The 68,572-nt window shown below is 48.9% G+C and overlaps 8 protein-coding genes, 1 non-coding gene and 1 pseudogene across 9 annotated transcripts; 4 read left to right on the forward strand and 6 right to left on the reverse strand.

The window, feature by feature from the left end:
• Nucleotides 1-3,882: 3,882 nt before the first annotated feature.
• LOC120693241 (G-type lectin S-receptor-like serine/threonine-protein kinase At1g34300) lies at nt 3,883-5,510 on the reverse strand. The gene has a single exon (XM_039976651.1). It carries the CDS (start codon nt 5,401-5,403, stop codon nt 4,126-4,128), a length of 1,278 nt encoding a protein of 425 aa, XP_039832585.1. The 5' UTR covers nt 5,404-5,510; the 3' UTR covers nt 3,883-4,125.
• A 4,521-nt stretch (nt 5,511-10,031) lies between these two features.
• Nucleotides 10,032-10,916, reverse strand: LOC120687614 (annotated as a pseudogene).
• Nucleotides 10,917-11,161: 245 nt separating this feature from the next.
• On the forward strand, nt 11,162-14,323 carry LOC120691228 (G-type lectin S-receptor-like serine/threonine-protein kinase At1g34300). The gene has a single exon (XM_039974252.1). It carries the CDS (start codon nt 11,471-11,473, stop codon nt 14,030-14,032), a length of 2,562 nt encoding a protein of 853 aa, XP_039830186.1. The 5' UTR covers nt 11,162-11,470; the 3' UTR covers nt 14,033-14,323.
• A 740-nt stretch (nt 14,324-15,063) lies between these two features.
• On the forward strand, nt 15,064-15,135 carry TRNAQ-UUG. Its single transcript has one exon. It is a non-coding gene; the product is annotated as a tRNA-Gln (tRNA).
• Nucleotides 15,136-15,152: 17 nt separating this feature from the next.
• Nucleotides 15,153-22,924, reverse strand: LOC120691231. Its single transcript, XM_039974255.1, has 11 exons — nt 22,500-22,924; nt 22,247-22,367; nt 21,963-22,048; nt 21,320-21,725; nt 18,376-18,476; nt 18,230-18,296; nt 17,742-17,969; nt 16,948-17,354; nt 16,672-16,705; nt 16,357-16,429; nt 15,153-16,070 (listed from the first exon to the last, which is right to left on the reverse strand). The coding sequence occupies exons 1-11, from the start codon at nt 22,883-22,885 to the stop codon at nt 15,820-15,822; spliced, it is 2,160 nt and encodes a 719-aa protein (XP_039830189.1). The 5' UTR covers nt 22,886-22,924; the 3' UTR covers nt 15,153-15,819.
• Nucleotides 19,132-21,273, forward strand: LOC120691229. The gene has a single exon (XM_039974253.1). It carries the CDS (start codon nt 19,574-19,576, stop codon nt 20,720-20,722), a length of 1,149 nt encoding a protein of 382 aa, XP_039830187.1. The 5' UTR covers nt 19,132-19,573; the 3' UTR covers nt 20,723-21,273.
• A 1,208-nt stretch (nt 22,925-24,132) lies between the features above and the next one.
• Nucleotides 24,133-27,253, forward strand: LOC120693455. The gene is made up of 8 exons (XM_039976900.1): nt 24,133-24,356; nt 24,630-24,719; nt 25,451-25,510; nt 25,717-25,756; nt 25,847-25,940; nt 26,436-26,495; nt 26,564-26,655; nt 26,817-27,253. Exons 1-8 carry the CDS (start codon nt 24,217-24,219, stop codon nt 26,904-26,906), a joined length of 666 nt encoding a protein of 221 aa, XP_039832834.1. The 5' UTR covers nt 24,133-24,216; the 3' UTR covers nt 26,907-27,253.
• Nucleotides 27,254-29,390: 2,137 nt separating this feature from the next.
• LOC120693266 (dnaJ homolog subfamily B member 14-like) lies at nt 29,391-30,419 on the reverse strand. Its single transcript, XM_039976676.1, has one exon. The coding sequence runs from the start codon at nt 30,198-30,200 to the stop codon at nt 29,391-29,393; it is 810 nt and encodes a 269-aa protein (XP_039832610.1). The 5' UTR covers nt 30,201-30,419.
• A 64-nt stretch (nt 30,420-30,483) lies between these two features.
• On the reverse strand, nt 30,484-39,505 carry LOC120689827 (nicotinate phosphoribosyltransferase 1-like). The gene is made up of 15 exons (XM_039972252.1): nt 39,301-39,505; nt 38,452-38,596; nt 38,158-38,277; nt 37,890-38,024; nt 37,750-37,811; nt 36,018-36,093; nt 34,987-35,088; nt 34,678-34,794; nt 34,157-34,215; nt 32,976-33,150; nt 32,330-32,464; nt 32,145-32,243; nt 31,855-31,963; nt 30,904-31,016; nt 30,484-30,809 (listed from the first exon to the last, which is right to left on the reverse strand). Exons 1-15 carry the CDS (start codon nt 39,447-39,449, stop codon nt 30,732-30,734), a joined length of 1,674 nt encoding a protein of 557 aa, XP_039828186.1. The 5' UTR covers nt 39,450-39,505; the 3' UTR covers nt 30,484-30,731.
• A 22,554-nt stretch (nt 39,506-62,059) lies between these two features.
• On the reverse strand, nt 62,060-68,098 carry LOC120691832 (probable cellulose synthase A catalytic subunit 3 [UDP-forming]). The gene is made up of 14 exons (XM_039975028.1): nt 67,393-68,098; nt 67,089-67,284; nt 66,773-66,981; nt 66,585-66,687; nt 66,331-66,496; nt 65,667-65,933; nt 65,235-65,580; nt 65,008-65,145; nt 64,767-64,892; nt 64,462-64,674; nt 64,069-64,363; nt 63,797-63,993; nt 63,361-63,711; nt 62,060-63,268 (listed from the first exon to the last, which is right to left on the reverse strand). Exons 1-14 carry the CDS (start codon nt 67,471-67,473, stop codon nt 62,684-62,686), a joined length of 3,273 nt encoding a protein of 1,090 aa, XP_039830962.1. The 5' UTR covers nt 67,474-68,098; the 3' UTR covers nt 62,060-62,683.
• Nucleotides 68,099-68,572: the final 474 nt, after the last annotated feature.

Here is a 68,572-nt window from a genome sequence, read left to right on the forward strand (position 1 = left end):
TGATAAATAGGACGAGGTCCAGCTGCTAAGCCAGCAGGAAATAGACCTAAAGCAAAGCATCAAGGAACGGTTGGCCCACTTTCTTAGACAGGAAGAGCTTAAATGGTTCCAAAAAGCTAAAACGACGGAGATATTGCAAGGAGATGATAATACAAAGTATTTTCATCTTGTGGCTAATGGCAAGCGACGAAAAACTAGAATTTTTCGGCCGGAGCAAGATGAAGGAATAATTGAAGGAGACAAAAACCTTAAGAAGTATATAACAAAATATTATAAGGGTCTATTCGGACAACATCAAGAAAATAATTTTTCTTTGGTGGAGTCAATTATGGAAGACATTGTTGGCGCCAAATCAGGGCCAACACACGATTGCGCTTGAACGCGCGGTGCGAGGAGAAGCTCGATGCAGCTCCCCTACGCAGGGCAGTCAGACCGGCCAAGGAGACCGGTCAGACCGGTCGCCAGTGAAGATAGGTGACGACCGACGAACGCTCGCCCGGGAGGGACCCCATTAGGGCAAGCGCTCGCAGGGTTGTTCTAGGATCGGCAGGCCACCTAGAACGCCTTCAGATGTCGCAGATACGAAGGAAGAACAGCAAATATGGGGGTTGGAAAAGCTAGGGTTTGAGAAAGACAAAAAATAATGCAAAGTAATGAAAAGTAATAGATTGATATGTTTTTGATTGATTGGATATCCTCAATCGGCCGTAACCTTTTATATTTATAGGGAGGGATGATCTTATCCCATTAGGAGACGAAATCCTAAATAATTTTGTGCTAAAATACAACTCCAAACCCGGACTGGACTGTCCGGACCAGTCTGACCGCTTCTCCAAACCAGTCTAACCGGTTTGCCTGGAGTGCAGAACTTCCCGAAGCCATATCTCTCTCATCCGAAGTCCAAATTAGACGTTCCACATATGCATTTTGATTGTCTCGACGAGATCTACGCAATGGTGAAGTATATTTTGCATTTTGAACAAATTCACCAGACCGGTCTCATCGGTTTAAGGAAGTGGTCTGGTCGGTTTCCCCAGTTGTACCAATTTTGGTCGTCAACAGATATCCCTCAGGTAACTGAGGAGGAGAATGAGATCTTGACTGCAAATTTCATTGAAAAATAAGTTCGTGATGCCGTTTTTCAAATGAAACATAACAAAGCTCCCGGACCAGATGGGTTTCCTACTGAATTTTACCAGGTGTTCTGGAGTCTCATAAAGGATGACCTAATGGCAATGTTTCGAGATTTCCATTCTGGAGATCTCCCTCTTTTCAGTCTTAACTTTGGGATAATAACTTTGATCCCAAAATAAAAGGAGGTAAAGAAAATTCAGCAGTATCGACCTATTTGCATGTTAAATGTGAGCTTCAAGATCTTTACTAAAGTGATGGCTAATAGATTATCTCTAGTAGCGAGTAAATTAATTCGGCAATCTCAGACGGCTTTCTTACTGGGTCGCTACATTTTAGAAGCAGTGGTCGTGCTGCACGAAACGATCCATGAACTCCAAAGAAAAAAGCAGAGTGGCATTATCCTTAAATTTGACTTTGAGAAGGCTTATGATAAGGTAATTGGCCTTTTTGCAGCAAGTGTTGCGAATGAAAGGTTTCTCGGAAAGGTGGTGTGCATGGGTAGATAAAATTGTCACTGGAGGGAGTGTGAGCGTTAAGGTGAATGACGACATGGGGCTCTTTTTCCAAACTAAACAAGGTTTGCGACAAGGCGACCCTCTTTCTCCTGTAAATTTCAATTTGGTGGCAGATATGTTGGCTGTCCTAATTGAAAGGTCTACAAAGCTTGATCACTTCAGAGGCTTAGTACCTCACCTTGTGGAAGGAGGGCTCTCAGTCCTCCAATATGCGGATGACACAATCCTCTTTATGGAAGATGATTTAGATAAGGCTAAGAACTTGAAGGCAGTTCTATATGCTTTCGAAAAATTATCTGGGCTAAAAATCAACTTTCCATAAAAGTGAACTGTTTTGTTTCAGGGAGGCAAAAGAAAAGGTCGATGCATATGTAGCTATGTTTGGGTGCAAGGAAGGTGTGGTACCTTTCAGGTACTTGGGCATTCCCATGAGCCACTGTAAGCTTTAAATAAGGACTGGGGGATCATCGAAGAAAGATTTTAGAAAAAAACTTAGTAGCCGGAAGGGCAAGATGTTGTCGGCAGGAGGAAGAATAGTGCTAATCAATTCGGTGCTTTCAAGCTTACCAATGTTTATGTTGTCTTTTTTTAGAATACCTAAAGGTGTTCTAAGGAAATTAGATTATTACAGGTCTAGATTTTTTTTTGGCAATGTGATGGACATAAGAAAAAAATATAGATTGGCCAAATGGTCCATTCTTTGTAAACCAAAGAGTGTTGGTGGGTTGGAGATTATGAACTTGGACACGCAAAACAAATGCTTATTGAGCAAGTGGCTGTTTAAACTCTTAAATGAGGAAGGCCTATGGCAAGATTTGCTTAGGAAGAAATACCTAAAAAATAAAACTTTGTCCCAGGTGGAAAAGAGGCAGGGTGACTTGCAATTTTGGAGTGGACTGATGGAAGTTAAAAAAGATTTTCTGGAAAGGGATCGGTTTGTTGTGCATGAGGGCAACTAGGTTAGGTTTTGGTAGGACTTTGTGGATTGGAAATAAGCCTTTGATGAAACAATTTCCATCCCTGTATAACATAGTAAGGAATAAACATGTCACTGTTGCCAAAGTACTAAGTACAAATCCTATAGGGATTTCTTTTAGAAGAACTTTATCTGGGAGTAACTTGGACCTGTGGCATAAACTGGTTGGAGAGGTAGCATGTGTACAGCTTGATAACCACAAGGATGATTTTTCCTGGTGCTTGAGCAAAACGTTTACGGTAGGCTCTATGTACAAGGACCTAATCAAAGGGACTGGGTTGCCAGCCGAATGCTGTGCTTGGAAAGTGAAGCTTCCACTCAAGATAAAAGTCTTTCTTTGGTATCTAAAACAAGGAGTCATTCTAACTAAAGATAACCTTGTTAAGAGAGAATGGAAAGGAAGTGTGCAATGCTGTTTTTGTAGTAATAATGAAACTATTCAGCACTTGTTTTTTGATTGTCATCTGGCACGCTTGATGTGGAATATAGTTAGTATGTCTTTTGGCATTCAACCACCTTGTAGTATTGCAAACCTCTTTGGTTCTTGGCTTAAGAGTTTCCCCTTTAAGTTGAGAAATCAGGTGTTAATTGGTACTGCAGCCTTGTGTTGGGCATTGTGGTTGTGTCGTAATGACGTGGTTTTTCAAAGATCAAAAACTAATTCTTGTCTGCAGGTGATCTTCAGAGGGACACACTGGATACGGTGCTGGGCGCTCCTTTCTAAAGAGGAAGAGAAACTCCGACTGTTAAGTGAATGCCAGAGGTTGGAGATCACAACTATGGACGTCTTGAACAAAGCTAGGTGGAACATCTTCAAGAGAATTGATAACTAGAATCTGTTTAGATCTTGTTGTTGTCTCTTTGTATGCTGCAGGGTAGTCTCTCTTTTAGTTGTAAGCGATCAGAAGCTTGATTGCGGGGACTGGATTTTTATCCTTAATCTAAAAAAAAGTATTTGCACGAATTTCACACATAGTGGAAGATGGAGAACAAAAACAAAAAATATATAGGATTAGCGAGTGCAACCAGCCCACCCCCACCCATCCGGCCGGGTTTTAGTCCCTCACAGAGCCCATGTGCTTTGCGCTACATGGTGGGCCGTTCACGGTGAACCGGTGTTCGTTTCCCCACGTGGTCACAAGGCCCAGTTTTGGTTTTTGAAGTTGTAACTGGGCCGGCCGAGGAGGGGAGGAGGAGGAAAGACAAGCCGCATTCATGGGCCCAGTCTGAGATCCACCAAGAACAGCCTCCTGGATGTTACGTGTAACATGTCACGTGTAAATTTTTTATTAATTAATGACAGTGTAAAAAATAGGGTGCCCGTGTCAGTGACACCTTATAACACCTGAATGTTATTCTAGTACAATGGTATATCTAATCTGAGCCATAGATCTCAAAGATGGACGGATGGAAAATTATGTGTTGGGAGCCCTAAAACACGCAGATCGATGCTCAGTCACTCCCGTTATTTATATCGGTGCTCTCTTCAGGATTTGAAGCTCAGCGAGACGGCGGCGATGGCGGGTTGGGTATCCCGGGGAAGCACACCTTGACGAAGGACGTGCTCGGCAGCGCGGGCGACTGGTAAGCGCTCACGAAGTTGGAGACCTTGAGGAAGCATTGGCCCGACCCGTCGGAGAGCGCGGTGGACGCCACGCAGGACCGGCCGGCCAGACAATTGAGCCGGCAGGCGGTGATCCCGACGAAGAACGTCTCGGTGGTGATGGCCTCCGGCGGGTAGGTGAGGAACTGTGTGTGGTCGAGCTGGAGCATGGTGGAGTTGCCGGGGCAGCTCTGGAGGTCGACCGTGCGCCTGCAGCCGTCGCGGGGGTTGACGGGGTTGCTCAGCTCGAAGTTCCGCGACGGGCACCCGCACACCGGCGACGTGCCGTTGTAGCTGCACACGCCCATGTTGCCGCAGTAGCCGAACACCTGGCACTGGTCCGCCACCGCCGACCACTGCTCCGTCGCCGCGCCGCTGCCGCGCGCCGCGCTGTAGGCGCGGAAGTTGCCGTCCGCGTCCAGCCGCACGAACCGCATCATGTCGCCGCTCTCGCCGTAGTTGCTGCTGTACGCCACCACCACCGGGGACGCCAGCTGCCCGTCGGTCAGCGACACGATGCCGTTGGTCTGCATCGTGAGCGTCGGCGAGCTCAGCGTCTTGCTCCGGGTGGAGGGCGTGGTGTAGTAGCCCTCGTTGAAGTAGGTGACGGTGTTGGCGCTGCTGGTCCACCTGAGCGTGAGGTTGCCGGAGCTCTTGTCGACGGCGAAGACGTAGCGGCCGGAGGTGAGGTTCATCCCCGAGGTGAAGTTCTGCGACATGACCACCGTGTCCGTAGGGTGGTCGAACGACTGCCATAGGATGGCCGTCGAGTTCTTGAGCACGAGGTTGCCGCTCTCCTGGACGGCCGCGGCGGCGACGCCCTGGCCGCCGGTGTTGGACGACCAGAGCACGGCCCCGGATCCGTTGACGAGCTGGAGGTCGCCGTTGGACGTGAGGCGGAGCGAGCCCCTGGAGTCAATGGCGGCGCCGGCGCCCGCGGACCAGACGGGGACGCCGCCGGCGTAGGTGATGGCGGCGACGAAGTGCGACGGGGCGGTCGGGGATGGCGTGAACAAGATCGAGAAGGTGTTGTTGGGTGACGACCACGACGCCGAGTTGCGCGGCGAGAGGGTGGACCCCAGCGGGATGTCCGCGCCATGGGACAGCAGCGGGGGGAGGAGTAAGAAGCAGCAGAGGAGAGCAAGGTCCCCGGGATGTTGCTGCAAAGTTCTCATCTTTTCAGCGACCCGGGCTATTGCAGCGGCAGAGATAAGAGAAGAGAACTACTCAAGGCAGCAAAAAGCACCTCCCTCTCCCATTGCCATGGCGTCTTCTCTTCTCTGAAATCGGTGAGATATATGTAGCATTCGAGGCTGAATGGCACGAGGAGACAATTGTTCAGGGTTGACTGTTCTATTGTCTTGCTACCTGGGTTGACTGTTCTAGTTGTGGTTGGACCAAAAAGAGACGAGTCCTGACAAAAGAAAATTCCTCCAATCTGTATCTTAGCAGGAGCATTTTTTTCTATTTTTTGAAAATACAAGCAGGAGCACTCTGTATAGATTTCTAGAAGATCACGGTGTGTACGCTCAAGACCCGACCGGGTCTACACACACACACGCACAAACACCAAGAAAGGAATGGCACGACAGTTGTACCAATGAACAGTCCGTGCCTACACCTTACAGGCGTCCACGAACTCTACATTTGGTATTGGTACACAGCCAAAGGCGGGAGGAAGAATTCAAGATCGACAGAACAGAGACGGAGAATAACCAATTCAGAGAGAATATTCAGCGAAAATTCTACGATTGGTCGATACCGTCCTTGGAGCATTTGACGGAGTGTTGAACTTGATCTGTGATGAAGTTTGGTGAGCTGAGGAGGCTGAGTTCGTCTTCAAGCTTGTAGCTGTGGACACGTGAGCAACATTTGTTCGTCGCTCATTGTTTTGTTTTGACTATGGGCGCTCATTCTGCTCAGATTTCTGATGCTCGCGATCAGGTTGTAGAGAGAGTACGTTGTTCCTAGGATGGAAGTATCATAATCAGATATATGGACACTATGTGTTCAAACCAGAATTTTTAATTGTTTGGAATTTATGGTCCGCTAAAGTGGAAGTTTCTTGCAATGCTACTCCAAACAAAAACAGAACACTTTTATCCGTCTTCTTTGTTCGTTCAAACACTCGACCAAGACGGTTACAGGTCGGTATGCTACTCGAGTATTTTTTTTTCTATTTTGTCTGTCACTCGATTTTTCTGTTCCGTCAGTCGAGCTCGTCACTCAGCCGCAGCTCGAGCCCGTTTCTTGTGATTATTTCCGGCCCATTAGTGAATATGGCCCAATAGTACATATGCACTTCTTTTGGTCTGCAATTCCGTTTCGAGCTTGTCAGCTTGACCATGGCATGGGTCCGCTCGTGCTAGGCACACCTAAGTACATCACAGAATTTGTCTACGTATCAATTTAATCATCAGAAAGCGTGAAACAGTAGCATAAATGTAAAACGTTATTCTAATGATCACTCGAACGTCTTTTACCGTCATCAATTAATTGTTAGCTTTTGGGCAGTTTTATCCGAGCCTAAACATGGTTTGGTTTGATGGGTTTCCTCATACGGTCGTGATGTAACCTGCCCGACCAACGCAACAACGTGGACCCATTTTACTAACATTCAACAGCGAAACTGCTAACGAGTTACGTCGCGATCGCTGCCTCCTCGTACAGCTGTTGTTGTGTCTGCGCTGATTGTGTTTTTACGGAGATTTCGACCGGAATTTTATGTGGTGTTGTCCGGCGCTATTTCGATTGTTGCCACATATATTTTCAATCGATTTTGTATGTTTCTTGTTGCTTGAAGAATCGATTGATTTTCTTTGTGTTGTCACCCAATTTTCATATCCTATCCTTGCTACGTGACTTTTCTATTGGTTCAAAATTCAAGTGGTATATACAGAAACGAAATTTAGTCGATTGGTACCTAGTCGTCATCACTCCCTGCCTTTGTTTCCGCACGCTTGCACTTGCACAGGGCCCAATTTTTGTTTGAAGCCGTAAATGGGCCGTATTAGGAGAAAAGACACACGGCTGCCGGCATCATTGGACCGCTTGCGGCCCAGTCTGAGATTAATTTATCAAACACTCCGATTCCCCGCCACAAACGCGTTCTTTTCCTCCGTTTCCAACATTGTTATTGATCTTGACTTGTTCCTTTGGCCGTGCCTGTTTTTTTGTCTTGCAATAAAGAAAAGTCTCCGTAGACCGTACAAGTTTGTGTCTGTTTTCATTGTTGCGGATAGTGATGTACCAGTCGGTGTTGCTGGAGTCGAAAATGTGCAAAATGCCATTGTATTTCTTTGAAGAAGAAAACACCAAAAGTCGAATTCGTTGACACCTCTAAAGTCTCGGCGCGGACAGCCAGATATAATTGTCCCTTTTTGCTTCTAAGTGTATATATATATATATATATATATTCTTTCATCGAGGGATCATATTAGAAATAATAAATAATGAAAAATATTTCATCAACAGTACCTTTGAAAATGGCAGAAACAAATAAAGAGTACAATCACGCATACATGTGTGTTATTTTTGCTTTCGAATGTTCTAACGATTGATGCATATAAAAGTATTTATAACTGTTAGAAGTTTTATTTAAAAGACAGAAAAAATTTGCCTGAGGTTATGCTTCGTTTGTCTAAAAGGTATTTGCTTGTGTCTGGCATATAAGTTAGTATGCTGATAAATTGTTACTAAGAGTATTATTTGTGTAATATTTTGCTGGCGTGTAGATTTTGATGGATAGCATTATTAACATACATGTTAAAACTATCTCACGCAAAAACAATGTTAAAAGAGGAACGAAGATAGCATCGTAGCAGACATGATACAGTTCTCCAACGACCATCCTAATACTTGGTGACCCATCGATCTGTCATTATGCGGTGCCCCTATTTAATCCGATTCTGGAGTATCATGTGAACCCACCTGCCGTCCCCATTAGTTTTTTTTTTAGCATGCCGTCCCCATTAGTTATGCAGAGATAGTCAACCAGGGAAGAGAAAAACAATAGCAGTATTCGGTAGTGTTTCAAGTTTTTTTCAGACTGCTCCAAGATCATGGTATGCATACCACATGGGTAGCGCTCTAGTATACGTAATAATTGTCATTGGAGTGTTTATGATTTTGTTTATCAAATTTAGACGGTGTACATCCCACCATGCGGAGATCAGGGGTACGACATTTTATCCACTCAATATAATACTCTTGAATTTTAATAGAACTTTCTTATAAAAGGTTCATAGTATGCAATAAAACCCAAAAGGGAATACTGAGCTGAGCTCTTCTCGTCTGAAAAAAAAAACAGAAAGGAGGCAGCAACATGGGTAGGTCTAACGTCTAAGCCGCCCATGTTGACCTTGACCCACCGATCCACCACAGAAACCAGTCCAGGCTGCACGGCTGCACCTGGTCAAGACTCATCACGGCCGTCGGTAGTGCCTTGGATGGCCCATGATTGCGCCATCCGATCCGAGAGACTGTCGTCTGTAAATCTCACCCGTCGACGTACCGTGCAGCTACCGTAACACTGTCGTCTGTCTTGAGCGTACAAGAGCCTGGTCTACTTGATGCCCCCCTGATCAGAGAACAATTCGAAAAGTCCATGACGTCCCTGATGCTTTTCCCCTTGCCCCTGATCATCTGTTCTGTTCTTGGTCGAAACACAACTGCGTAGAAGTCTAGAATAGTCAACCCCGAACGATTGTTCATCTGTTTGCGCCACCATTTTGAACTGTTGATATTGGTCCCGGTATAAAAGCATGGCCTAATGGTCTGTCAAAGCTGCCTACTACTACAAGAATTGGGAGGTTCGATTTGACATTTTGACCCAGCAATAATTTTTTTCTTTGGCCGTGTTTTTTTTGCCAGAGAAAAATTTCGCGAAAACTTTTTACATCTTTGATCACTAATTTAGAGTATTAAATAAAGTCTAATTACAAAATCACCTCCAAAACCTCGCGTGTAAATCGCGAGACGAATCTAATGAGATCTTTGATCGCGTGATTAGAGAATGATTACTGTAGCATCACTGTGGCAAATCATCAATTAATTATCGTCATTAGATTCGTCGCAAAAAGTTACATCTATCCTTGAAAAAATTTTGCAAATAGATTTTATTTAATACTCAATGCGGACATTTATCTTGTTTTATAATTTTAATTTGACAGCAAATCAAACACGGCCTTTGTTGTTTTTAGGCAAGTTTCTTCCAGGAGCTAGGCAATGCGCGTCACTGTCACTATCGCTCTAGACGTTTGGACATTTCCAATCCTCAATGTCTCACTTGCCAGCCATGACTACTTCTACTTGTGTTGTGTCAACACAAATTCATCCCCTCTGCTCCCAAATAGGGAAAATTGGCTGGGGGACACCATTGGAGTGTGGCTTTTGCTCTGAGCTACTGAAAAATATTGTCTTTGCCCAAAGACACTAAAATTGTGTGGCCATTTGCCACAACACATCGCCGTTGCCTCCCGTCTCCCTCGCGTCACTGCCGCCGCGCCTCCATCCTCTTCCTCCTCCTGCTCGCAGTACCCGCGGGTATGGCTGCTGCCGGCGGTGAGGAGGAGGAGCCCGCCGCCCCTTCTTGCTGCCTCCGTTCCGCTGTGGGTCCTACACTGCCTCTGTTCCGCCATCACCCCTCGCCGCCGCTGCCGCCGGCGATGGGGAAGAGGAAGAAGGGCAAAGCCACCACGGGACCCCACGAGAACCCCGACCTCGCGCCACATTCCCAGCCCACCACCACCTCCACGCCCGAGCGCAAGCGCCAGCAGCCGCGAGACCGTGCCCCGGCCACCGGCTCCGACTCCGAGCCGGATCCCTCGCCGTCGTCCTCGCCGGGCTCGGTGCGGCGCCTCATCGAGCCCTACTCGAGGCCCCGCCTCCTCGCCATCCTGGCGCAGGCGGCTGCGGCCCGTCCGGCGGCGGCGCCAGGCGGCGGGTGTACGTGACCAATGTCGCGCCGGACGCCAGCGCGGAGCCGCTTCACCTTCATCTCCTCCTCGAAGGCGCTGAAGAACTCCTCCCTGACGGCGCGGGAGGCGGAGACCTCGAACTCCTGGCTGAGGAACGCGATCTTCATGTTCTCCCTGGCCTTGACGACGGCGCCGCCGTCGGGCTCCTCGAGCCCCGCGATGATGCAGAGCCGCGTTGTCTAGCCGGCGCCGTTCACGCCGACGAGCCCCACCTTCTCGCAGCGCTGCGCCTCCCAGGACACGTCCTTGAGCACCGTGGCGCCCTTGTAGGACTTGGAGATGCCCTCCAGCCGCACCCCCGACGGGATGCTCGACACGCCGCTGCTGCCGCCCGACCGCTTCTTCTTGTCGGTGCCGGCGGCGGAGGGGTCCAAGGAGGATGAGGAGAGGAGGGAGGAAAGGTCCTGGCTTTTCGCATCCGCCTCTTCCGTAGTGGTGGTGGTGGAAGTGGATGGAGAGGATGAGGTGGTGAGGCGGCAGTGGAGGGGAGCATGGCGGCGACGGCGGAGGCGGCGGGAGGTGGGGACGGAGCGGGATGGGGAAGGAGGCGAGGGGAGGAGCGACGAATTGAGGCGGAGGGAGCGGAGCTTGTGGGAGAGGATGTCCATGGCCGCCCATGGGAGTGCTTGGTGGAGGCGGGGCCTCTCTCTGCTCTGATTCTTGGTTCCGTAGCCAGGGGAGTGTATGGGAGAGGAAGGAGGCGCGGCGGCGGCAGCAAGAAGGGGCGGCGGGCTCCTCCTCCTCACCGCCGGCAGCAGCCGCACCTGCGGGTACTGCGAGCAGGAGGAAGAGGATGGAGGCGCGGCGGCAGTGACGCGAGGGAGACGGGGGGCAACGGCGATGTGTTGTGGCAAATGGCCACACAATCTTAGTGTCTTTGGGCAAAGACAATATTTTTCAATGGCTCGGAGCAAAAGCCACACTCCAACGGTGTCCCCCAGCCAATTTTCCCTCCCAAATATCCTCTCTCTCTCTTCCGGTCTTCCTCTCCCCAGTTCCACTAGCCCCCGGGTAGCCCAACACAAATCCATCCCCTCTGCTCCCAAATATCCTCTTCCCCCTCGTGCCAAGACCGGACTCACAGCCTGGATTTCTCCATCTCTCCACAATTGCAGAGGAGAGGAGAAGACGCCATGGCCCCTGGCAGAGGGAGGTGGGTTTTGCTGCCTTGATTAGCTTCTTCCCTAGTCTCTACCTCTCTGTCCGCAATCGCCATCCGAGAAAGGGAGTGGAGCCAGCCGCACCGCGCCGAATCGCCGGAAAGATGCGGCCTTTGGGGCAAAAGCGCGGGGACCTTGCTCTCCTCTGCTGCGTCGCGCTCCTCCTCCCGCTTCTGTCCCATGGCGCGGACATGCCGCTGGGGTCGACCCTCTCGCCGGGGAACTCGACGTCGTGGACGTCGCCCAACAACACCTTCTCGCTCTCCTTCACGCCGTCCCCGATCTCCCCGTCGCTCTTCGTCGCCGCCATCACCTACGCCGGCGGCGTCCCCGTCTGGTCCGCGGGCAACGGCGCGGCCGTTGACTCCGGGGGCTCGCTCCGCCTCTCGTCCAACGGCGACCTCCAGCTCGTCAACGGATCTGGGGCCGTCCTCTGGTCGTCCAACACCGGCGGCCAGGGCGTCGCCGCCGCGGCCGTCCAGGAGAGCGGCAGCCTCGTGCTCAAGAACTCGACGACCACCCTGTGGCAGTCGTTCGACCACCCTACGGACACGGTGGTCATGTCGCAGAACTTCACCTCGGGGATGAACCTCACCTCCGGCCGCTACGTCTTCGCCGTCGACAAGAGCTCCGGCAACCTCACGCTCAGGTGGACCAGCGGCGCCAACACCGTCACCTACTTCAACAAGGGCTACAACACGTCCTTCACGGGGAACAGGACGCTGAGCTCGCCGACGCTCACGATGCAGACCAACGGCATCGTGTCGCTGACCGACGGGCAGCTGGCGTCCCCGGTGGTGGTGGCGTACAGCAGCAACTACGGCGAGAGCGGCGACATGATGCGGTTCGTGCGGCTGGACGCGGACGGCAACTTCCGCGCCTACAGCGCGGGGCGCGGCAGCAACACGGCGACGGAGCAGTGGTCGGCGGTGGCGGACCAGTGCCAGGTGTTCGGCTACTGCGGCAACATGGGCGTGTGCAGCTACAACGGCACGTCGCCGATGTGCGGCTGCCCGTCGCGGAACTTCCAGTTCAGCAACCCGTCCAACCCCCGCGACGGCTGCACGCGCACGGTCGACCTCCAGAACTGCCCCGGCAACTCCACCATGCTCCAGCTCGACAACACGCAGTTCCTCACCTACCCGCCGGAGATCACCACCGAGCAATTTTTCGTCGGGATCACCGCCTGCCGCCTCAACTGCCTCTCCGGCGGCTCCTGCGTGGCGTCCACCGCGCTCTCCGACGGGTCGGGCCTCTGCTTCCTCAAGGTCTCCAACTTCGTCAGCGCCTACCAATCGGCCGCGCTGCCGAGCACGTCCTTCGTCAAGGTCTGCTTCCCCGGGGTACCCAACCCGCCTCCAGACGCCTCGGCCTCGTCCTCGCGCCGCGGCTCCGGCGTCCGCGGCTGGGTCGTCGCGGTCGTGGTCCTGGGCGCCGTGTCCGGGCTGGTGCTCTGCGAGTGGGCGCTGTGGTGGTTCTTCTGCCGGCACAGCCCCAAGTACGGGCCGGCGTCGGCGCAGTACGCGCTGCTGGAGTACGCGTCGGGCGCGCCGGTGCAGTTCTCCTACCGCGAGCTGCAGCGGTCGACCAAGGGGTTCAAGGAGAAGCTGGGCGCCGGCGGGTTCGGAGCCGTGTACCGCGGCGTTCTGGCGAACCGGACGGTGGTGGCGGTGAAGCAGCTGGAGGGGATCGAGCAGGGCGAGAAGCAGTTCCGGATGGAGGTGGCGACCATCAGCAGCACGCACCACCTCAACCTCGTCCGCCTCATCGGCTTCTGCTCCGAGGGCCGCCACCGCCTGCTCGTCTACGAGTTCATGAAGAACGGCTCGCTGGACGCGTTCCTCTTCGGCGACGCGCCGGGGGGCAAGATGCCGTGGCCGACGCGCTTCGCCGTCGCCGTGGGCACGGCGCGCGGCATCACCTACCTGCACGAGGAGTGCCGCGACTGCATCGTGCACTGCGACATCAAGCCCGAGAACATCCTCCTCGACGAGCACTTCAACACCAAGGTCTCCGACTTCGGGCTCGCCAAGCTCGTCAACCCCAAGGACCACCGCCACCGCACGCTCACCAGCGTGCGCGGCACCAGGGGGTACCTGGCGCCGGAGTGGCTCGCCAACCTGCCCATCACGGCCAAGTCCGACGTCTACAGCTACGGGATGGTCCTGCTGGAGATCGTCAGCGGCCACCGCAACTTCGACATCTCGGAGGAGACCGGCCGGAAGAAGTTCTCCGTGTGGGCGTACGAGGAGTACGAGAGGGGCAACATCTTCGGCATCATCGACAAGAAGCTGCCCGGGGAAGACGTCGACATGGTCCAGGTGGAGCGCGCGCTGCAGGTGAGCTTCTGGTGCATCCAGGAGCAGCCGGCGCAGCGGCCGTCCATGGGCAAGGTGGTGCAGATGCTGGAAGGGATCATGGACCTCGAGAGGCCGCCGCCGCCCAAGTCGTCGGACAGTTTTCTGAGCACCACCACAGGCACAACCGGCAGCAGCAGTGGCATCACCACGAGCATGGTCTCGACTATCGCCTCGTCGGCCCCGGTCGTGCCGACGACCTCGCCCAACTTGGAGCAGGAGATGGCGCTGGGCCGCTCGACGTCGGCCATGAACCGTGAGAGGGTGTCGCGGCAGCTGCTGTCGCCGCAGCCGTATATGACGATGTGAGGTGCGGCGAATCATCCATGGCGGATCATCTCCATTGGAAGGAAGAGAGAAATGTACAGATTATACAGCGGTTAGGGAATTGATTTTCTGAATTTGCTCTAAGATCTGGCTGATCTTGTTTTGGCCATACTGCATATGTACGTGTAAGTAGCAAGATTGGGCACAACTTGATATTGGGCATTGTAATTTGTACAAATAATCGAGATGAGACGATATATTGTAGGCAGCATGGACGGCAGTTTCGTTTCTTCAGAAACAGATGCAGGGTCATGCCTGAACTTCTGAATTTCATCCAGCTCGTTCCGTCTATTTAGGAAGGTTCGGAGCAGCTCTCGATGCTGATCTCTGTTGACTGTCACTACACTACAGTATACTGTTGCAGGTCCAGGTCTTCTTGGAGCATGAGCAGGATCTTGCAACAAACATCTCCGTCAGCTTTTTATGTGGTTCAATGCTTTGGCCCCATGATCACATCCCCCATCAAGCTTTTTTTTTTGTTGAAAAGTCATCCCCCATCAAGTTGCGTCCAAACCTTGGAAGGAAGACGCCAGCCATCTTGTCCTTGCGCCATCCCTGCAATTTGACATGTGATTAAGGCATGTTATCAAGTTCCCCCAAGATTTATGAAGGCACGGCACATCGCAGCTGCCTCTACTTGCTTTCAGTTCACAAGTTTGGATGAAGAGGACTTGTGGTTACATCCGCCGCCGCACCGAACGTTCTTCAGGACTGCGGTCTGATTGGAGCGTATAAATTTCGAAGTCGTCGCCCTCAGCCCTCAGTGTGTGTTGCAGGCCCCGTTCCTCGCGCACGTGCTCTGAAAAATGCTACCGAAACCAACAGGGATCTTCATCGCAACTTCGTCAGTCTTTCTTCCGAGGCAGACGCAGGATGGGGAGTCATCACCACGCAAGTCCATGACTCCATGCTCGTCTGAACAGTTCGGCTATAGGTATAGCCAAGGCCAGGAATTCTCTTCGGGAGATCCAACTTCGTACTTATAGTTAATTTCAAACCACGCAGACAGAAACGGTTCCATAGTGTAGTGGTTAGCACTCCAGACTTTGAATCTGGCGACCTGGGTTCGAATCCCGGTGGGACCTCTTTTTTTTTTCTTCCATTTTTTTTGATCCAATTTCCCTTTCTTCAAGCTATATCCAAGACAAACATCATAAGAAAAATTAACTTCTTTTAAATTCTGTTTGATAATCTAGCCTCACAGAATAGCCAAACACCTAAGCATAATTTGCCACATTAAAGCAAACCATCATGTCCCCTTGTTGACGAACGTCCTCATCAGCTCCTTACCTTTCTCGCCATGAAGCAGGGAACACCGAATGTAACTGCGCCTGACAGACTAATGTAACCGTGCTGATTGAAACAAAAGGCCAAAAGGGTCAAGTCAACTGACATGATCGATAACAAGCAGCCGACCAACCTGTGAACATGATTTAATCCAACAGTTGACCACCTACTTTGAAAGGAGGAGCTTACTCAAAACAGCTTTGGACAGGTATACGAGTTCAACACCCCATTGTGCTTAGTGGTCAAATCAACGGTTCAATTTGACTGCAACAAAGCTGTGCATAGTTGTCAACACTTCTAGATAAATGAAAAGTGTTGCCCGTTGGTAACTTCAGCATGGGTTAATTCAGGGTTAGGAGCATTGCAAATTTTCTGTACACAATTTACAGCATCTTTGACGGACTGCTTCCAGAGCGCCTCCAAACGCGGAAAAAGAATTGAGTTGATAATGACACATCCTTTCATTTTCGAAGCTTATTAATCTAGTATTCCACCCAGTTCACATCCAAATCCTTCAGCTTCAGGAGCCATTTCTGTGCATCTGGGGACATGTTGGCTCTATCAGGTTTGATTCCATGCTTCTTTGTCATACCACTGCCAGCTTGTGATTCAGACTGCCTCTCATCATCTGAGTCAGCTCGCCTTCTAGGACGTCTTAGTTCAAGAGAAAGAAGGCGCGAAACCTCCTGCACCCCACCCCATTTTTCCAATGCCCGAGCAATGTCGTAACGACCTACCAACAATAACAAAAAAAAGGAAATCATTTGAAAAGCCAGATAAGGAAACACCACGACACCAATTGTAACTTGCACTGTTGCACATCTAAGCTGATAACATGAAACATTCGTCCGTTTTCGAATTTCGAGTAATGATGTTGCACAGCTAAATGCATTTGTGCTAAAATGAATACCTTAGAATAACATAGTGACAGGGCTACAGATATCCAATTTTCGAAGACAGTCAGTCCTGAACTAAACTTAGTAATTGATTTAGAGTGCCAGATATAAGTAATTAAGTACCTGCTCTCTCAAAAGATTTCCTACTTGGCATATAAGAAGGATCCATCCCCCAACTCTTCTGGAACCGGCTGATCTGTAGATAGTGATCATATGCGAACGTCAGAAATTGAATACAACATACCACAGTTACAAAATTCAATGGAAAGATGCTAATGGTCATTCACACTAGCAATCTAAGAGGGGCAGGTTTTAACTCTGTGTTTGCAGCACATGGTACAAAGCAATTCAAAGCAAAAAAAATTGTTATGCCTGTAGTCTAGTACTATGATGGATATAAAGCAAGCAGAGGAGGGATCTAAAGATATTCAGTATCACCTCTTCTTGCAAGTTCTCCAGATTATCCCAATAAAAAAACTCGATCGGGGGGGTTGAAACGGTCCCCACCCGTGTTTCATTAAGAGGAAAAGACTGCCTCGGCTCTTAACCCGACCGAGAAACCCCCCGAACCCTGGCCCACCAGCGAGGGGGATTTTTTACCCCGCGGCATCGGAAATTCGCGTTCCCCAGGACTCGAACCCGCGCCGCGGGGGTGCCGCCAGCCCCAGCCGGCCAACTGGTCGTAGGGGCCTTAGGCCCAGATTATCCCAATAACCTCTTGGTTTTCGATTTTTGTAGGAAAGGGAAAGGTTCATTATGCTGGCAATCTTCCTGAACCCACCCATTCGTGTTATTGCCTTCTCGATATCCACCCTTCCATGAGAACGAAGATGCTTTCTCTTAGGCATGAAACCATCCTGACCATAGCTTGCAATGAAATTCTCAAGCTCAGATTTGAGGACTTCAATGTCCTTTTGCAAGCCAGGAACTTTTGGTCTCTGTTTCGTGGAACTGAAGGAGCAAGATACAGAGTCTTCCTCTAATTGCCTGTTTTGTGCAGGAACAATATTTGAGTGTGTTGGTGCATCAGAATGAGTAATGGAGTTGCTACCATCAGCTCCAGCCTTTTCAATATAATCACGTATTGCACACAAGTTTGATGGAAGATCCTCATATATGACCTGGAATAGAATGAAGAAAGCAGTAAATTTGCTTTGTTATCTCATTAAACGTCACAAAAGTGTTCAGTTGAAATAACCATGAAGGCACTGCATATACAATTAATCAAAAGGAGAACATGGAAAAGTTGAGACAGACTATTGTCAACAAGAATTACAAAAGTTTCAGAGATCATGATAACTTTTTTTATTTCCTAGCTATCCTGATATGGTGTCATCATGCAAATATGCAGTAGTATAGAGAAGTAGAACATAATGTTTGCATGTAATCAGTAATAACCAAAACAGAAGATAGGGGCACATAAAGACCTAATCTAGTTATCATTTAAGATACTCATTATAACAAGTGACAAGCTACATGAAAATACCAAAGTGCCTATATAGTTCTACCTCTTCAAGGATGGACTCAGAGAGAAAGGTGTCCTTATGCATCTTAGTCTCAACCATGTACTTCAACAGGGTGTGATGGTCTCCAAGTTGTTCAAAGCGCCATTTCCCTTTGAATGAGTAGAAATCACCCTCAACTTGTTCAAAGCTGATTTCTTGCTCAAGTTTTTCACGAAGATCCATGACAACACGGGCATGAAGGACCATATAAAGTAGGCCTTTGCAACCCTCCTAGAAAAAGGATTTCAAAAGTTAAAAACGCTTGCAAAAGAAAATCACAAAGACTACCAGACTGAATCACATAACTTTCTTTCAGCTAAGCACAGTGAAAACAGCAGTGCAAACCTAAGCCGGAAATTAAAAAAAAAACTGTATATCACGGGAGAACTTTGTATGCTGTAGTAAAAACAATCGACAACCTAACCCAGACATGCTTAAATGATCTATTGGAATCAGTTAACCATGACAAGAGAGATAACCGCATATCCTACCTGCATTAGGCGGACCTTGTTATTTTCACGAAGGACAATCCTACTGATAGCCAGGTTTGGTACGAATCTATCAAATAGCCTTTGTTAGACATACTTGTATTAAAAACTGTGAACTCCAAATATTCTACAAAGATAGAACTACTTACTCAGGTAAATTCTCATATGCCGTGAGAACATTCCATACCTCTCGAACAGGTGCTTTCACAGTGATACTAGCAAAAACACACCTGTGAGCCCCCTCATGTTCCTTCATGAAGACCATATAACAATTCACATGAGAACCAAAAACATTTAGTGGTGTTTCCTTGATAGTTAAGAATCCATTTAGTTCAGAAATATCTTGAAAATTCATGTCTCTAGGCTGATAAGGTACAAGAATACTTATTGGAAACAAAGGTACACGAGCAGATGGGTGGTTCTAGGGGATGAGAATACTAAATTTTTTCACTCCGCTGCAACTGAACGGTATAGAATTAACACAATTTCAAGTCTACAACTCCCTAGTGGTAATTTAGTGGTTGGGCATAATGAAAAAGCAGCCTTACTGTGGGAAGCCTTCAAGGAAAGAATGGGACAAAGTGATAACCCAGAAATGTTATTTGATCTGAGCGCTCTCATCACTGGTTTTCAGAATCTGGATTCCCTGATGGAGCCTTTCACTAAAGAAGAGATTGACGATATTGTTAAGTCCATACCTGCAGACAGAGCTCCAGGACCAGATGGTTTCAATGGTTTTTTCCTCAAAAAATGCTGGCATATTGTAAAGGAGGGTATCTATAAGCTTTGTTTTGATTTCTACAATGGCATAGTGGACTTACAGCCCATCAACAATTCTTATATCACCTTGGTACCGAAGATCAACAATCCTTCCAGGGTCAATGACTACAGGCCAATCTCTCTACTAAACATAGTTCTCAAAATCTTGACTAAGCTTTTGGCAAACCGGCTACAACCTTTTCTTCTAAAGATGGTTCACCAAAACCAGTATGGTTTTATAAGAAACCGAACAATCCAAGATTGTTTAGCTTGGGCCTATGAGTATCTTGCACAATGTCACAAGTCCAAAAAGGAAATTGTGATCCTAAAGCTAGACTTTGAGAAGGCATTTGATAAGATTGAGCATCAGACAATCACTGCCATGCTTAATAGTCTTGGTTTTCCAGAAAAATGGATTGGATGGGTGCAGACTGTCTTGAGATCAGGATCCTCCTCGATTCTTTTAAATGGAACGCCAGGGAAAACTTTTCACTGCAAAAGAGGGGTCAGACAGGGTGACCCCTATCCCCCCTTCTGTTTGTTCTTGCAGCAGAGCTTCTCCAATTTATAGTCAATAGGGCAGCAACTATGGGGCTCCTGTCAAACCCCCTTCATCCTACTTCTGCACATGACTTCCCAGTTGTTCAGTACGCAGATGACACCATCTTGATCATGAAAGCCTCTCAGCAAGAGCTTTTTTGTCTAAAAGGAATCCAGCATTCTTTCTCGGAGTCAACAGGCCTCAAGGTAAATCACAGCAAATCTTGCCTCATCCCCATAAATATTCACCAAGAAAAGGCTGAGCAATTGGCTGCGGTATTTGGATGTCAACTAGGATCTATGCCTTTCACCTACCTTGGCCTACCGATGGGCACAACAAAACCGAAGGTTGAGGATTATGCACCACTGATTTCCAAAGTGGAAAGAAGACTGTCTGCGACCTCCTATTGGCTGTCTACCGCTGGCAAGCTAACCTTAGTTGATGCAGTTCTAACGGCAATGCCGACCTATGCTATGTGCACTTTAAAGCTTCCTGCTACAGTCATCAAAGCCATTGACAGAGCAAGAAAAGATTGCCTGTGGAGAAAGAATGACGGTTCTGGTAAACCCCTAATTGCTTGGTCTAAAGTAACTACTCCCAAGAAAAATGGAGGGCTAGGGGTCAAAAACCTAAGAATCCAAAACCAAGCTTTGCTCATCAAACATCTGCATAAATTTTACAATAAAATGGATGTCCCTTGGGTTCAGCTTGTTTGGACAGCTTACTATGGTAATGGTGCAGTGCCACATGCAACCAGATTGAAAGGGTCTTTTTGGTGGAAGGATGTTATGGAATCTATTGATCATTTCAGAGGGATTGCAGCTCCTTGGACTGGAAATGGGAGTACTTTCCTGCTCTGGCAGGATATCTGGAATGGGCAAATGCTTCAGTCTAAATTCCCCCATTTATTCACTTATGCTACTAACACCAATATCACTCTAGCCACTTATCTGAATAACCAGGACATTCAAGCAAACTTCCAGCTCCCTCTATCTCAAGTGGCAATGGAAGAATTTCACAGTTTCAATGATTACATTCATAGTCAGATGCAAAATTTACAAGGTAATGATGTCTGGACCTACAGCTGGGGCAATGCGATCTACTCTTCACAAAAATTATACAAGAAAGCTTTCACATCAATCACACCACCTGATCCTTTCAGGTGGATCTGGAGGACAAAACTCAGTAAAAAATAAAAGTTTTCATCTGGCTACTTCTCCGAGACAGAATTAATTCTAGAAACCTTCTAAAGAGAAAGCACTTCATTGATGAGAATGAGGAGGCAAACTGTGTGATGTGTCATCCGGCACCAGAAGAAACAACTTATCACCTCGTTTTCCAATGCCCTTTCAGTGAACTTTGCTGGGACTTTCTGCATATTGGCTGGGACCACACTCTAGACTTCTTCCAAACCATGATCAAAGCACAACAGGATTTTGGGCAACCTTTCTTCATGGAGGTTTTCTCTATTGCAGCCTGGGAAATATGGAAGCAAAGAAATGGTTACATCTTTAGAAACAAAATTCCTAGTTTTCAAGCTTGGAAGACTTGCTTCATCGATACCATTAAATGGCAGTTGCTTAGGTGTAAAGAATCAGAGCGTTCTGTAGTGCTAGCGTGGCTAGATTCAATTTAGTTTCCTTCCTTTTTTCATTCAATCCCCTCCCTCTTTCTCTCGGTTTGTACAGTTTCTAACCCTAACTTGTATTCTTTCCTTTTTTAATATATATTTTTTTTTACCACAGTAGGGGTTTTCCCCTTCAAAAAAAAATAACACAAGCGTAGTAAATTACCAAGAGACCATCAAATCTTCGAAGATGGATCTCATCTACCACACAAGGCCTATCAATTCTGCTTGCGGTTCCATATACACCCCATTTGCTAATCAACTCGGAAGAAGGTGAAGGAAGCACACTACTAACACCAGAAGTGGGAGGTGCTTCTTTGAACTTACTAGAAGTAGTCTCAATTGCTGTACTATGGAACTTAAGCTGAGAAGTAGATGATGTCTTTGAATCCACAGCAGAAATTTTTCTCGAACCACATCTTTGATTTTCTAAATAAATCTTTTCAGCTCTAGATGCCAAGGCTCGAAGATTTACAGGAAGATCCGACCTTATAATCCTCTCAAGAAATATTGCCGGGAAGTTAAATCTTGGTATCACGTTAACTTCATACAGCAAAATTGCACTAGAGGACCTGCCAGAAAACCAAAGCAATATAGGTCATATTAGACTTAATATCCTTTGAAATGAAGGGAAAAATGTTTTTCACTCTGGGACAACAAGGGGATGTAAAGATAGATAATGGATGCAATTAAGCTGGATGTTCAGCAAATGAAGAGAAAAAAATAACATACATCTATTTATACCTTTATTAACTGACATCGTGTCCCAATTATCCTCAGAAAAATAATAATAATCTTAAGATGAGTACCTCGGACCCGATCTGATGGACCATTTTCCTTCAAACTTCTTGAAGTCACCATCTACCATTGAGAAATGGAGTTCTCGTCCACTAATCTGAAAGCAGAATTGTTAATGAATAACCGACTAACCGAGTAAGGTAATGTAGCTTGACATACTAGAAAAGAAAGGAAATCCTTCATCATTTCAACTATAACTCGTACAACTAAGAAATATATCAGAGACGAACGCAGCAGCACATCTGCACAACGCTAAGTGAAGAACAACGCATGCTGGCCAGATCAAAGCACGTACGGAATCAGGGACTTCCTGGAGATCCAACACGACGCGCGCCTCGATGTGCCAGTAGAGTGCCCGCTGCAGTCCCCTCTGCTCCAGCCATATCCGCCCTTCGTGCGGGCACGGAATCCTCACGCTGCAATCACGAACAAAATCACCCCAAAAAATTCTCCAATCAGACACCATCAAACGAGCCATCACCATTGTGCAATCAGAATCACAATCCACAGGTGACAAGCTGAGACGAGAGGCACGAGAAAACGCGGACCTCTGGACGAGGTTGGGGATGAAGTCGGCGAGGCGCTCGTAGTCGGTGATGACCTGCCACAGGGTATCGACGTCGGCGGCCACGGCCACGGACGCGAGCACCCGCCGCTCCCGCCACGACACCACGTCGACGTCGCACTTGACGCCGTGCGCCGCGCGGGCCCCGGCCTCCGGCGAGGTCGCGCGGCCGCCAACGTGGTAGTGATCGGCGCCCCAGTGATCCCCGGTGGCGGCGGCAGCCGCGGCGGCGACGGAGCGGCCGGAAGGGCAAGGGCCCCGCGAGAGCGCCGCCGCCGCCGAGCGGAGAGGCGCGCGAGGGTTAGGGCTCGCGCTGGGGTTGAGGATTCCCGGGAGGAAGGAGGCGGCGGGCGAGGCGAGAGCTCTCATCGCTCATGGGCACGGTGACCACTGAGGAGGAGCCGTTGCAGCTCTCCTCGCTCTCGCTGTTTCGAAGGAAGTCGGGAGTCGCTGCCTCGTGGGACCAGCACGTTCGGTCCCACATGTCGGTGCGTGGTGCTGGTCGACGGCGACGAGGGATTGTTTCTGTTGCGACGGGGAGAGGCGAGCGGGCGATGTGTGGCGGGAGGGCCAAGAGGCAGCGCAGCCACCCCACCCGTGGCGCGTGTCCGATGCCTTCTGGTGAAATGAATCTGCTGTGGGGTCGGGACGTCAGTGTAAGGCCCTGGCTTCCATTTGTGGTGGGCGAGTAGAGGGCCGACGTGGCCCGTGCTGCGCCTCCCGTGCCAAAAATCCCCCGACGCCGAGGGCATCGGGCAGGCTTGGCTCGGCCTCTCTCGTTGCGCCCAACCCAACACACAGAGGAGGAGACTGGACTGAAAGAGCTGAACTGAAATTGCAGGGCGCTTTGTTTTGAAGTACTTTCTAGATTGTTCCTCAAATGTCAAGGTTTAAATTCTACCAAAATAACTCAGTGCGATATTTTTTTCTTCAGTGAGTACAGTACATGATCTGTAGTGCACTATACTATACCAGTCATCTCTTCGTTCCAAATACTGTCCTAAGACAAGCATAGCTAATTTTGATATAATTTCTAGAAACATACATTAACATCAACGATACCAGTAAATGTGGCTTTCAATGAAACTAATAATGTGGCTTCAATGCATGTGTGTTTCTTAAACTTAGTCGAAGTTTTTAAAATCTGACTTGATACAAAACTATGATAACCTATAATGAAATGGAGGGATACACTATTATTGATTGTTAGTGTCAGATACTTTGCATGTTACTACTAGTGTGATAATGGCAGGACTAATATAGTTCAGCTTCTATCGTAGCCATCCATTCGAGTTGCATGCTATTCCTTTTGGAAATGTATTAGGTACACTAAAAGATTGGTTTGCACCTGATATGTTATCATTCTTTTTTTTCATTTCAAGCCCATCCCATGCCTATCCAATGCAAAGTACACACCCTAAATAAGATGAAGTGAAGAAAAAGACACAAGAAACTGAGCTGGGCCGCTACAAATTTGGGAAGACAGATCGGCAGTCCATTCGATTGGACTGGGCCTGCGAATATAGAGGGGGGTGGCCCAGTCTTCCACAGTCTCCCCAAGCCCACCAAGCCGCATCCGGCATCCATTTCAAAACCCGCGAAACCACACGCCACGTCACGACCGCAACACCCCACAAGGCGGCAAGCCCAGGCACTCACAAGCGAGCGCGAGGCGGCGGTCTCCGGCCGGGGCACCAGCGATGTCGGCGGCGGGGAAGGCGAAGGCGAGCGGCGGCAAGCGGGGTGCGGTGGCCAAGGATCCCGCCGACGCGCCTCTCCTCTCCGACAAGAGGCGGCGCGAGCGCGGCGGCATGGACGACTCCGACCACGAGTTCGACAGGTCTGCCTGCTTGCTTCCCCTCCCCTCACCCCCCGGCCCCCCACGCCTCTCGTGTTCGCTAATTAGCCTCGCTGTTTTGGATTCGGCGCGGTCCCTGCGCGAGAATTCGAATCGAGGTGACGAAGCGAGGGTTTCGTGGTTTGCGCTCCCGTTCGCCACGAACTTTGCTCCGTCTCTGTTGATCCTTTTTTGGTGGAATTTCGTGTGATTAATTGTTTCCTGTATACACGTTTCATGGTCTGGGACGTGCTGCAATGTGTCTGGTGGAGGCAGTGACATGAAGGAGATCGTCACACTTCTGCGGCACATCAAGGACAAGGCCCACAAGGACGGTCAGAAGAAGACTGAGCAGGCTATCTCCAGGTGATTTCGATTTCCATTCCACGCAACCATCCTACATTTTGGTTCTGTTGAATTTATGTGCGTTACTGTTCTGTGATGTGTGTAATGTATGTGTGTGCTCTAATCGAGGGAGATTTGGTGCGTGGTAATCAGCAGATCTACTTCGATCTGCTGAATTTGCACAGTATGACTGATATCTTAGGCATCAGACTTGTGGAAGGTATGTGATAGTGTTATTCGCTGTGTCGCGTTTGATTTGGGACTCCAGATGGCTGTGCTTGAAACCTCAGATTGTAGGGTGCCCCTCATGTGTGTCAAGTTGTTTCCCATTGCCTTGGTATTTAAGTGAATCGTCGCTTATTATTGTTATAGTTGATGATTAGAGAATTTGTTGTTCTCTTGGTCTGCACATGCTGAACGATGCTTAATTTACTGAATTCCCTGCGGTGACTGGCAAATGGTTTATAAGTAGAGAATTTGTTGTTACTTGGTCTGCATATGCTGAAAGCCTGAAATTAGCATAACTGACTGAACTGAATCCACCTATGGTGAATGGCAATTGAATTGAGACTCTGGCTTATAGAATCATAAATATTTTCTACTGCATGATGAAGGTCTGTGTATGCTCAATCCTTTTTGTTCTACTGCTGTTTCTGATGTCCAAAGTTATCTTCTATCTGGTTGTTGTACTCATTGCAGACAGCTATTCCTAGTACTAGTACACTGCTAACAGTTTTTATCTTAACTTTCAGTGTGGCAACAGAGATTCAGTCTATGGTACAAGACACCAAGACCAAGTTTGAGAAGGAAAGGTGAGGAACTATTTATACCATATCGCTAGCCTTTCAGTGACTTTACAATAGAAACACACATTCCTGCTAATTCCTTTAGTTAAATCAGATGTGACACTTTTAAGCTGTTGCTATAAACTAAGACCTGAAACAAGTTATTTCATAATAAATACTATGAGCACTCAATGAAATGTGCACCTGACAGTTTTCTGTATGTGCATGCACAGGCAGAATTTTCTAAAAGCACTGTCAAAGACTTCAAAAGAGGTTTCAAATTGTACTTAATGCTGCAATGTGCTTCTGGATACTAATCTAGTCAGGCTTGGTTAATGCAAGGTTCATTTGTATGCTATGCAGTGTGAAGGTTTGTTGAAGAATGAGTACACCAAATTTCAAGCGACACATGATAAGTTCTGCAAAGACAAAGCTGCCCACATACAGAATTTCAAAGGTATGCCAGATAAGAGATAAGCAGCAACCTATTGTGATGTGCGATATTTCTTATCATCTGTCTTTATCTATAATCTATGTCATGCTCAAGCAGTAATATCCTTGTAGAGTTATAGTTTCATCTTGCACATATCATGCTTATGCAGGTCCCAGAATATCCTAACTGTTTCATCTGAAATATGGCATGTTTTGATCTTGATTTCCAGATATTACTTGGCTACAAATAAGTTTTGCAGTTGGCCTGTTTGTTTTTTATTATCAGAGGGAACCTATAGACAATCTCACCTCGGGGAACTCCAGTCTGCACATGTGTAGAATTTGCTAGCAGTTTTACAGCTACTAAAATGCCGTTAATCCTAGTTCATGTTGTAACGTGAAATCATGCATAGAGCACTGTGCTGTGACTATACTGTCTCTTCCTGAGTTTCGTGAGATAGTTTTCATCAGTTTGAAGATGATAAAGAGAAATTGCTTATCTGTCTGCTGTTTTCTGCAGACCTTTTCTCAAAGTTTGAAGATGATAAAGAGAAATTGCTTATGCAGTATGAACTGCAAAGTAAGTAGACAGCTTGTTCCTTCAGTTGTGTCTATGTGTTCGTGCTCTGACATTGTGCCATTTAACAGGGAAGAAGGAGAAGACTACTCTGTCTGAACTCGAGAAAACATTTTCAGAGAAGATAGCCAATGCAGAAGAATCTCTGAAGAAGATGAAGCAGGTATATGTTAGAGCATGCATTTTCAACTTTTTTTTTTGAAAGATCATTTGCAACTTAAATATCTGGTTACTTATGTCATTCACATGTGTCATAACCGAAACTAAACTTGCATAGTAAACTAATCATAATTAATTCACCATCTTTGCATCCATGTTTCACAGGATGACAAATCAATCCACATTCTTCGCAAGTCCATCGGCTCATTTCTGGGTGGTGACGCTGATGATCAATTTGGTCAAGATGATGACTGAAGCTGCTCTCACCTAATGGGTTCTTTGAGATCTATGTGGATAATATGTTATTGGAGAGAATATATCAGTACATAGCGGTGGCAAATTAAAGTCGGAGTTGATATGTTGACTGCACAGCTCACGTGTTTAGTTTTCATTGGCTCGAGCTATGCTGTTCTGAAGCATGATTTCTCATCGTTCTCTAGTTGGTGGATTTTAGTTTTGGGCTTAGTATTTTACATCAAAATGCTGAGATTGTTCTATACCTTGGAATCACATTTTCTGGTAGCGAAACGATGCAAAACTTAACTTGCTGTACTTACTGGACCGGAATGCTTGACATCTATCTGGTCAGTATTTGCTCGTCATGCCACTGTAAACCAAGTTCTCCTGTATCAAATAATAACATATATAATATACTTTTCATTACAAATTCATAGTTTCTGAATGCGGAAGGAAAAGAACAGAAGGTTCACACTTATACCCCGCTGGGAAAATGCTGAGATCGAGGCAATCACAAACGCACGTAACATGGAAGGAACTGTTGGTCGTGTTCAGGCACGCTTTCGGATCGTCGCCGTGGCCTGGTCGGGTCCTTGCACGTCCACCATGGAAAACTTGGTGCACGCCTTGCACCGGAGGCACCACCGGCCGACGCACACCTTGGACGTGTACGCCGCCCCGCACTCGGGACACTTGGCCGGGCACTGGAACACCTGGCGCCCCGGCACGGCGGTAGGCTCCTTCCTCGCCGGGGGCTTCTTCTGCCACGGCGGGCTCAGCCACTCCGGACAGCGGGCGCACTTCATGCCGGCCTGCTGCTCTAGCCGCCCGATCTTGGCGGCGTACTCGTTCTTGCAGGACGGGCAGTAGATGAGCATGGGCTCGCGCGGCCCGAAGTACATCGGCTGCATCATCGGCCGGGGTGGCGCCGGCGCGGCGGCGCGGCGGCACGAGGCACCGGAGGCGGGCTCGGGTCCCGGCCGGAGGCGACCGAGGAGAGGACTTCCTCGCACGCCCGGCGCACCAGCTTGAAGGCCCCCTCGGCGGCGGCGCAGCGGGCCTTGTCCGGGTGGACGAGCAGGGACAGCCGCCGGTACTGCTTCTTGATGGCGTCCTGCGTGGCGGCGGCGCCGGCGGGGATGCCGAGGATCGCGCGCCAGCTGCGCCCCGCGGCGGCGTGGACCTCGTACGCGGCGACCGCGTTGGCGACGCCGGGGAGTGACGGGCAGAGCCGCTTGGCTTTGCTGGCCTCGTGGAGCGCGCCGGGGATGTCGCCGGTGAGGAAGAGCTCCTCCGCGTACCGGCAGGCCTTCTCGGCTTTCTCTCTCTTGCACGTCGCCATTGTGCCTGTCTCGGATGTTCCTGTTGTTTGGTGGGAGAGACAGACGGATATATATAGCTGTCGCCCGCCTCCAAGTCGGAGTCGAAGTCCGAATCGGAGTCAGTGCTGAAATCCCATCTACCCGGAATGGGAGTCGCGTCGCCCTAATAGCCCTTTCTTTCCCACGTGACATCGATCCAGTCCCCTCGGCGGCGCTGATGGCGACGGCGGTTACCTGCCAGTATTTGCAACTCTGAAAAACTGTGTGAGCACGTCTTGTTTCCTTGAGCGTGTTCTTGTTTCTCTGTAATACACTTTCTTTGCAAGACTGTTTCTGTTTCTCCTTCTTATATGATCTAGCAGTGCTTTATTTTAAAAAAACTGTGTGAGGCCTGTGTACAATACAAAAGCTTTGTTCGTTCTGTGTAAACATTGGCTTTGTGCTTATGATGCCTTGAAACATTTGCTTTGTGCCTGTTGCAAATTAGCTTAATCGTCAGTTTCGGTCTAGTGTCCGAGTTCAACGGCTGCAATCCTGTCTTGATTCTCCTCTCCCCTTTATAAACGAGTCGTTTCTTACTTAGTATCTCACAGCTAGGCGCAGGCGGCCGCAACCGGTTGAGGAAGTACTGGGTTGCGCGCAAAGTTTCTGAGTGTCTCGTTTCAGGTTTGCCCTCCCGGTTGATAGCTCATCTGTTTCAAGTTCAACACCGATGTTTTATTATGTTTTTGGCACGATTATGACAACCAAACAAGTATACTGCTCAAGCCAAGCTCCTGGGTTAACATGTGAGTTAAAATCGTTTCTGGATGCATCAAGACTCATGGCTAAAGAAGCAGAAGATCACAGTAATAACCAACTTACAACCATGGCACCAAACATTGTCACGACTTACACATCCTTCCCTGTTTTTTTTTTCTCTAAGAAAACAAACGAACAAATTAGTTGCAAGTAGCAGCAATGCATTGGTGCAAAATCGCAAACCTTCCCTGGCTCACAAAAGTTTTCGCCCAGAGCCAGAGCTTGGAAACATGGAGTCTTCGTCGTTCGTCCAAATCGGCGCCATACCTGCAAGACACACATGTACACTCCCTTTTACTTACGATGATGATGTGACGAAGAAGAAGCAGCTTCAGAAAGCGGCGGCCGGCTCGCGGCTGAGCAGGCTTGGCACCCAAGCTTACACATGCCGTGTCCGTGTGCACGGCGTGGGGCACGTGAACTCCCCGGCGTTGCGTTGCCGCCGCACCTCCCCGCAAGGCGGTGGCGGGGGCTCAGCGCCCGTGCCCGGGGTTGCCCTGCTCCGCCGCGGCGGGCTGAAGCGAGAGCCACACGAGTGGCACCTCTCGCCGGACTTGCCGTGGCTGGCGCCTTCCGCGGCGGACTCCGAGTCGCAGTGCCCGCAGTAGATGGTCCCGTTGGCGCGCGCGTACGCCGCCCGCCACGCCTTTAAGTCGAACGTCGACCCGTCGGGCTCGGGCGGCGGCGTGAAGCCGAACGACGGCCAGTCCGGCGGTGGTGGTCGGCTCCCGGGACAGCCCGTCTTCGCCCGGGAAGGGGGAGTCCGTGGCGGCGGCGCGTAGTACGTCCGCCGCGGCTGCGCTCTCGACGGCTTGGAGGCGGAGGCGGGACCCGGAGGGTGGCGGGCCGAGAGCGCCTCCCACGCCTGCTGGAGCAGCTTGAACGCGCCGTCGGCGGCCGCCGAGCGGTTCTTGTCGGGGTGGAGGACGAGGCAGAGACGCTTGTACTGCTTCTTGATGTCCTCGTGCGTGGCGTCCGACGGCAGACCGAGCACCGCGTACCAGTTCCTTCCTCCGCGCGCGGCGGCGGCCACCGCGGCGTGGACCTCGTACGCGGCGGCGGCGTTCTGGAGGGCAGGTAGCGAAGCGAAGAGCCTTTTGGCGTTCTGGGCCGACCGGAGCGCACCGGCGAGATCGCCGGCAACAAAATGCTCCTCGGCGAATCTGTAGACTTTCTCCGCCTCCTCCATGACGTTCGCAATGGGAGCCGGACCCGGCGATCCAAGGGGGTCTCAGCGTCGACGAGACATGTACTAGGCAAAAGGCTAACCAAATCCGATTCCACCTGACACGAGTTACCGCCAAGGAGGGCCAGCCGAGTTACCGCCTCCGAACAGTACGACCGACTGCTGCAATCTCTCTCCGTGTTCTTCCTCGGAACAAAGACGATACGCGCAACATTCAGCAAGGAAAAAGTCCTCCCCCCCCCCCCCCCCCCCCCCCAAAAAAAAAATCAGGCATTGCTTCGCATCGTATTCAGTTACTCAGCCAAGGTATTTTTATCCAGCAATCTATTAGCATATACAGTCATACATATATAACAGCATGGTTATCCTCTTAATTCCCAGTGCATAACAGTTAGCTTAGGATATTTTTACCCTCGCATTTTACTGAAACATGGATATGGTAAAAAAATATCTGCAGAAAATGATCCCGTGAAAACAGCTTATTAGGATCAGCTTATTACTGTTAGCCTTGGGCGCTCCCACCACCTCGTTTCTTCATTGTAGTTCTCCAACAGGCGCTTCATTGAGCCACAAGAAGTGGATGAAGTCGTACAGTTTAGCACTCACGCTTACCTGTTCAAGCACACGAGTAAAGAGTGAAATGTAAGTTTGATCAGATTGTCAAGTTTGTGGCACCAATAATATCCAGGTCAGGAGTTCCAAGGACCTTGTAAGGAGTTGGGTTCAGCCTCCTCATATGGTCTGGCCTCATTCGGTCCAAATGCTGAATGCACCGAGTCCTAATCTCGTGGAGGGATGGAAGCTCCTCCCGTGAATTAGCTTCACCAATGACATAACAGCAAATTTTGACATTAGTGACTCCCAGCTTAAATAAGTAATAAGTTGTAAACTGAACCAAACGACACATATTTAGCTGATGCAAGCAAATATTCCCTACTGCTCTTGCAATGCAATGTTATGATAGCAGTGCACTATGCCTATTCTACATTTAGTTGTGGTGATTACCATGACAAGTGGCAATAACAAAGAGTTTATTTTAGGTAATACCAGTACTAGCACCATATTTTTTCCCCCAACACTGTATAAGCAGCTATATCACCAAAATGTTGACTAGGGTGGTAGTATGGCATTGCAATTTTTAATTGTTTCTTCTCAACTGAAATTAGCAAATACATTTTTTTTTTGAAAGCTAATAGCCTAATACAGCGGGGGAAGCCCCCGCTGCGGAAAAAAGGCAAAAACTGTACAGAGGACCATAATACAGAGAGCGCCAAAGCGCTACAGGAGGAGGAACATAGCAGAACGAGCTACCTAGGGAGCTCTGAGAGAGCTAGAAGAAAACCAACTAGATTTGAACACTATCTACCCAACTAAGAAATTCCTATTTTTTTGCATTCCTTGATTCTTTGAGCTTGAAGTCTTAATTCTTCTATAAATTTTGATGTCCAGTCTCGAATTGTTGGCAAATGCATTCACTCATAGTTTTAGCCACTCTGCCATTATTACTTCCAGTATCTAAGCGTCACTCATAGTTTTAGCTGTAGTCTTAAATGCATCACTTTATATGAATATGTTTCATGAAAGGCAACTGGCACGGTACATGAAGGATTGAAACATTATGCATTTATGCAGAAGTTACTCAGGTGGGCGTTCATACATGAATTTCCAGGCCAGTAGCACTTCAGTAATTCCTCAACATGCTGTGGAACAACATATGCTCTCTTTGATTCATTAAAAGGGTGACGACACAGCAGCCTTTCGCCAATCTATAAAAGAACGAGAAATGACAGCCCACCAGCTGTTTCAGATTTCATAAAACAATAATTATGGCATACACATCAGAACCCAAAGAACAAATTGTATGTGCTAGGTAGCCTAAAGTTTCGAAGTGAAACGTTCTTTTATGCAAGATCACTGCTTATAAGTATTACCATGGATATTGTTTACCTTTGGACTTGGCTCATCTTCACCAGTCATTATATCAACCAATGGATATCCTTCTTTGCCATACAATCTGTAGCATTTTTTCTTACATGGTATCGATACCTGGAGCAGACAACTAAAGTTTCAGTTTTTTTGGATGCATCAAAGACAACCAAACTTGTTTCTGCTATGAATAATGGCATACATACCTTTGTGACATCTTCAGAGAGTTTAATGCGAGGCTGTTTGTTAATCTCAACTAATTTGAATACACAACCAAGTGCAGCTTGTGCATAGCATGTAACAAGGTAGGTGCCAATACCAAATGCATCTACCTCGTGTCCCTACACAAAAATGCCAATAATCATGTATAGATTTTCGTGATAAATGTAATTAGTGTGAGCACACACATGTTTATCACAGCCTTATACATTTGAGCCTGCTTATTGCATATTGTGTTAAATGTATAAGGCTTAATTAGTGTGAGCACACACGTCTATCACAGCGTATTGTGTTGGATTCATCATAACTAAGAATTAAGCAGAGAAGGGTTTCCAAGAGCAGGTTTAGTGCCACCAGTAATCCAGATGATAACATGCATTTAGCATAAATAAATAATTCCTTTTCCCAGTTAGTGGCAGGACTATGCTGTTCCACAATGTATTAGATATGTGCTAGTTAGTAGCCATAATTAAAGCTATGACCACATATTATTTAGTTAATGATACCTGACCATTGGATCACACATATCATTAGCACAAACTTACAAAATTTTCAAGTCCATTAAAGGAGAGAAATATACATACCACGACATTAACATTACCAACCGTTCTGAATGGGTACTACGTAGATTACCTGCTTGTTTAGAGCATCTATAGTTTCTTCATTAAGATCATTGCTTGCTGTAATACTCATTTTTCCAAAGCCAACAACCCCAAAATCTTCTTCAATTGCATGGAAGAACTTGCGAATCTCAACAGATAGGTATGCTAAATCACCTGAGTCTAACCTAATTCCGACCGCCTTATACCTGCAATGAAAACTTCTGTAAATGCCAATGGCGACAATGCTTATCAATAAAACTTGCTTTGCATACTTTAAAAGAACTAACAGATCCAAATGTCAAGTAAAATATCTGGAGAACTAAAGGATCTATGAAGTATCTGTGACTTAATGCTTCTGCTGCTTCTTTTCTTAAAATATGATAGCAACTAGCAAGCCATTTCTAGACAAATTTTCAAGTCGAGTATTTTTTTTATTGAATAAACTTATCAAGAATAATAAACAATTCTTAAAATATTTGTTGTTCAAATATCAAAGCAACCAATAATCACATGCAAACAGTAACAGAAAATAATGGGCTTGGAGCAGCAAATTTCTAAAGCAAAGAACCAAGATCAAGTACTGGTGTTGGCAGGGGTAAACTTTTTTTTACCACTAATTAAATTTTGTTTCACCATCTAATCATGAAAAAAGGAAGGGGAGCCTTGGCGCAGTGGTAAAGCTGCTGCCTTGTGACCATGAGGTCACGGGTTCAAGTCCTAGTACCAGCCTCTTGCAGAAATGCAGGGAAAGGCTGCGTACAAAAAAGACCCTAGTGGTCGGACCCTTCCCCGGACCCTGCGCAAGCAGGAGCTACATACACCGGGCTGCCCTTATCTAATCATGAAAAAAAATGTTAGTTCTTTGGGCTGTGCACCACGGTCGATTTGACCGTAGCTTCGCGCCCTGGGTGTTGGTGCTTATGCCCAAAAATGCTTGTTAGGGCGAAAGTTTTGATTATTCTCTGTTACATATAACAACAGTGGTTCCTAAATATTCATGGCATCAGTTCTAGGTAAGTTAGGCAACAACGAACCTCGAAACTGTGTTTATCTGAGTACAATGGAAGGAATGCTAAAAAGATGGAGACATGCACAAAGTGAGAAAAAGTCCCTTCTATTTTTGTGATATTCTTCAGCTACATGTTTCAGTATAACAGAAGCAAGTTGGGAAAATAAAAGCCAAGTATTAAGGAGGAGCTTAGACAAAATTACCCCATATCATTGAGGGCTAAAGCAACAGCACAGAAGTTGGGCACTCCACTTCTCATGACCTAGCAGTGGCATGTACTTAGATATCAGCAGTGCTCGGATAGAACATTAGTTGAGGTGTTAATTATATCAAGGTCTTCCCTAAACATTCACTATCTCTAGCAAGCTGAAGTTGGCATAAATAATCACAACACTAGCAGATCTTAAATTCTTAATAGATGCAGGTTAGATGCCCATAATATATCCAGTAGAAAATAAGAAGCAAATGAGAATGACATGAAGATTTTGGTTGCACGAAATCAAGCTCCTAGTCTCCTACAACTTGAACTTGGGTGCCTATTTCTTATTATTAACAACTCCACGTAGTCCGTCCTAGGTTGGTCACATTTTTTTTCCTTGCAAGAAAGCATTATGGTGCCCACAATGTTTATCCAGCCAAGGGGAAAAACATTAACAGAATAAAGATTTTTTTTAGCATGCCACGGAAAACATAAAGATAAAATCGCTGACAAAGATCAACTTACATCATATGTGTCAACCAAGGCCAGGAAGGAATTTGGGAATGCCAATGCATATGACGTGAATGCAGCCAACTCACTTTGACTTGTTTCTCCAAAGGTACCACGCAATGAACTAGAATCCTGATAATAACGTAATTATAGATCTTGACCAGTGAATAGTTGGAAACAAGTTGTAAATAGAAGCACTGTAACTTCAGAATACAGGGGGGAATCGAAACTTGCAAGAACAAAAAGAATATACATGAAATATATATTTCAGCATGCTTTTGCAAAGATGAGTAGGTATTGATTAATACGTAACACGAGGAATACCTGAATCCTGATCAGCCAGTTCTGCACCAGAGAAACGAAATCTTCACATCTGTTTGAACTATCAGAACTAGCAAGTGCTTTGTCAGTGATTTCATGAAGACCCTGCAGAAGGATACTACATTTGAGCAGAAATCCACTCGGAATAAATAGAGTAGCTTTACTTTCTCATCCGCAACAAAAGATTCAACCATATAGTTGCAAAGTACATAACATAATATCTCACTGCCCACTGCCCAGTGCAAAGCATTTGACCCCTGACTGCACCTTCTACATTTAACTCATGGGCAAGTTTCAAAATTTCCAACCCTGACAGCTCTTGGTTGGGTGAATATTATGCATGCTAGACTTATGTACGGGGAAAATGTGATGCTATTAATGCCAAGTCAGATACTTCAGCCCACATTATTTTTTATTTGAATAGAAGGGGGTGGTACCTGACAAATTGTCTGGGTTGTTGAATGAAATATATTTATCTAGGTTTTTTTTTCTCGAATATGCAGGAGAGCTGCATATCATTGCATTACAAAGAGGAAAAAGGCCAAAATAGCCAAGTTACCCACACCACTACGCACCCAAGACAGCCACCGCCCCAGCCCCTGGGGGGTTCACAGGTTGAAAATTACAGACGCGCTGATAAACAGAACCATTACCATCATGACCCACTAGGCTGTTGCTGTATAAGACTCTTAGTCAGGGAGCGCGACCGCGACCACTGCACTCAGCCCTTTTGCACCTGCAAGGCTGCAAGCATCCAAAGTACCTAACAGGCCAACTAGGAAACTTTGACCCAGTATGCAAACTACCTAACAGGCTCGCCATTTCTCAAGCTCTGAAATGGTAGGTTAATCCTGGAATTATGCAAACGGACATAGAGGACCCATGGCATGCTTGGACTATCTGAATTGGATAAACAAAATCTGTACATTACTAAAGAAGCATCAGATCTAACTACAGAGGGCAGAATAATCAGAACAGGAATAATGCTTCAATGTTTCTAATATTTATAAACGGCATCAGAAAACACCACTGACCATGAAGGAGCTCACAAATGCATGTGAATGAGTCCCGCGTATTGGTATACCAAACAATCTTCCTGCTGCAACATTGCTGTTCAGGTAGATGTCGGATTATTATGATGATGATGACAACAGCCCATCCTTCCAAGTAAGTTTGTTAAATATGTTTCTAGCATTGTAAGATCAAGTATACCGACTGCGGTAGAATATCTATCACCTCATCATGATCTAAAATATATATGTCGGGTGCCACAATTAGGGACACCCTAATTGGGGTACTAAGACCACTTTCGAAAACACAAACACATGTTAAGGCAACTGGGCCCACGAAGGTCCCCGGCCTCCTTCTAAATCCGGAAGAAAGGAAAGGACTCAAAGAAACCCAGCATGTGGCCCATTCGCACCCCTCTCAGGCTCACCAAACAATCTCCGCCTCGCTCGAGGGTAGCGGATCTACCCTCGAGCGGGTCACTCATCTCCGCCTCGCTCGAGGGCTCCCCCCGGGACCCTCGACCGCGCAAACACATCTCCGCCTCGCTCGAGGACAGCGGACCTGCCCTCAAGCGGGTGGCCAATCTCCGCCTCGCTCGAGGCCGTCTCTCGGCACAAGGGACAAACGGCCCCGCCGCCCAACCGACCGCCGTACGAAGGCATTTAAGGCCAGCCACTCCGCCACGGCTCAAAGGACGGGCGGCATCAGACTGCCACTCCCGCAGTGGATGTGACCGGCGTCCCGTCCACTGACCCCGGTCACCGCTCTGCCACCCCAGTCGCTGTAGCAGCGCTGTGGGCATTCAACGCAGCACAAGACGAGTTGGCGCCGCCCCCGTTACTGTTCTGCCGACACCCACCACTCGGACTCACTTCCCGCTGGGGAAGGAGTCCAATGATATCACATATCCTTCCAAGAAGGGCACTCAGCACGTACGGGTGGGACCCCAGACCTCCCCCTCGTGGGATCCGGGACTTCCACACGCTCCCGGACCTTCTAGTGTGCACGCCCGCACTCCGACCGGGGGGTCCGGGACCGTCCCTCGCCATTACTACCGCCGGGACACTGCAGGACGGCCGCCGCCATCTCCACGGGACCAAGGACGAAATCCAGGATGACAGCGACGTGCGCCGCCTTCCCACAGTACACTTCCTACAGTGTTCGACCACTGTACCCACGATTCAGGGGAAAACGACGACTTCCGCGCCCCTACACTCATGTACACCGCCCCTCCTTACAACTATAAAAGGAGAGGGTGGGCTTCCTTTTGCGGGGGCTGATCCGATCTCTCCGATCCAAGGTTGGAAGCAGGCTCTCTGATTTTCCCTCAGAGAACTCTCAGCACTACTAAGCACTCATCTCAACCGACTCCACTTCTAGCAGAGACTTGGGGGCTTTCCTCCCTCTCTCGCCTCGCTTGTATCCCCTACTACGAGCACCCCGGGTGCAAGATAATACAGTGCCCTCGCACACCCCCTTTGCTGGACGTACGGCCCCGCGGCCGGAACCAGGATAAACCGTGCGTTACTGTGATTGCCTCTTGCATCATCATCTGGGACGAGGAAACACGCAGCATTTACTAGTTGGGATCCAGGCCCCCGGGTCGGGACACCGACAATATATGACAACATGGCACATGTCACTATTCTTGAGTTTTAGATGATTCCTTTAGATTACATAAAAAGGCTAGTTAAAGTCATAGCATAGAGGATTCTAGAACAACAGCACTGTGTTCATTGAGTGAGCAAAGCATACCTTGTTGCATCAAAGCCTCCCATATAAGAATATCTTGATGCACTGATTCCTCCATCAGGCCCCTGACAGATGAGTATTTATCGGTCTAACATACAAAGGTTCAATGAACAAGGAAAAAAAGAATGAAAAGTAAGACCCACTTGAGCCCGTCGAAGTCCAAACTCAAGTAAATTCTTCGACTTTCCTGCTACAAGTCGGTGCCTTGCCGCATTTGTGGTAACTAGAGAGGCATAGTTGACCAGACTTAGAAATGGAGTTTCAAGAAGCTGGACAACCTGGGACAAACATCACAATCTCAATGTATGGGTAAACTGGAATACCAATGCATGTTAAAACAAATGTATAACTAATCTACAACGGTCACTTTTGTGAAGTGTTTTTACTTGCTAACTTACTCCTGGTACTTACAGCAACAGGTCCTTCAATTCTCATCAGTGGAACTTTAGGGAACACAACATAACCCTCAGGGATGGCATAAACCTCCACATCTGAGCAGTCAATTGAACTGAGGTACTCAAAGAAGCCATCCTGCCAATTGCCAAAAGGGGGGAAGCATAAATTAGTTGATTGCCAGACGACACGCAAGGAATCATGTATTACCAAATGAGCACAGTTAAGCATGTTAATGGAAGGTACAAATATTACATAATGCAGAATTTCCCATAACAAGATACAGGTTTTTGACAAGACTAGCAATCCCACCTCGCATGTAGGCATGACAGTTCGCAGAAATTTGATTTCCTCCTCTGTAATCTTGAAGTTAGCAATGAATCTTATACACTCCTCAAGGCCGCCGAAGATGGTGAACTCGCCAGCAAATGGATTCTTTCGGAAGTAAAGATCAAAGCTGAGAACCATTTTAAGTTGACAATTAGTACATGCTCATGGTCATATGTAAGACTAAATCCGAAGACTGCCAAGTGGAAGAACTGTGACACTACCATAGAAGCTCATACTATAAAATCTTAACAATCTAACTGTGACACTACCATAGAAGCTCATACTGTAAAATCTTAACAATCTAACCTGTAATTTACAGACTTGCAAAAACTGTACTACACTGAACATACTGAAACGAAATTCAGCCCGTTCGGATGCGCTGCGTGGCCCAGCCAGCCGAACGGCTGCGCAGGCCGCTGACCTCTGTTGGCCGCCGCACTCCCACCAGCCGTTTTCAGCGGCTACAGTAATTTCCAGCCACCACAGTTCCAGCCAGCTCTCCAGCCAGCCATTTCCAGGGCATCCGAACAGGGCCATTGCCGAGCAGAGCTCCTATCTGCTCATAATTGAGCGTAAGCTAGGCCATAGCCCTCACGATCCGCTCAACCTATCACACGATTAAGAAAACTCAAAGTGATTACCTAATCCCGCCTAATCAGAGGAGGAGCCAAACCGATCAGTCCCTCCCCCCACTGGCCCTAGATCGTCACTACCCCACTAGAGTTGAAGTGTAAGCTGACACAACGAATCGGGGGGACAGCGGAGACAAAGGGAGCGCGGAAGAGTTAGGGGGAGGAGGGGAAATGAGGAAAAGGGATTTAGGGGTCTAACACTCCGCTGTCGAGGTGCTTGCCGGCCTTCCAGTAGGCGTAGGCCATGGTGAACTGGTAGAGGTCGGTGAGCAGTGGCGTGACCATGGGGTTGGTCGGTCGCGGCACCGCGCCGCCGCGCGCGTCCCCGTTGGCCGCCGCGTCGGCCATGCTTCTCTCTCGCTGGGGCGCGTGATCGAGAGACTCGGGTGCGTGGGTGGGTGAGGGGTATTTACATATTTATTATTATAACGGATGACATTCATTTATTTAGTATTTCTAAAATAACGTCTATAAATTTATCATCTTTATTCGGTAGCTTCTATATTTTTATCACATTTGTCTACGTAACACGTCACGCAACGTGACACGCTGACGCACAACAAGAACATGCGAAATGTCCTTCCTACCCTGAAGTCAGCTACTCTCTTCTTCCTTTCGACAGCCGGATCCCGCAGATCCTCTCACTACCAGGTGGATCTCACTCGTCAGCTTCGTCTTCTACCTCCCGCGCCATGGCCAGCTCGTCCTCCTTCCACCCGTGTCTCCAGCAGATGGGCACGGGTCTTGGTGAGCTCCTCCTCCTTGTCGCGCAGGTCCTCGTGGGCCTTGGAGAGCTGCCCCTCCCTCGCGGCCCTAGCAAACACGGCAGACAGGTTCTGGTCAGAGCGAGAAGGGAGGCCGACGTGGGCGCGCGTGGCGATGGGGGACCTCACAGCTTGAGGTGGAGCCAGGCGTTGGCGGCGCGGAGCTCGCCGGCGCTCCGCTTCGCGACTGCGCGCGTGCGTTGATCATCACCTCCGCCCGAGGACTTGAAGCAGCAGCAGCTCGTGGATGCCGAGGCCGCGGCGCTGCGGGCGCTGCCGGGCGTCGCATCGGTGCGCGCCGACCGGGGTGTGCCAGACCGGAGTGAAGCAAGAACTTGGCCCGTGCAAATGACTCACGCAGATCTGGGCCACGACACTCACGCAGAGGCAGCACCAGATCATGGGGAGCGAAGGGGATGGGGGAGGGCTTACGCTGCAGCAGCCGATCGGAGGAAGACGCCGACGGCTCGGACAGCTCGGACGCCGCGAGAACAAGGGGGACGACCGCGCCGGCGCCGTCGCCGACGTGGCCGTCACGGATGCGGCCCGCGAGCGCGGGGAAGAGGCCAAGCGCGGCGGCGAACGCGCGCGGGAGGACCGCGAGGGGGTCGGCGGACGGCGGGGGAGGTGGGAAGAAGCGGAGCTTGCGAAGGTGACGTCGAGCATGTTGCGGTCGGGAGGTAGAAGACGACGCTGACAAGTGGGGTCCACCTGGCAGTGAGAGGGTCTGCGGGACCAGCTGTCAGAAAGGAAGAAGAATGGAGCTGACTAGCAGGAGGGATATTTCGCATGTTTTTGCTGTTTTTGCTGACAGCGTGTCACGTCGTGTGGTGTGTGATATAGACAAATGTGTAGACAAATGTGGTAAAAATATAGAAACCACCTGATAAAGATGATAAATTTGTAGACGATATTTTAAAAGTGTGGTGTGTCATATAGACAAATGTGGTAAAAATATAGAAACCACCTGATAAAGATGATAAATTTGTAGACGATATTTTAAAAGTGCTAAACAGACAAGTGCTATCTGTTATAATGGTAATTGGTAAATATGTAAATACCCGTGGGTGAAGGGGGACGAACCGCGGAAGCGGAACGAACCAAGCAGAGTGGAGTGGCTGCTAGAAAGTAGAAACGGAACACGGAAAAGCAAAAAAGACCGAGATGCCCGGATTCCTGTGGCACCCACCACCCGCATTTTTGTTAGTGATTGACAGGCCCATTACGCGTACGGACCACGCAAAGTAGCGAAATGTGGGCTTGGAATATAATTTAAGGCCCACAGTGCAGGCCCATTTGGACTATTTTTCTGTTCAGGTTTGCTAGCGTCCGAACGCCCGATGGAAATTTTCATATCGACATCTGCAAGATAAAAAATATATAGTGAAATATTAAAGAATATGCGAAAAAACTAATTAAATCGTTTGACTCTCGTATACGAAAATTCTCACTGCAACATAAACATTATGCTTCGTGCAACATTTACCATGAAATATGCCGAAATAATAGTTGCAACATCGAATATCTACTATTAAAATATATTTGGGAACGTTCGATTTTTCTTTCCGGTCCGAACGTCTGTATTTTATCATTTCCGTTTTCCGATTCGACGAGGACGGCCTTGCAGTCGCAGCAGAGCAGATCGCTAGCCACCATGTCCACGATTCATGCAGAGTTTGGGCTCCTTGCAGGCCTGAGACAGTGTTGTACCCGGCAGGCCGGCCCAGAAGATTGTTCGGCTTCGCCGGTCGGAATCCCATCCTTCACTTTGGCAAATGGGGGCAACAGAACAGAGTGCGGCACGAGCTGCCTGACTGCGGTGTGGGCAGGCCACCGGCCGCGAGACGGCAGGCCGCCACTTGTTCGGGTCACCGTGTCCTTTTTCTTCTTTTGTTTCGGCGCCGGTGAGGTAGCGAGTGCAGTGTCAGACAGCAGGAGAGGGCGGTGGTTCCGTGTAGGGGTGCCTGCGGCCTGCCTGGCCTAGCTCGAGCCGACGACGCCGATCAGGCACGCCCAGGTGAGGCGACACGCGGCCAAAGGGCGCGCGCGGCGGCCGGCGGGTCCTCGTCACGCCACACCAACACATGGGCAGCCACTGCACCGACTGCGGGAAGAGACGGTGGTTACACACACAAGCTCGTCGTTCATGATTACACATGGGGAAAGAAAGAATGTTTGGTAGTGGAGAGTAGTACTGGAGTGGAGCGACTAGTACTTGGGCGATCGATTAGAACTGGAGGCCGGAGCCGGTTAGTGGCAAGCTAAGGCCTGCAGAGGAGTGAGGAACGCACAGCCAACAAAACAGTGAGTCAGTGACGCCCTGTTGCCTGCCATGCCAGGAGGGACGGTAGGTGAGGGGTCCGTTCAATCGTAGCAGGCAGGGCAGCACGTTTGGGTTCTGTGACTTACCAAAGAGCATTACTACCCTGCTGGTTCCTTGAAACAAATCAACTGGACAGTTAGTTGCTGCTAACCTTACCATGTGTGGAGTGGATGGACAGGGCTGCTTGGTTTGCTTATTTAGTTGCAGTACAGCAGAGAAAGGATCCAAGATCCTAGCGGTAATGGAGTACTACCAGTGTCCCAGTACCAGTGTCCAGTCTCGGCAGCCAACCAACTCTCCCCGAGTCCGCGTACATTGCTTGATTGTCCAGAGCGCTTTCGGTCTTGTATTTTAATGCCGCAATCGATCAACCAAGTTCAGTATTTTGCTTCCCTTTCCCGACGATCTCAATTGCGATCACCGGATTCCAGCTCGGAGCATCATGGCTCGTGAGGCCAGTGTTATCACCACAATTACCAAACCATGAACACCCTTCCATTAAAACTGACCTGAGTGTATCATATGCTAGCACAGAAACCATCGCGACACTGCAGATTGATAGAAATCTTTCAGCTCAAGTGATGGATGGAGGATGGATCGGTGATCCGCGCAATCCCGAGGTTGCTGCAGCTGCAAGAAGCCAAGAACACGCCGGCCACACGGTTGGGCGCTGTCATCAGAAAGTCAAGACTCCGACTCCCAACGGTCTCCGCACGTACATTCCATTCCGATCCGAATCATTCTCCTTTTTCTTACCCTTTCTGTAGCAAGCAATTCTTATCTTAGTCATAAATAAAGCTCCCTGGAGTGATCTTTGCGTTGTGCTGGCTTTAGCATTACTATCTTCCAGATAGCTCGATCGAGTACAATTCTTTTTTGTACCCCCCGAGAACGTGCATGATCTAGATAAACTGATCACTAGCTGACTAGCACGAGCAATGAAACAATCGGCCCCGAACGTTGAGATTCAGCACGGCGCACATGCCAATATCAATATGCCATGCCAATGCCAGCTTCTCATCTCATCACGCGCGCCTCCAAAAGAGAGACCTGTCTGAGGCTGTGTGATCCGCCGATCCCAACTCAGAGCATGCCGAGGCGTTTGCTTTGTTTGACCCAAAGTCGTGCCGTGTGTCCTCTCAGTCAGAGCTGGGATCAGAAGGTTCCATTCTTTACATTTCCAGAGACTGGCATTTGCACTGTCAGGTAGTGGATTTGTTTGTTTAATAGGGTTAGCCCCTGTTTAGTTCCCACCCCATAAATTCCGTAAACGAAAAAAAATCGTCACATCGAATGTTTCGACACATGTATGGAGTACTAAATGAAGTCTATTTACAAAACTTTTTTGCATAGATGGGCTGTAAATCGCGAGACGAATCTAATGAGCCTACTTAATCCATGATTGCAACAGTGATGCTACAGTAACCGCCCGTTAATTATTGATTAATCATGGATTAATTAGCATCATTAGATTCGTCTCGCGATTTACAACCCATCTGTGTAAAAAATTTTATAAATAGACTTCATTTAGTACTTCAAATTAGTAAGATTCCAACAAAAAAAATTGGGCTCCAACTAAATAAACAGGGCCTTAGTGGGAGTGACGATGATTGGAACATGTAGCGATGATTGGAGAGGAAGGGAATCTGGTGCGCTCTCTGCCTCTGGTATTCGTTGAAGGTTCAGGGAGCAGTGGCGATCCACACACCAAATGCCCAACCCTATCATGTCAATGTCTGCTTAGGATCGGATGACAGTGTACTTCGTATGTACCATCAAAACGGAACCACCTCTCCTCACCATGCCTCTCCAGAAGAACAAGATGTGGGTTGACCGATGATACTTGACAAAATCGGTCTAGTTCCTCGTCGCACGAAAACAAGCCATAAGGACCGAGGTTTGTTATGGTGCTTAAGAGGAACCACCGGTTCCTTCCCCCTCAAATTTTCTGGATCGTTGATTTTAACTCAGTGTGTTTTATTTTAATCAGGGACAGTTCAGTCATTACACAAATAGACCACCGGTTAGACCATCTCTACCTCCTTCCGCCTTTATCCCCAACCGGCGTCCTGAGTGCGTTTCTTGCCCGCCGCCGCCGCCGGCGGCCTGCGCACGGCTCTACCCAGTGGCGGCGGCCTGCGCACGAGGCACGACTCTTCCCCGGCAGTGGCGGCGCCCTCCCTCGACCGGCCAACCGCGCACGGCTCTTCAGTCTTCCCCGGCGACGCGGCCTGCATGCGTCCCTCCCTCGATCCGTGCTGTGGCAGAACTGCCCGACATAAACCGGCTTAAGTGCGCTAACCATCGTTGCAAAGGCAATTAGGTTTAACTCGCACAGCAAACGGAGCACATCGGAGGTCCGTCGGGTAAATTCCCGATAAAACCACTTAAACCTGGATCGAACAAAGCAGCATAACTCACGCGAAGGCGAGTCCAGAGATTACAACACTACACCATAAATTACAACACAGAAAGTTTAACATAATTTTAAGATTACAAACCAAGTTCCACACTTAACAAAGTGCTTTGTAACGCCAACATAAAATAAGATCACCAAAGTCCTTTATTTTAGCAGAAAGTAAACACGAGACTAACGACGATAGGGGTGTCACGATGAAGCCCGCTTCATGACATCACTCATTTTTGTCATCGTTGGCCGGGGACGTTTCCCATTCCACGGACCAACCAGGTGGGAGAGTACAAGGCCAGGTCCAACTGGCAATCATATCCTCAAAGGTTTCACCTGAAACAAATTATAGCCACAAGCAAGGCTGAGTACACTAATACTCAGCAAGGCTTACCCGACTGAGGGTATACTTAGCCCACTACCTAGACATGCAAGGCCTTTGGCTTGAGGGGTTTGATTTGCCGAACAGCAATAGAGTGTAGGTCCTTACTTTTAATTTTAGCTTCAGGGTTCTAGTTCAATTAACCTTTCTAGGTGAGCATCTATCCAATAGCATACATGGTGAGAAATATTTATCTTTCATCGATCAACCATATTCATCATCATCATCATGTTCCACTTCTTACTCTATATGGCAAAAGGGTTAAGCAGTCCCAATATCCGTGAGAGGCGGACGATTCGAAACGAATTTGTTAACCTTGCAAGGCAGACCTAAACACACGTCACGTGGTTACTCCCAGAGTCACACGTGCAACATTTCCCCTTTCTTTCCGGGTTGTGGATCAGGGTCACCGTCCTCGACTACAGAGTACGACGACTCTGCACCCGCATGTGCACGCATGAGAAACGACGTTCAAAGAAGGTGAAAGTAAATTCCACTTGACGGGCCAATCAGGTATTTATGCTTACCGATTACCATATTTCTCGGCATGTGGTTAGTACGTTCAAACGCTTAACCACAACTACCACACACTGCGGCCTTATCAAATTTCACTAAACAGACGGGGCATCACAAGTACCTCAGCCCCGCCCGTAGGCCTTATAGTTGCAACAGGTAGTAAACATCCAACTCCTATAATTCTCGCGAGTGACAGGAAATCACTCGACTTCTACCGAACCATTAGCATAGCCAACTAGCGACCTACACATACTAGTGTTCAAGCATAGGTACCGAGAATCATGCAACTAAGGTTCCAATCAACTCCTTTAACTTAAATGCACAAGTAGATAGGAACAATAATAAATTGCATAAATTTAAAATAGTAGGACATGCTCCGGGGCATGCCTTCATGGGCATAACTAGTTCTGGGCTCTTCCGAAATCGGGTTCGGGTCTTCAGTAGCTTCAGTTAAATTCACTTGAGCTTCACGCTGCTCACTCTCGGACTCGGGCACCAGCTCGTATGTTCCGTCAGTGAGAGTAGTAGTATCTATAAGAGATGCAATGCACATGGGTGAGTCATTGTGATAGTAATAATTTATTATTTGCTTTACTATAAAGTTGTAATTCAAACAAAACCCGAAGTTAAAGAGTGAAACACTTTCATTCATATTTTACTAGGCAATCGTTTATAGAGTAAAATCTAATATGTGCTATTTCATAAAAGAATCTATGGTTGAGTTTCAACACTTCATAAGTTATAAATAGTTTCAGCAACTACAACCTTTACACAAGGTAGTACATCAGATTAGAAACTTGTAGTAAAAATTTCAGGCAAAAACAGTAAGCATGGATGCATGAAACATACTCAAAAACAGCTCATGCTAGGATCAAGATGAATTTACACAAATTGAACCACAAAACTTTTGAATCTCAAATTTTTACAGAGGAGTCTATATATGATGCTAAACACATTTATCAGAATTTTTCTAAACATAAAACAGGAGTAATAAAATTGACAAATTTAACTCACATATAACAAGATTATTTAGTACAAAGAGTTACAAAGTGTTTTTGGCTCTCAAAGTTTGTATGATAACTTATCTTCTGAAGACCAAGCCATGGTAAAATTTTCAGTTTTTTCCAGAAGCAACAACTATTTATAACAATATAGCACCATTTTTAAGGATTAATTCACAGAGATAGCTACACAAATCTAAAAATAACGAAACTTGGACAGTGGTGTTCATATAGTATTGTAAGTACACAGAAAAATTTTCATACACATATCTATAACAGAACATCCATAAATAAAAAGATAAGTTATTCTACTAGATCTAGCAAAGACTAGGGTTTCATCTAGTTACAAGGGTTAACTAGTGCTCAAATTTTTATACAAAGCTAAACATGTCATGAAGTAGCTATTAACCAAAAATCACCTATAAATTCTGAGTATAACTCCTAGAATAATCATAGCCTATGTAATATATTCTTTTTCCTAGATTAAAATATAGATAGAAATTAAATATGTGCATGTAATAAAAGTTGTAGATCTAGTAACAAGGAACTCAAATCAATTGAGTTTACATTTTTGCAATTTTGCTACGAATTTAGATTGATTTTACAAGTTCACTGCTTTGGAAATTAAAAAGGAAAAAGATCTCTTTTTGCGCAGGGGCCCCTGGAAGAAGTATTTTCCTCGCAGATAAGCCCCTGGCCGGAGTTTGAAGCAGGGGAGGCGGCGGGCGGCCGGAATCCGGCGCCTGCGGCGGCCGGCGGCGAGAGGGAATAGGGGGAGGAGCAAGAGGACGGCGAGAGCAACCTCGGGGTGGCCTTGGTTGAGCGCGGGACGGCCGGAGGAGGCTCCTCCGCGGAGCAGGGGCTCCGGCGGCGGCAGTTGGAGCTGGCGGCGGCGGTCCGGCGAGCCTGGACGGCGGCGAGCGGGTCGGGGAGCACCAGTGGAGCGTGAGGGAGCTAGCTGCGGGGCCCGTTGGGCGCGAGGAAGGGCGGACTAAGGGGCGGCGGCGGCCATGGTGGCGGCGTCGGCCGTTCCCGACAGAAGGGGCATGCGGGGCTTGGCGCTCGCGCTCAGGAAGGAAGGAGAGAAGGGTGAGGACGTTGTGGAGCTCGCGGGAAGGGTCTAGGCGGGTCAAGGGCGAGGGTAGGGCGGGGAGCGGTCAGCCGGATCGTCACGACGTCGGCATGGCGGTTTAGCGGCTATCCTCGTCTTGCGTGCAGGGAACGGCGACGCGTGGCGGGGTCGAGAAGCTTCAGAGAGGAACCGGGGCGGAGCGGACTGGGGGCGCGGCGAGGGCGCGGCTCGTGGCCGGCGGCACCGGCTCGGCACGGCGCTGAACAGGGGAGGGAGAGAGAACAGAGAGAGTAGAGAGAGAGATTTGACTAATTCAAATTTGAATTTTTCTCAAAATTTTCAATTCACACTCAAAAAGTTTTGAATACGAAAACTGTTCCAAATTTCAAACCCTACCACTTTTGTTCCAAGTTTACTTTCATTTGGGGTTCAAATCAAAAGTTAAATTTGAAAACCGACGAATGTACGTTATTACCCGATTCGAGTTAAATTCAAATTTTCTTCGACTTTTGTATGGAAACTTAAAAAAATATTTAAGCATGAAAGTTGTTCAACATTTAAAACTCTACAAGTTTTATTTCAGGAAAAAGTTCAATTAAACCACAGTTTAAAAGTTATTTTAAATCTAACACAACTAAGATTTTGAACTCCTAATTATTTCATTTAGACTTGCATGGCACTAAATTATGAGTGTTTTTCTAGTAAAAACCTTTAATGACAAGTTGAGCATGAAAAATTACAATCATATTATGAAATAGTCTTATATGTGCACACCTATACACACATGCACATACACATACGCAAGAAAACATGATTTCGAAACTTACTGACAATTAGGCATGATGTTGTATGCATGACGTTGATTTAGCGATTTAATAACCTAGGATGTCACACGTGCGCACGGTTCTTCCCGGCTGCAGTGGCCTGCGTACGGTCCTCCCTCGACCATCCGCACACGACACATCCAAACAAATTAATTTACAAACTAAAAACCTTCTTCTTTCCTATTCAGCTCTACCTACGCCTTTTGATATGGAGTTCGGGCTTGTACATTACAAACTAATGTACATTCTGGAAGAAGGATTGAGAACCAAGATGTCAGAGTATGGATCGGATGAATAGCAAGAGCAGAGTGGCTTGTCAACGGTGTCGGAGCCTCGCCGAGATGTATCCTGCAGGTGGGCAGTAGAATAGGTTGATTCTTGCCGGGAGGGCTATGTATGTCGCCGCCGCCGCCGGTGCAAGCTCACCCAGCGCTGTGCCCCCTGCCTTACGCCAGCCCCGCGCCTCCCAATCGCAGTCCACACCTTGACGCTACGCCATTTACCCGGCCCCCAACCCTCCCATTCGCGCCGCCATCGCCGGACCTGACATGCAGCGGCGGGGGGTGGCCTTCGGTGGTGGTGGCAGCGACAGAGATGAACTTGACGCCCGTGCTGCACCACGTAGACGGCCCTGCGCCTCGCCCGTGCCGCGCCGCCATCCCCGAACCAGGGCCATGCGCCGGCGAGGGCCTGGACGCCAGCGGCGACAGCGGCGGTGGAAGCGACACGACGAGGACGTGTGTTGACTGTTGAAAGGATAAAGGAAATAAAAAGTACTAAAATACCCTTAAGATGATTTCTATAAGTGGTTCTTGGCCCACAAAATAATAGTTCCTGGCCCACATATTTAGTTCTTTATAACATGTTCCTCCTCCTTTCTAACCATTAGATCTGGCCCCTCAACGGCTCCTAAAATCTCCAAGCACCGTAAAATTTCTCATAAGTACTAGATGGGTCGTGGCAGCTAAGAGCAACGCTAATAGATACGTCGGCAACGGGCGAAATGAAACGCCAGCGTAGCCTGCATTTATTACAGCGGCGGCGGCGGCAAGCGGCCAGCGCATGCGGCCAATCACCTGCAAGTACAGCAGCAGCGTAGCAAATGGGAGCGCGCAGCGCGCATCCGCCGTCGTGAGACGCCCGGTCTCTTCTCTTTCTTGATTTCTCTCCCCGCCACCTAGGATCTCGCCGGCTCCCGAGTCCCGACCAGTTATAATACTTGCTCTAAGGCGATCCGGCTGTGCCCTACTAGCTGGCTAGCTCTGTGGATAGATACTGGATCCCTTCAAGTTTTCAACCCGTGCTGTTGCGGTTAATGCGGTATTGCCCGTTCCATTGGGTACAAACAACGAAAAACAGGTGCTCCTGCTCCGAATCTTCTGGCGCACATGAGCATGAATGCTAGTAGTAGACAGTTATCCAGGAGCAATGAATGAATTCTGAGGCAGCTCCTCCCACCATGGAATACAAAATCGCTCGATAATCACGATTATCGGTGAAATTTACCGTTATCGATGTTGACTGATAAACGTTATCAATTGATTTTTCGATGAATTTCAATTCAAATTTCAAAAATTCAAAAAAATTTATAACTAGTGTGGAAAAAATTCTATAAAAAACTAGAGCCTCTCTGTAGTCTAGAATGATGTCACATATTAAAAACAACCACCGTTTGCTTAGACAAAAAAATGTTTCCAATACTAAAGCCTGATAATTGATGCAAATCCATCGATAATCAATGCAAATCAGTTGATATTCAACAATTTTGGTTGATTTTCTATTTCCTTTCACCAACTTGACCAAATATGCATGGGGTATTTACTATATTGTTGTATATTATGCTACAAATGGATGGTTATACTGATAATTTGCAATGTAGACTAGTGTTAAATATTAGTGGTGGGAAGAAAGACTTCAATGTTGACTTGTTGTTAAATCGGTTAGGATACAATAGGCTTCAATGTTGACTATAATATGTATGCTTATACTAAAAAAAACTATGTCTGAATGTCTAATTGGTTTACATAATTATTATATAAAAAATGTTATTTATGAAAAATGGATGTTTTAAGTGTCTTTCTGTATGAATTATGGATGTGGCCATATGAGTCTGTTACCAATTTGCATAAAACTTGTGTCAATTTATGCTAATATGGACAATGTGGTTTGTATGGACTATGTACTTTTTTGTATTTATGTGCAATTTCATTTGGTGTATGTCTATTTGTGTAGTTTGCATAATTATACATAACATGGATATATGTAATATGTATCTATAGTTTATTCAATTTATGTCCAAAATATATGTACATGTTTATTTCTAATGCAATTCTATCGTAAGCTACGTATGTATGTATAATTTACCTTATAAAATACCATACATAACAAACCAAATAAAAATACTATAAAAATTTCTATTTTCCATCTGCTAAATATATTTCTCAGCCGAATTTTCGATAAATCGACCGATTTGCATCGATTATCAATGATAAATCATTGATTATCGATATTTGAATTTGATCTTCCTTATCAGTCGATTTTAGCGATATTTCACCGATTTTCAATCGATTATCGATACCGGAGGGCACTGATAAACCATGTATCAGTGATAACGTAAACCCTGCCTCCCACTACTACTCTACTAGTAGGACTCAAGATTCAGAAGCTCACGTTGACCAGGCCCTAGGATTTCCGTTCCCCATATGGCCATATCCATCTGCTTGCTAGCTCTTCGTGCGCGCCAAGGCCGACGCATGCAGTGTGCAGGCGTAGTTATGGTAGGATTACCATAATTAATCTGCTGGCTGGCCTCTGAATTTCAATTTGTAGCATGGTTGGATCACAATGTCGAGGTCAGCATACATATTTTGCAGGAGATTCGAGATGCATGCAGTGTACTTACGGGGCAGTAATTTTAAGTATTGTAGCATTTTCATTTATATTTGATAATTATTATCCAATTATAGGTTAACTAGGTTAAAAAGATTCATCTTGCAAATTACAGACATATTGTGCAATTAGTTATTTTATTTAACTACATTTAATATTTTATGCATGTATTTAAAGATTTGATGTGATGAAAAATCTTATAAAATTTTGAAATTTTGAAAGCACAACAAGAGCTTGAGCCGTGAAGCGAAAATCTCGGGAAGCAGCCACGAGACCGACTGCAGGCTCATTTCGTGCTGAATCTGCTGATCCTGCGCGAGTCCAGGGTGGTGACTCGACGTGTCTTGTCTTGTCATCTCAATGCCTCGAGGTAGGGCTGGACTCGAGCCGAGCCGAGACTTTTTTCGAGCTTTCTTCGAAATCAATATATTCGTATTTATTATAGTCTCCCGCGTTGTTTGATATGCAACTTCAAATCGAGCGAGCCGAGCCGAGCCGAGCCGAGCCGGCCAAAATTGACTTTTGTTCCAAATCAACTAATCTTTATTTTAAAAAAAGAACGAACGTAATCGGAGCAATTTTGAAAAAAGGCACCGAGCCAGTTAACGAGCTTTTTTTCCAGCCCTACCTCGAGGACACGCAGCACTGCAGCAGAGGACGGCAGATGCGCCTACTGCCACTCTAAACAGCAGCTTAACGTCTAATAAATCATCAGCACACGTTGCCGTCGTGTTTGGCTGGCTACCTTTGCCGCCGCGAGGGCGCGAGGTACAGGCACCGGGGACGTCTATTCATCGCAGCGATTGGAACGGATCGGATCCAACCGCAGCTGCGGCTCTGCTCCTCCGCCGGCTCTGCTTCTCCGCCTTCCCCCGCCTCCCCAGCTACGGCGCCGCCACCGGCGCCTCCGCCGTCATCCTCCACCGCCGCCAACGCCAACCGAGCTCGCCGTCACGCCGTCCAGCCGCCGCCGCGTCACCTTCTTCTTGCCCCCGCCGCCGGCACCGCCCACCGGGAGTCCGGCCCCGCCCGACCGGCGGCGCTCCCACGCCGCCACGCCCTCCACCGGCGAAGCGCCGCCGCCGTCCCCGGCCCCCTCCTCTTCTATAGCCGGAGGCCATGGAGCCGCCCCGGACCCCGGCAACCCGAACCTAAAGGCCGCCGCCGCCCGCCACCACCCCGACCGCCGGCGGCCGCTCCCCCCACCTACCACCCCCAGACCCCGGCCAACCCCCCTCCCGTAACCCAGCAGCCACCACCGTCGCGAGGTCTAGAGGAGGAAGAAGCACAGTGCGCCGCCGGCCCACCTGTAGCGACCGCAGCCCCTCTTCTGCGATGCGTCGGCGCAGTTTCGCATATGCGATGAATAGATTTGCCCCAGGCACCGGCACCGCCGGCCGCTGGTTTGGCCTTGGGCGGCCGTACGCAGTGGCTGCCCCCCCGGTCGTCCGAGGCTATAGTTGGCCATTCGGGCGGCCCGGCTCGGCCCTGGCATGGGCTCGCCCTGTTTCGCTCTTTACCAGGCCGTGCCTAGCTCGGCCCTATATTCTAGCGAGTCGTGCCGTGCTAGCCCACGGGCTCCTCGAGATAACCCGGCCCAACAACAGTTCTCGGGCCGCCCAAAGCCCATCGAGGAGCAGAGGCGACAGCGGCACACGAGCAGGCAACCAGGGGTGCTGCCGGCGACATTCGTGGGGAGCAGCAGCCAGGGGCGGTCGGGGCGCGGCGGACCTGTCACCATGCGCCGCCGCCATGCGCAGTCGCCGGATCCGCTGTCGGGGAGGTCGGATCCGTGCCCTCCACCATGTGCCGCCGCCGGATCCACTGCCGGGGGGTCGAATCCGCTGCGTCGCCGCCGGATCCGCTGCCGAGGACGTCCATGCACCGCCACCATCCGCCGTCGCCGTCGCTGGAGGAAGCCGGCTCCGGGCCGCTCCACCGCCGCCGTCGCTAGGTGAGAGAGAGAGGAGTGTGAGAGGGAGGAGGCCGGCCACTGAGGGAGAGAGAGCAGCGGTGGGCGGGGGAGGCGGCCAGGCACAGGCGGGTTCAGGGGGGCTGTGCGCACAGTGCCGCGGGCGGGGTCGAGAGCTAGGGTTTGGGGGTGCGTTGGCCGCTGCGCTGGGTGCCTGGTGGAGTTGGAGTCTGGGGTGGGTGGGTGGGGGGGTGTCCGGCGCTGTGCCTGTCAGCCTGTGGCTGGGCTGTCCGGTGTGCCATATTTGGTATTAGCGGGTCAATATCGGGCCGGTCTGCTAACTCCGTGTCAGGCCGTGCCAGCCCACGGACGGGGTTACGGCCCAAGCCCGGACACGGGGAGCGAGCTGGTCTAGCCCGGGCACAGTATAGGCCGGGTCGGGCCAGGCCAGGCTTGGATCAAGCCAAAAAATCAGGCTCATGGCGCGGGCTGCCGGGCCTCGGGCTGTATGCACATCTATATCCGAGGCTCCGAGGCCCTGTTTGGTTCCCTAGCACAAATTGTGCTAGGGAACTTTGACCAATAATTACTAGTATTAAATAAAGTCAGTTTGCAAAACTAATTCCACAATCCCTACGCTACTTCGCAAGACGAATCTAATGAGACCTTTGACTGCACGATTAGACGATATTTACTGTATCATCACTGTAGCCAATCGAAGATTTTTTTGGCTCATTAGATTTGTCGCATAAAATTACACCTATCTGTGAAAAGATTTTGCAAATAGACTTCGTTTAGACCTCCATTTTTGAAAGATTCCCGCGCTACTGTTTATAGCACGAGATAGCCCTCACCCACGGGCCGCTAACTCGCTAGGCGCCAGGCTGGATGCTGCTTCCCGGCCCCGGCGCGCGCGTCATCGTACCACCGCGGGACCCCGACAAGCGTTTGAGCATGCAATTCCACCCGTCGTCCCCTCGCCGACAGCCTGGCTTCCCCCCTACTAGCCCAGTAGCCCCTTCCCTTTGTACGCGACGTGGCGGCCGTGCCGACGCGATCCGCCCGCGGCATGTGAGCTCTGGGTCTGAGCCCCGCGCGCACGGCGCACCGTGCACGTACCCGCCCCTCCGAATCGGAATTCATTTTTTTTTGGGGAATCGGACGACACGCTTTCCTCTGCTCTAGTGCTCTGGCTGCTGCATGCATCGTGTGCGTCCGTCCGAGCACGCCCGCTGGCCTGCCTGCCTTCTCTGTCCACAAGAATAATTCCACAATCATTCTATCTGCCGTGCTCTCGCCCGCTGCGATCCAGCCGAACCAGCTAGCCGTCACTGTTGAGACCTGCGACCCGATCTCCACCCACCGTCTCGATGGAGCCTCGACATCAGCGAAGCAGGTAGAACGGCGGAGCAGTATGAACAGCAGCAGCAGCAGCAGCATCCGGCCGGCTCGCTGAGACGACGGTGGAGTAGATCACAAGCATCCGGCTCCCGATCCTTCCTACTCCGTACTGCCTCGCCATCCGCGGCCTCAACATACGCACTCCAGTCTCCGATCCCAATCCACCCCCCTTCGATCCGATCGCCGAGACTGACCACCCGATCGAGAGCTCTTCTCGTCTCGTCTCTCATCAGCAGCCGTCCCGGCCGGCCGGCCGGCACTCAACCACCGCTTTCAAGAGCACAGATAGATCGCGTCGCCAGATGGCCCGATCCAAACTTGTTTTTTTGTCAGGTAGCACGCACGCCGCGTCCGTTTACTATTGGCGAGTCGAGTCGAGTCCGACCGCGACCGCGACCGCGCACGTTCTCCTTCTCCCTCCCCAAGACCCCAAGCACGTACGCCTCTACAGTCCTCCTGTTCGTCTTCACTCCATGCACGCGACAGCGAGGACGACCGACGTGAGCTGGCGCGGATCTGATGATGGCCTTTGGTTTCATCACTTCACAAGAAAGATCGAAATGGCGACGGAGCTAGCTAGGAGGCCAGGAGGGGAGATTGCCAGAGCCAGACTACTGGTACGGTGGTACCTAGCCAACCTGCACGGGCCTGATCATTCCATGGCTGTGGGCCTGTGGCATGGCTAAAAGCCTAAAACGAGTGTCAGCTTCTGACAAGAAGAGAGTTCCAAGTAATGAGTGGCGAGGTGGCTCGGCTCGGAAAGACCGAAAGAGTGAGTGAGATTCGCGTGGCCTTTTCGCTAGGCTGGGGACTAGCAACAGCAGGCGGAATTGGATGATAAGGTTCGGTGCTTGTCCGTTGTTGAGCTAGCGGCGCACGGGGCATGCATCATGCATGGGGCGCTGGCTCACACCGTTTGCACGGGAAAGCTGTTACCTCCACCAGCAAGTCTACATTCCCCTCTACGCCTGGGCCTCGGCGATCTACTCGGCCCAGGTTGCCCAGTGTGCATGTGTCGGGCCCAGAGTGGCAACGGCCCGTGTAAGTGGCGTGCGTGAGTTGCGTGTGTTCCCGTGACCGGCGGCTACAAAAGAGGAAGACGAGAACAGAACTCGCTACGAAATGTAATCAGAACTTTCTTCCTAATGGAACTTGTCCTCCGAGATCCTATCTTGCTCTAGCCTCGTTCTTCCTTCCCCTCCGTTTCCCTTCGGTTGCTAACATTCTGGTATCAGATTCGCCCGTTCCTTGGCATCCCGCTGTTCTGCTCGCCCGATTCTCCCGCGCCGCCGTGCATCTTTCCGATCTCGGCGTCCCTGCATATCGCCGGTTAGCGCTTCCTGCGCCGGCGACCACCCAAATTCGCGCCGCTTAGGATAGTAGGTCGGGTTTGAGCACTGGATTCCCTACCGTCCCACGAGCACTTCACTCGCTTTCAGCGTCGCCACGGCGCCATGGATCCCGCCGTCAAGATCATCCTCGACGAGATGCAGCAGCGGTTCTCCGACGAGCTCCGCAAGGGCTTCTCCGAGCACGATGAGAAGTGGGACCGCCGTTTCCTCGACATCGAGCAATCTCAGGGCGCCCGGCTCGACCGCTTGGAGGACGCGGCTCAGGTGTTCGACGAATGGCGCCCCCGCATCGAGGCCACCGTCGACGACGTGAAGCTCGAGCTCGGCAAGGTCGCCCGCTTCTGGGACCGCTCACTCCGCGAGCGCGTGGTCCAGGAGCCTCCCATCTTCCCATCCCCGCAGTCGGCGACGGAGCGCTCACCTGCTCCTACCGAAGCCGACGGCCCCGCTGGGCACCGCACTGACAATCACTACCGGGATGAGGGGTTCGGATCCGTGCTGATCCACACCCACGTCCCGGTCAAGGGTACGTTATCTCATCCCCTTCCCCCTCCCATACTCTCCACGAAACACGGTTCCTCTGGTTTTTCCCGTGACAACCCCATGCTCGGCAAGCTACCCAAATTACATTTCCATCGATTCGATGGCGAAAATCCCAAACTCTGGATCTCTAGGTGTGAGGATTATTTCGAGATGTACTCTGTTGATTCTAGTTACTGGGTTCGTTTAGCCTTGAATCAGTTAGATGGTCCAGCCGCACGATGGTCCCAATCTGTGGCCAAGCGCTTGAAACAATCATCGTGGTCTGAGTTTTCCTCTCTTTTAGTCGAGCGATTTGGTAGAGACCAGCAGGAATCCTTGATTAGGCAGCTTTATCACATTCGCCAGACTAGTACTGTCGCTGATTATGTAGAACGGTTTTCTGAATTGGTGGATCAGCTTATTGCTTACGAGCATTCCACGGATCCTATGTACTACACTATTCGTTTTATGGATGGATTATGTGATAACATACGTTCCATTGTGCTTGTTCAGCGCCCTTCTTCTCTAGATACTGCCTACTCCCTTGCCTTGTTGCAGGAAGAAGTGGTCGGGACAGTGTTCAAGCGAGATTCCCGTCGTCCTGAAGCTGGTTTTCAGTGGAAGCCTCCGCCCCCGCGGGCGCCTTTACCTTTACTGGCGCCTCCTGCTGCCGACCGGCCGCACCCTCCGACTGACGCCAAACCTGCAGTTCCAGAACCTGGGAAGCCAACAGCCGACAAGTTCGCTGCACTGAAGGCTTACCGCCGTGCCCGCGGTCTCTGCGACAGATGCGCCGAGCGTTGGCACCCTGGCCATAAGTGTGCCCCGACGGTGCAACTTCATGTCGTGCAAGAACTGATGGACTTGATCGCGCACGCCGACGGTAATACTGACTCTTTTGGCGATGGTTACGAGCTATCTTCTCAACAGGGTGGATCAGTCAAGGATGCGCAGCTGTTTATTGCTCTGTCTCCGGAGGCCTTTGGTGGCACTGAAGGTCCCCGAACAATGCGCTTTCAGGGCACTATTCAACATCATCACCTGCTCATTTTAGTGGATTCGGGGAGCTCACATTCATTCCTCAGTTCTCATGTTGCTGACAAGTTGCTTGGGGTTCAGTTTCTACCCAGCGCCATCAGAGTCCAGGTTGCCAATGGGGGCATTATGCAGTGTGATGCTTACTTACCTGGAGCTTCTTGGTCAATTCAGGGATTCAATTTCTCTTCTGATCTGCGGATTCTCCCCCTTCAACATTTTGACCTGATTTTGGGTATGGATTGGCTTGAGTCTTTCAGCCCCATGAAGGTTCACTGGAAGCTGAAGTGGATGTCAATTCCGTATGGTAATTCCACTGTATTACTACAAGGTCTCTTGCCTCAGGTGCCTGTTGATACAATTGTTCAGCTCTGCAGTATTTCAGTACCTGATCAGCTAGAGGAGATAGCTTCTTCAGTACACCCCTCGGTTTCGTCCTTGCTCACTGAATTCTCCTCAGTTTTCGCTCCAGTCAGTGGTTTACCTCCTGCTCGGGCTTGTGATCACTCAATTCCCTTAGTGGCGGGCGCCAAACCAGTCTATATCCGCCCCTACAGATACCCTCCGGCTCTCAAGGACGAAATTGAAAAGCAGATACAAGATATGCTGGACAAGGGCCTAATCCAACCAAGCAGCAGCCCCTTTTCTTCACCACTGCTGTTGGTTAAGAAAAAGGACGGGACATGGCGTCCTTGTGTGGATTACCGCTACCTCAACGCGCTCACTATCCGGGGCAAGTTCCCTATTCCCATTTTCGATGAGCTAGTCGATGAATTGGCAGGGGCTTCTTGGTTTTCTACCCTTGACCTCAACTCGGGTTTTCACCAAATCAGAATGAAGGCCGGCGAAGAGTACAAAACAGCCTTCCAAACCCATTTTGGCCACTTCGAGTTTAAGGTTATGTCTTTTGGCCTTTGTGGAGCCCCAGCTTCTTTCCAAGGTGCTATGAATTCCACTCTCCAGCCATTATTGAGGACATGTGTTCTGGTTTTCTTCGATGATATATTGGTGTACAGTCGTTCTTTTGAAGAGCATCTTTCCCACCTTCGTGCCGTTTTTCAGTTGCTCGCACAAGACCAGTGGCAAGTCAAGCTGTCCAAATGCACTTTCGCACAGCGGCAGATCTCTTACCTCGGACATATCATCAGCGCCGAAGGTATCTCCACTGACTCCAGAAAGGTGGAAGCCATGGTCTCGTGGCCTACCCCTACCAACACCAAAGAGCTGCGGAGTTTCCTCGGTTTGGCGGGCTATTATCGGAAGTTTGTCAGACATTTTGCCATAATTGCTCGTCCCCTCACTGATCTGCTGAAGAAGCACTCCATCTTTGTCTGGACACCTGATCATCAAGCCGCTTTCGATACTCTCAAGTCTGCTCTTAGCTCGGCACCTGTTCTGGCCACTCCTGACTTCAGTAGGCCGTTTTGCTTGGAGACTGACGCCTGTGCCAATGGTGTTGGCGCTGTTCTCATACAGTGTGGTCACCCTCTTGCATACATCAGCAAGCCGCTAGGCCCCAAGACAGCAGGCCTTTCTACATACGAGAAGGAGTATCTAGCCATTCTCCTCGCAGTTGAGCAATGGCGCCCCTACCTGCAACATGCAGAATTTACTATCTTCACTGATCAACGCAGCTTGACTCACCTCACTGATCAGCGCCTCAACACTCCTTGGCAACAGCGGGTGTTCACTAAATTATTGGGGCTGCAATACAAGTTAGTATACAAGCAAGGCTCCGAAAATCGTGTGGCCGATGCTCTATCCCGGCGGCCGCATGATTCTGAACCAGTCTTGCACGCCATGTCCTCTTGTGTCCCGTCTTGGACCTCGGCCATCATTCAAGGTTACAATCAGGATGAAGATGCTCAATTGTTGTTGTCCAAGTTGACCATAGATCCTTCAGCTGTCCCTCAATTTTCTATTCAAGATGGAATTCTTCGATACAAGAAAAGGATCTGGCTCGGCACCAACCGCAACCTGCAAGCTCAAATAGTGTCAGCATTACATGATGCCCCTTCAGGCGGTCACTCAGGTTTCCCAGTAACCTACTGCCGGGTCAAGCAGTTGTTTGCCTGGAAGGCCATGAAATCTGATATTAAAGCATTTGTGGCCAGTTGCTCCACTTGCCAACAAGCTAAACCAGACCGTTCCAAGTACCCCGGCCTCCTTCAGCCACTTCCAGTCCCTTCATCGGCATGGCAAATTATTTCCATGGACTTTATCGAAGGATTACCTAAGTCCAAGGGTAAAAGCTGTATCCTGGTAGTAGTGGATAAATTCACCAAATATAGTCACTTCCTGGGCTTATCACACCCTTTCACAGCTGCTGATATTGCTCAAGTCTTCTTTGATAACATTTACAAGCTGCATGGGCTTCCGGACTCCATTGTCTCCGACCGTGACAGGATCTTCACAAGCACATTTTGGCAAGAACTCTTCAAACTGGTCAGGGTTTCTCTTCGTATGAGCACAAGTTACCACCCTCAAACAGACGGCCAAACCGAGCGCGTCAACCAGTGCCTAGAGACATATCTTCGCTGTTTTGTTCATGCTTGTCCATCCAAATGGGTGGACTGGTTGAGCTCGGCCGAGTATTGGTATAATACTTCAGCTGATTCTGCTATCGGGTGTTCCCCGTTCGAAGCCTTGTACGGGTATTCTCCTCGCAGCCTGGGTTTGCCTTCAGCTCAGGGTATGGGAGCAAACATTTCGGAGTGGATCCGTGAGAAGAAGCTGATGAACACACTTCTCCAACAGCACCTGCATCGCGCTACACACCGTATGAAAATGCAAGCTGACAAGGGCAGGACTGATCGTTCTTTTCAGGTGGGCGATTCAGTGTATCTCAAGCTCCAAACATATGTGCAATCATCGCTGGCGCCACGTGCTAACCAGAAATTAGCCTTCAAGTTCTTCGGTCCATATAAAGTCATCGGCAAAGTCGGTCCGGTCGCTTACAAGCTCCAGCTTCCATCGTCGGCATCTATCCATGACGTTTTCCACGTCTCTCAGCTGAAGCAAGCCATCTCCAAGACAGATCAGGTTTCTTCTCTGATTCCTGACTTCGATGCTCCTTGTCAGTTTCCAGAGCAGGTACTGGCCAAGAAGATGGTGACCAAGGGCGTCCGCTCCATTCAGCAAGTCTTGGTGAAGTGGTCCGGCTGGCCAGCCTCTCTCGCCACTTGGGAAGACGTGGAAGCTCTCCGTCAACGCTTCCCGGCTGCACCCGCTTGGGGGCAAGCGGGTTCTTTACAGGGGGGAGATGTTACCTCCACCAGCAAGTCTACATTCCCCTCTACGCCTGGGCCTCGGCGATCTACTCGGCCCAGGTTGCCCAGTGTGCATGTGTCGGGCCCAGAGTGGCAACGGCCCGTGTAAGTGGCGTGCGTGAGTTGCGTGTGTTCCCGTGACCGGCGGCTACAAAAGAGGAAGACGAGAACAGAACTCGCTACGAAATGTAATCAGAACTTTCTTCCTAATGGAACTTGTCCTCCGAGATCCTATCTTGCTCTAGCCTCGTTCTTCCTTCCCCTCCGTTTCCCTTCGGTTGCTAACAAAAGCTAAAGCCGAACCAAAGCTAGCTGTGGCCGTGGCATGTCTGGCCTTATTTGTCAAGTACCATGCGGCGGCATCTTGCTCAGATTCTCTTTGGCTTGGTTTTGGTTTGGTGCCATCAATCTCCTCTGCTACTAGTAACTTTCATTGGACCGGCCTGCTGGTCCCCGCGGTGTGTTAGTGTTTGCCAATCTTTTAGTGACGAGCCTTTCGCATGGAAAGAAAGGGTAGTTACACCACTTTCTGCCAAAGTCTTGTGGACTTCATGCTCTAAGCAATGCAAGCAACCTATACCCAATGATTGAAGCTATGGAGCAAAGATCAAACTGCTTTTCCCCCATGCGTTTGCTTACCTTCGAAGTTCTTTACAGCCTAAAGGCATGCCCGGATCGCGAATGTAGCATGTCTAGCATCCCACTGCAACGAACAAAGGGGAAGACTTGCCGGTTAAGGTGTTGTAGCCGCCCCATGATTCCAAAGATGGATGATGCCTCCTGCAAGGCGGCATTCGTGGCCCTGCTGGATTGCAGCAGAGTGCCAGAATCGCACCGACGGCGACCGCGCCATGTGCCCATGTTCATGTTTTCATCCTCCAAAGCTCCTCTACTTTTGAAGGTCCGCCCCCCAGAATGACCCAAACTTACAGCGGCATGATGGGTCGGTCTCTTCTCAAAGCAGGATCTTTCTAGGTCCCCGTACAGCATCGCCCTGCCCTACCACCATTACACTGACAGAAACAACAGTATTGCCTCACGAGGTACAGCCATGGCCTACCGCCATTACATTGACAGAAACAACAGTACACGCGGATATCATATTGGGCATCCAGTCCAGCTGCAAACAACATGCTTCTTCCTCTGTGGAGGAAGACCAACACATGTGCAGCACAGGGACGGCGTCCAACAAACACAAATTGCCGACATTACAGGCAGATACAGTCGTCGTTCCAGCTTTTCTCCAATCTTTTGAGATCGCAGAGGCAAAAGTAGCTTATCAGTCAGACTGAACAAAAAACCAAGTCAATAGCAACGAATGATTCTTTACGCAGTTGATCAACAAAATGGCACATTTACAAATTACATCACTGGACGCGCTACATTACTAGACACTAATCAAGTTTCTGTCCTAGCAAGGGGAATTGCACCAGAGAGGGGGGGGGGGGGGGGGGGGGGGGGAAGGTATGCACAGGCCCTTCAAATGGGCAGGCAAAAGGTACACTCATCACTACATAAATAATGTGCATCTTCCTCTATTCCAGACGGCAGATCTATTCCTGCCTTATTGAGAAACAACTTTGCAGATGTAGAGCAGTTCATACTCAAAACAACTTTCTGTTCGGCTCACCGATAAGTATCCACCAAAACTAATAAAGAATGCTGAACAATCAAACTCAGGCATTTGGTCTCTCTATATTCGTGGCCGAACTGCACAAGGTTGTCGCAGCCTCCCGTTTGCCCAATATTGCAGTCTTGAGGCTGAGCTACCACCATAGAACAAAAGAAATGCAAAGACTTTTTTTTCCGTGTTTCTATCTACAGAGGAAAAATTGGAAAAATATGGGCACAAAACATCTGCAGAAATACTTCTTCGAGCACAACACTGATGGGGAAGTTCACATGCTGACCTCCTAGTTGCAATCCAACCCACACTCCTCCAAGAGGGGACCATCGTTCTTCGCAAGGAAAGGATCGATCCGGACCCAAAGCAGCGAGAAAATTGAAGCCAAGAGGATGGACCAGACAATGACAATTGTTGGCGTCCTGTTCTGCCTCCCAACCAAACCCTTGAGGAACGGGTACAGATGGACAATCGCCCAAAATGCAAAGAAGAGCTTCCCAAAGAGGGGTCCCCAGGATTCATATCCGTTGTTGATTGCATTGGAAACACCAGCCACCACTCCAATGAAGTTCAAGAGGAGCAGAGTGGTTGGAGGTATCAGAAGGGTAGTCCATTTGAATGTGTACAGCTCCGAGAACTCCTCATCATCTCCACCCTTTGACGTCACAGTGAAGCTCGTATCTATACCAGCTATGACCTTGAGAAGTCCTTGGAACACGGCAAAGAGATGCGAAGACACTCCTCCAATGACCCAAAACTGCTCATTTCTCCACCAATCATCGATGCCTACACCACTCCATCTCATTTCCAGGATACCCGTAGCAAAAATGCAGATAAAAAGTGACATGAACCAGAGGCTGGCAGCATTGTCAAGCTGCAGGAGGAAAAAAAAGGATGGTAAACGTAAGGTTCATAATCTTCTGCAGTTTAACACCCTATAATTGCATTACTGGTTTCAAACTTTACCTCTGGCGTAATAAATTTCCCTGTCAGCAAGCAGATAGCAGGCAATGTGCAATAGGCCAAGAGCGGGATGGATGTCCACGGGTATACGATGGAGTTAATGTAGGAAAACCTTTCCAGAAATTTTAGTCCACCACCATATCCATACCAAAGAGGGCAATGGTTGCTGAAGAAAATTTCGATCGAACCAAGAGCCCACCGAAGAACCTGGTGAAGACGATCAGAAAGATTGAGAGGTGCGGAACCTTTGAAGGCGGCCCATTTAGGTATGCAGTAAATTGATCGCCAACCATGGCAGTGCATCTTAAACCCAGTAAGAATATCTTCTGTAACTGATCCATAAATCCAACCAATCTGTAAGAAGATATATGATTCAGTATGTAATAATTAACTTAGAAAATTCAACCAACATATAAAAACAAACAAGCTGCAGACTTACATCTTTCCCCCAGTCTGTCTTGTCCTCATAGCCACAACTGATGACATGTATAGCTTCCTTTAGAAGAGAAGCTGGACTGGCACTCTTCAGGGTACCACCATTCTCAAGAAGTGTGGAAGCAACAAAAACTGAAGACTGGCCAAATTTCTTTTCTAACTTCTGTTGATTTACAATACTAGCCTTTTCATTTTCCGCTCCTGCCAAGAACATTTCAAGGTCAGATGTTTCCTGTGAAAAAAAAACAAGGTTTCATTTTGGAGGTTATGAGATACCTGGAGCAGCTTCGTCAATTTCACCAAGAGCATACGCAGGGGCTTGATTTTCCTTTTTCTTGAAAAGCTTCTTTATCTTCTCAAATTTAGGCTTTGATCTCTTGGTCTTCTTCTTGGTCTTCCTGTTACCAAAACAGCAACAGCAAACACACCACTTTGGCCAGCAGTTGCAAGTCCTTGATGGTGGCTTCTTTGTTTTGGGGGCATCGTAGCCATATAATGCCTGCCTTCTGAAGACGCATCCAGTACCGACGTATATGGGGCCTTGAATACCATCCAAACCTTTCATGTTGATCTGCACGAATGAAATGTTAAGAGAAATCACATCGTACGTTGAATGTTGAATGTCTCATGCTAGACGGAGAGCTTATAAAATTGGATGACGAATCTTACATCAAAAAAGACAACATTCCTGTTGGCGTATCGATCATGACGATCAATCCCATCGAACCTTTGAGGAAACTGCACATAGCAAACTTTCTTTCCTAGCAAAGGATCCATCATAAAACACATTGCTTCCTTAATAGCCTTGCTGTTATTGACGTAGTGATCACAATCCAAATTCAGCATATATGGTGCATTAGTTAGTACAGCAGAGACTCGGACCTGTTAAGGAGCCAAAACAAGGAATAAGAACCCCTTATTATGCATCTACAAATATATAGAGTGACAAAACACCACAATCAAGGTATACTTACCAATGCATTCATAGCACCAGCCTTCTTATGATGGTTGTAGCCTGGCCGTTTTTCTCTTGAAACATAAACCAATCGAGGCAGCTCATTTCCTTCCACATCATTGCCACCACTTTGACCAAGGAACACCTATTGGTCCACAAAATTAAACATTTTTATTGTCGTGAAAGTGGAGTAAAGGAAAAAAGGACCATCAAAACACCCCAGGACATCTCCAATTAATTCCATGACTGTCAAAGCATACCTGAATCATTCCAGGATGATCACGAACGTTGTTTCCAGGCCATGGAGTCCCATCCTGCATTGTCCATCCTTCCTCAGGAACCTTTTGGGCTTTAGCAACCAAGGCATTGATTCTGACCTTGAATTCCTCATACTCTCTCTGGAAAAATAATAAGATTGGCCTAAATTAGCATAATGAATATCAGATAAAGTACTGTAGCAATGGTTAAAAGATACTAAATAACGCACCTTCATTGCTCTCCGCTCCCTAACGAAGTTTGTAGCCACCTTATCTCTCAGGTAGTCTATCTTCTGTTGGAAGTACCATTCTGGAGCACGAGGCTCAATACTGTATTTTTTGCAGAAAGGAACCCATTTCTTTGCAAATTCAGATGTTTCAGACAATGCTTCAAATGTCAGCATGGCAGCACCATCATCAGAAACATAGCATGAAACCTTATCAACTGGATAATCCACTGCCAGGATAGATAGAACAGTATTTGCTGTGACCAACGGAGGTTCCTTCATGGGATCAACTGTACTGACAAAGAAATCGACTGGGGCGAGTTGAGAAGGCTGCCCTTCCTTGTCAAACCTATCCAAACAAGAAATTAACAACAAAACTCAGCAAAGGAAAGGAAGCAGGTTGTACTAGGTGGCAGCAGTAAGCTAGTAACCAACCTCAAAGTCAACCGGTCAAGATAGGTTTCCCTCTCAATAGGAAACCACTTTGGGAACTGATCAAGAATCCAAGACATGGCAAACCATATCTCACAGATGACAGATATAAGCCATAAAGCAAATGCATCAGGCACCGGATGCATCACTCGATAGTGGAAGAAGAACCCCAAAACCACTAGTCGAATTATGATAATCATTCTATAGGGATTGATCTGGCTTGAAGGAAGTGGAATCTTTCTGGACAATGGCTGTCTAGCTTCATCCATTCTGGTAAAAAAAGAACACGAGATGGTGTTTAAGTCCAGTAGCACATTTTGCAAAGAGAAGGTGAGGAACAAGCATGTACTTAAAAATAGTAGATGCACACTTTTGCCATGCAGTCAGAGATACAAGTAAAGGAAAAGGAGTATGATTTCTCCAAATCATATGCTATAGTAGCTATTTTTCAATTGCATCATTTATCAAATAGAATAATTTATATAAAATTCAAACACATAAATTCAGTGGTGTTTTCAATATTTTTACCAAGTTGATAGCACTACTTGTATATTCAGTGCCTAAATGGGCAATGGTTATAGAATTTCAAGGTTGACCAATGCACGGCTAAAAATAACATGACAGCTAGGCACCAGCTAATGGAGTCAGCCAAGTTTCAGGGTCATACAGTGGTAGATCTGCATCATCACCATCATCGTTGCCACCTCCTTCGTTCCTCATCTGGTGCATCCTCTCCTGCTTCTGCTTCCAGCTCTCCATCCTCTCCTTCCATGCTACACTCCCGTAGCCATACGCGGCGAGATCCTTGGATGGGTCCATAGACCTTGGTTGCACTGCAGGTCACAGAAGGCGTTTAAGTGAATTGTATTCACGAGGTACCATGGCAACTGGATGCTAGCTGATGATGATCCAAACACACACCAGGAAGGTTTGGATCAGCGTATGGAAGAGGGTGGATCCTCTTCCCACCACCACCCATGAAAGATGGCACCAGGGCGTGCTGTTCCGGTGGGATGTCATCAACCTGGAAGCACATCATGAGATAAGGCAATTCAGCATCCGGCAACGCGAACGGCGAGACAGAGGAGCAATGCAGCAGCGTGGATTACCATCTGCCCGTTGGTGAGGAGGGGAACATTTGGGTTGGGCTGGAAGGGCTGCGGCACACCATCAAAGTCGGCGCCGCGGCCGTAGCTCATGTGGGCGTGGAGCATGGACTCGGCGACATACTGGGAGTCGTGCTTGTCCGTCCAGTTGAACTCGTTCTCCAGGTCATCGACGCCGTCCTCCTCCTCATCCCCCGGTACACGCGCGCACCCTGCAACAGCCGAATCCCCTTAGAACATGAGCGGGCGAGACAGGACTCCGCGGAAATCGGCGAGCGGGCGTTGGTGCTGCATTGCGAGGGGGAGACCGGAGACTTGCCCTTGAGGCGCTTGAAGCGGGTCTTGCACTGCGGGCAGTTCTGCGTGCCCTCGCGGCGCTCGTACTCGTAGCAGTCCCGGCAGATGGGGAAGGCGCACTCGTTGCAGGCGACGAAGGGCTCGCCGTCGGGATTGAGCCCCACGTCGTCGCCGCAAATCTGGCACACCTGCCCGTTCTGCTGGTTCAGCGGCTTCGGCTGCAAGCAAAAGAAAAAAAAACAGCAAATAAAATCAGCACCGCCCCCGCGCCGGAGAGCAGAAAACCCCTAGCGAGGCCGAAGCAAAAGCCGGCAAGGCGCACGTACCCCTGGCTCGCCATCGCGGCGGATGACGACGAGCTCGTTCCGGTTGTGCGAGCCGGCGACCAGCCCGGCGCTGGCCTCCATCCCCCTCGCCCTACCAGATCTCCAGATCTCAGGCGGCTCCTCCTCTGGCTACCCCGCCGGCCGAGTGAGGGAGGCGCGCGTGCGGCGGCGGCGGCGGCAGGAGGGAATGGGGGTGGGAACTGAACGCGGAAGAGGGGAGGGAGTGGGGAGAAGGGGGAGGGGCGCCGCGCTTGCTTGGGTTGGGGCTCCTTTCCTTTGTTGCCTTGCGCGCCGCGCTGCTGCTGCTAGCTGGGGGCAATGTGCCTGCTCTCCCACGCACAGCTCATCGCCCCCCCGCGGTATCTTTCGACAGCTCTCCCCGCCTCACATGCGCACACCACTGTGCCGCCCCTTTCCCTTGGTTTTCTTTTGTTTCGTTGCGACTCGCCTCGTCCCGATTCTACTACTGCTGGCTGCTGCAAACCCGACCCCCCTCCTCTACTACTTCTCTCTCTTATTATTCTTCCATCACTCGCTCCGATCCACGGTGTGCGTTAATACCTTGCTTGTGACCACAGTTCAACAACCACCTCTTCTCTTCCCTTCTAGGAGGTGCCAAATCATCCTAGATTATTAGCAGTTTTTTTATATGCACAAAAATGCTGAGGGGAGAGAGTGTGTGTGTCGGTGACCCAGCCGGATGACTGCTGACTCTACAGCCTACAGGGAGAGATAGGGGCTGTTAGTTAGGATGTCTGCTTAAGCAAGTTTGTTAGCCTGACCCAAAAAGAAAACAAAATGATTTTTTCAGACTCGGGAAACTGCTGCTCGTGACCGGGTCATGGACGCACACACCGCGGAACTTTTCTTTCCCCCCATATTCTCGTTTAATTATTCGCCAGAATGGACTGCAAAGGAAAAGGATATGTGCCTCCAGTCCAATTATTTTTTGGCAGGAAATGCAAAAGGGGAGGACCAACGAGACGAAAGTAACGCACTAACTAACAAGGATGGCAAAAAAAAAGGTCTAAAATAATTCAGGGACGAAGGGAGCCAAAGCCAAGGAAATAAAGGCAGTTGGTGAGGTGTTATTAGCAACACAGCAAGCGGGGCAGGCGTGTTTACTGATGGTTTCTTCTTCCCCTTTTCGCCAAAACCTTTCTCTTTTATCCCCTGCTTT

This window comes from Panicum virgatum, chromosome 9N (genome assembly GCF_016808335.1).
Source record: "Panicum virgatum strain AP13 chromosome 9N, P.virgatum_v5, whole genome shotgun sequence".
NCBI lineage: Eukaryota > Viridiplantae > Streptophyta > Magnoliopsida > Poales > Poaceae > Panicum > Panicum virgatum.

Coding starts and splice junctions, on each gene's coding strand:
- LOC120693241 (XM_039976651.1), bottom strand. CDS start 5,403: ATGAGAACTTTGCAGCAACATCCCGGGGACCTTGCTCTCCTCTGCTGC.
- LOC120691228 (XM_039974252.1), top strand. CDS start 11,471: ATGCGGCCTTTGGGGCAAAAGCGCGGGGACCTTGCTCTCCTCTGCTGC.
- LOC120691229 (XM_039974253.1), top strand. CDS start 19,574: ATGGGGCTCCTGTCAAACCCCCTTCATCCTACTTCTGCACATGACTTC.
- LOC120691231 (XM_039974255.1), bottom strand. CDS start 22,885: ATGAGAGCTCTCGCCTCGCCCGCCGCCTCCTTCCTCCCGGGAATCCTC. Junction 21,726..21,962: donor TCCATCAGATCGGGTCCGAG/GTACTCATCTTA, acceptor GTTTTCTGGCAG/GTCCTCTAGTGCAATTTTGC. Junction 17,970..18,229: donor ACAAGGTCCGCCTAATGCAG/GTAGGATATGCG, acceptor TCCTTTTTCTAG/GAGGGTTGCAAAGGCCTACT.
- LOC120693455 (XM_039976900.1), top strand. CDS start 24,217: ATGTCGGCGGCGGGGAAGGCGAAGGCGAGCGGCGGCAAGCGGGGTGCG. Junction 24,357..24,629: donor TCCGACCACGAGTTCGACAG/GTCTGCCTGCTT, acceptor TGGTGGAGGCAG/TGACATGAAGGAGATCGTCA. Junction 25,941..26,435: donor CCACATACAGAATTTCAAAG/GTATGCCAGATA, acceptor TGTTTTCTGCAG/ACCTTTTCTCAAAGTTTGAA.
- LOC120693266 (XM_039976676.1), bottom strand. CDS start 30,200: ATGGAGGAGGCGGAGAAAGTCTACAGATTCGCCGAGGAGCATTTTGTT.
- LOC120689827 (XM_039972252.1), bottom strand. CDS start 39,449: ATGGCCGACGCGGCGGCCAACGGGGACGCGCGCGGCGGCGCGGTGCCG. Junction 38,025..38,157: donor GAATTGAAGGACCTGTTGCT/GTAAGTACCAGG, acceptor TGTTTGTCCCAG/GTTGTCCAGCTTCTTGAAAC. Junction 30,810..30,903: donor TGAACCCAACTCCTTACAAG/GTCCTTGGAACT, acceptor GTGCTTGAACAG/GTAAGCGTGAGTGCTAAACT.
- LOC120691832 (XM_039975028.1), bottom strand. CDS start 67,473: ATGGAGGCCAGCGCCGGGCTGGTCGCCGGCTCGCACAACCGGAACGAG. Junction 64,675..64,766: donor CTGGTGCTATGAATGCATTG/GTAAGTATACCT, acceptor GCTCCTTAACAG/GTCCGAGTCTCTGCTGTACT. Junction 63,269..63,360: donor GGAAATTTATTACGCCAGAG/GTAAAGTTTGAA, acceptor TTCCTCCTGCAG/CTTGACAATGCTGCCAGCCT.